The sequence below is a fragment of the Dromiciops gliroides genome, chromosome 2 (genome assembly GCF_019393635.1).
Source record: "Dromiciops gliroides isolate mDroGli1 chromosome 2, mDroGli1.pri, whole genome shotgun sequence".
Classification (NCBI taxonomy): Eukaryota; Metazoa; Chordata; class Mammalia; order Microbiotheria; family Microbiotheriidae; genus Dromiciops; species Dromiciops gliroides.
This window is the reverse complement of record NC_057862.1, coordinates 70,425,612-70,497,700: the sequence shown is the minus strand read 5'-3', so window position 1 is coordinate 70,497,700 and position 72,089 is coordinate 70,425,612. Positions and strand designations below refer to the sequence as shown.

Here is a 72,089-nt window from a genome sequence, read left to right as displayed (position 1 = left end):
CTTTGTCACCTTTAATTTTTATTTTTGTATGTTTCACAATGTAGATTATTGGGGACAGCTATGTGTCACAGTGGATAAAGCACTGGCCTTGGATTCAGGAGGACCTGAATTCAAATCCAGCCTCAGACACTTGACACTAGCTGTGTAAGCCTGGACAAGTCACTTAACCCTCATTGTCCCGCAAAAAAAATTAGTTCAGGATTAAATGTATAGGATTTATAAGTCAATTTGCATGTATGTGATTAAAAATGTTAATGTTACCTATATCAAATTACTTGCTATCTTGGGGAAGGGGGAGGGAAGGGAGGGAGGGAGAAAAATTTGAAACTAGAAATCTTATAAAAACAAATGTTGAAAACCATCTCTAAATGTAACTGGGAAATAATAACATACTTATATAAAAATGTTAATGTTAAGGATGCACTATAAAAGTAGTTTGAAGCCCATGGTCCTAGGGTACTGAAAGGTTAAAAATGATTTGTTCAACATCACACAGCTAGTATGCATCAAGGGTAAAACTTCAATCCAAGTTTTTCCAACTCTTAGCTTTTTCTTCTCTACTACAGCAGTGGCATCAAAATCAAATGGAAGCAGGGGCCAGTAAACTGTACTTAAGGATCCTTGCAGGCTGCATATTGACTTAGAAAACCACAATTTAACATTATCCAGATTTTATTGTATTTTTATTGATTTTCTCAAATATTTCTCAATTTTATTTTAATCTGGTTCAGGCTACCCTCAGGAGCGTGGAGGCCACATACAGTCAGTGAGCACCATGTTTGATGCCTCTGGGCTAAAGCCTGTTGCCTTCCCTCCCTTAGGATCTTGTACAAATCAAACCCTTTGCTTCCACTCGGAAACCCAGAACAGCCCAAATATAAATCCCTACTAGTCTCTATCAGTTTCTCAGGGCAATATTTTCAGATTGTTCTATTTCACTTTGCCTCCCTCCTTCAGTACTTGGCTCTGCTGCCAGTCTATTTGAGGCTAATTGGATGGAGGGAGTATCTAAAACCACTAGGCTCATAGCAGATAATGAATTAGCTCTGGCTTCTCAGTGCCGGTTACTGTGGAAGCTGCTGCTGTGAGTGAAATCTCTATCTCCCAAGTGAGGATGAAGGGAATGAGGCAGGTGACGTTGCCCCTCCATTATTTGCCCCTCTCCTCGTCACTTCCACCTAGAACTCAGCAATTCGGTGAGACAACTGAGAATTGTTGGGCTGAACATCAATGTAGTAGCATAGCCTTCACTGCAATTGTCCATCTTGGACTGGGGGAGCTTATAGTAGCAAACCTTCATTGACCATGCTAATATAAATAGAATCCTAACAATATCATAAGGGGAGAGTGCACAGGGGCTAGAGTCAGAAATCCTGCATTCAAACCTTAGGCAATCATTGAGACTTGTTTTATTCTTCTAAAATATGGGGATAGAAATATTTGCAATGTTGGTCTTAGACTTGTTATGGGGACTTTCTAAATCTTAAAATATCATAGGAATCTAAGTTACTAAAAAAGGAAGAAAAAGCCAGAGTCTGCAGTGGGTCAGTGTGAGGGGATGAACACTAATTATGGTGGGAGGCCAGGGATCTTTGTCTTCCTCCCCCTTCTGTCGTCAGCTCCCCGTGTGACCTTACTCTCCCAAGGATGCCATTTCTTCACTTGTAAAATGAAGGTCTGGGGAGGGTTGCAAGGTAGGTGTTTCTGGGTGACATGATCTCTAACTGCCCAAAGGTCCTCAGGTAATTTGTTTTCCTGATTGCTTTTCAAAACACAAAGGTTCAACTTGGGGAGGGTTCTAGCTTGGCAATACAGAAAGAGAAAAACTTCCTTCCCCACCTACTACCCATCTGCACATATTGTATTTCTCTAATAAAATATAAGTTCCTTGAGATCTGGGGCTGGGTAAATTTGTATTTGCATCCCAGCACCTACTATGGTGACTTAGAAAGGAGTTCCTTAAAATGCTTGCTGATTGACTCATTGAGCACTGGCTTTGGAATGACAGAACCTGGGATCCAAATAGATCTACTCCTGGAAAGGATTTCAGAGGTCATCTGATGCCATCTGCTCATTTGACAGATGGGAAAACTGAGGCTCAGAGAAATTAAGTGACTTATCCAAGGTCATACATTAGAAGTAGGAGCTGAAACCAGGCCCCCTGATTCCAGAGTCAGTCCTTTGTACACTATACTATTTTGTTACTTTATTAACGAGGTAACTTTGGGCAAGTCAGTTCTCTGGTCTTCATTTTCCTTATTTGTAAAATGGGTGGCAGGATTAAATGATGATGTCCACAACCTCTTTTTTTTTTTGAGGCGATTAAGATTGTGACTTGCCCAGGGTCCCATAACTAGTAAGTGTCTGAGGTCGTATTTGAACTCAGGTCCTCCTGACTCCAGGGCCAGTGCTCTTATCTCCTGTGCCACCTAGCTGCCCCAAGACCTCTTATAGATCCAGAGCCTCCTTTAACCCACCAGGGGGCGCTTTGATCACTAGCATAATTATATTTGGCAATAAGAACCAAATAAGTCCTAAATTCACCCAAGTCATCATGCACTTTATAAAACACTAGGGTGTTGTCACCATTGTGACATTTGGGGGAATCACCAAGTTCTCTATGGTCCTCAGAGAGCTTCTGCCTAGGTCCTCTAGTTTTATCCCTTTTGTGATCACTAAAACTTATGTTGTGAATCTAGGGCTATGGTCTCTGTAGAGTTTACCAATTAAACCTTTGACCACTGGGAAAACCCTGTCCTCCTTCCATTTTGTATTTTGCTGAGCACTAATATATGGGTTTGGTAAGCTACAGCTGACCAAACAAGAATGGTTTGTGTCAATAGACACAAAAGGAATAAAATACAATTCATTAAAATAACTACCGAATGGGCTTACTCAATCATGACAAGCCCCATTTCTAGGCAAACCTTAACCAGTCTATAGACACACTCCAAACCCAGGATTTCTTAAACAAAGTTCAGGTGCCTCAGCTCATCCACTACCCCAAGATGCCACCTCCAGGAAGCCAGCAAAGGTCCCTGATGCTGATACAAACACCACTTCTGGTGTTTAGAAAGTCTTCCCAAAAGAGAGCTCACAAATGCCTCCCTCCAAAGGGTCAAGATCTAAGGGAGACCTAGAAATTGATCAAGGTGTCTGAAGCTTCTGCTTTTCTTTCTGCAGCTGCGTTAACATCAACTTCCAAGCCTGCCTCCTGATTGCTCCCCAGTAATGCTTACTCATTGGCTGTGCCATATGCGAGTCTGTTTAATTCTTGCTGCCTGTTCTTGGATACTGAGGAAGTGGACAGTGGGGTGCAGTCAAGGGCAGACCAGGCAGGGGGGAAAGATTTCTCCAGTTTCCATTCTTGCCTCACCTACTTGAAACACCACTCCTCCAATAGTCATGCTGACAACAAGTGTTTCACATTATTTCTAGAAGAGGGCTGATCTCTTTTTGTTTGGTTTAGGGCTTATAGGCAGAGCCAACCCAAAACTTGGGGCTTGCAGCTGGTAAAAGGGGGCACGAGTATAACCGTTGTTCTACCATAACACTATCAGTTAAATTCAGAAATATTATATGATTTTGGAGTTCTGGTGGGATGGGGCTTTAGGGCTACTGAGAAGTTGTTCTGATTTCAGGGGAGAGCTGTAAAAAGCAACCTCACAATTTTTCCTGGAGAATTTAGCTCATTTCACCTGAATGTAGAAGAAGATTGGAATCACATAAGATATATTTTCTAAGATTTAAGAGGGTGAATTTAGCAAGGGGCTGCAAACATTGTTGCCAAGATGGTAGATGGGCTCCAAGGAGATGAGTGCAGTGTAGTACCATGCCTTTAGAGTCAGGATGATAGGGGATCAAATCCTGTCTCTGTCATTCTTTGTGTGACCTTGGGCAAGTCACCTAACCTGCAAGGTGATTCAGTGGATAGAGTACCAGGCTTGAAGTCAGGAAGACATCAGTTCAAAAATGGACTCATACACTTACTAACCCTGGGAAAATTACCTAATCTTTGTCAGCCTCAGTCCCCCTATTTGTAAAATGATGGGGTTTGACTTAATGACCTCAAAGGTCCACTTCAGCTCTAGATCTCTGATCTTAGGAAGCTCTCAACCTCAGTTTCCTCATATGTAAAGTTACAGGTTGAACTAGATGACCTCTTAGTTCCCTTCCAGCTCTAAATAAGTGATCCTCTGAGAGAGGAAGCATAACACCTGACTTTGATCAACACCAGTGGTTCTTTTCCAATTTTGCTAAATGATATTATGGTCTGATAAATTAACAGAATCCTGCGGTTAAATTAATTCAGACTCCTTGGCCATTCATGACCTGGTAAAATGATTAAAATATTCCCTGGCCAATCCAGAGCACTTGATTACGTTAGAGCCTTCTCAGGTTATGCCCTGTTCCCTGACTCCTTGTAATTGAAAAATGATTAGATATGTATAGTGTAGATTACGGAAGCCAGTTTAAAAGTAAAAACTTTTTGCCGAGTTTTATAGTGACCTGGGACTATTACATGCATGGTAGCGGAAATGAGGGCTGGGGGGAGAACCCATAATCAGGAAGCTTGGGGACATCATGGCTTGGCCAATATATAACTGGATACAAATGACTTAACAGGAATACAGCCCAGGTTCCCAGGGTCAGTCATTTCAATTCCCACCACAGCTCCTGCAAAAGCTATTGTTCTTAAACAAAACAGCAACCACCTTTATTACACAGAGAAGTTTAAGTGAAGCCCCAGATCTTTGCTTGGAGATATCTGGATTTTTCATGCAAAGGCCTCTAGAAATATATGTGCCTCTGTTCCTTCTTTCCTAGGTGACCCTGGATATAGAACTCATCCTTTCTGGTCTCAGTTTCCTCATTTTGTAAAACTAAGAGGTTGGACTAGATGATTTCCAAACTTCCTTCAGATTATTTTATGATTGTCAGTGAGTTAGTTTCACATTTCTGTGGTCTGCTGGGACTGGATTGAGGAAAGTTCATACTTAATTCTCACATTTGGGAGTAAGAAGGACAATTAGATGGTACAGTAAATAGAGCATCAACCCTGGAGTCAGGAGGACCTGAGTTCAAGTGTAGCCTCAGACACTTACTAGATGTGCAATCTCAGGCAAGTCGCTTAACCCCATTTGCCAGGAGCAGAGAAGTAGGAGGGGGAGAGGGAGGAGGAGGAGGAGATGACATTTGGGAGTGAGATGTGAATGACAGCAGAAGAATGACTGAGGTTGCCTCAGATCAATAGAGCACAGTCACTACTAGACTGAACAAATCAATAAGCATTCATTAACTGCCCCTGTGCAAAGTGCTGGGATTACAAAGAACAAAGCAGAACAACTTCTGCCCTCAAGGGGTTTGTGTTTTAATAGTCTCACCTTGGGATTTCAGCCTTGATTCCAAATGGTGTGAGGCAAAGGAACCCTGAAAGAGGCGTGACAGAGTGGACAGAGGAGACCAATACATCTCACATTGGAGCAAGGGAAAGCACCCAGAATTCTGGGGAGAGAGAAGGCTCCATAGGTCCCCATCCAGGTACATGAGGGAAAACCCTTCAGCCTGCACCTTTCACTTTAGCTTAGCTGCTGAGTCAGGAGGAAGCATTTTTCAAATCTTAGGATTCTAGACCTAAAGTTGGAAAGGACCCTAGAGATAACCCAGACCAATCCTCTCATTTTACATATGTGGAGACTAAGACCTAGGCAGGTTAAGTGACTGGCTAAAGGTCACGCGGGTAATAAATATTGGAGTCAATATTTGAATCCAGCTCCTGTAATGTTCTAGATACTGCATGAGGCTGCCTGGCTACCCACCATAGTGGTATAGGGAAGGGGTATAGGGAAGGGCTAACTTTATATTGATGAACTCTCCAAAATTCTTCTCAAAAATACGTTTTCTGAGGTTACTCCTTGCTGTTTGTCTCTATTATTTCCCCCCTCATTAAAAAGTGACCCTCCCTTTAATTTTTAAACTCTTTCACTATTTAGGATCCGTAGTCCCATTCAAGATGAAGGTTAAACATCACTAGCTACCTTTATCAACTCCCTCTTTCCTTAGTGCTTCCATTCATAAAAAATATTTTGAACACATTTTGTATTTATCTGTGTCCATATTATTTCTTCCCTGTAGAATTTAAGCTTCCTAAGGGAATGACTCAGGTTTTGTTTTTTGTATCCTAGGGTCTAGCCCACAGTAGGTCCTTAATAAATGTCCATTGGATTGAATTGATTAGTTATGTGCTGAGTCCGGACCCATTGAATTATAAAAGCACTTAGCACAATGCCTGGCACATAGTAAGCTCTATATAAATGTAATCACCATCAATTTCATCATCATCTAAGACAGATGAATTGGCATGGCAAACTCTCTTTGGTGGTAGTTGTAGAGGCTACCATTGGTAATAATTCAGGGCAACAGAAGAGTATCCTCATTTCTGGCTGTTTAAGAACAATAATGTTGGGTTTGCATGGGATTTTCAACCAAATGTGTGATTTCATCAGTCATGACTTCCCTCATCCACACAGATCACAACTCCTCTACTGACTTCTAGAATCTTTTTGACTCCAAAAATCATCCCCTTGTGACCAGCCTCATGAGGAGCTTCTCTGAATTTATGGAGGCCAGTCCTCAGTTAACAGGCTTATAGGATGTCATTAGGCTCCTACTTAAAGTCCTTCCAACTTAAAAGGACCCTCCATAGCTTGTGTTCCATTGGCATAGACTTTAATCAATAAGTATTTATTAGATGCCTCCTATATGTCAGGCATGAGAGAAGCAAAGTCAAAAGTAAATTAGTCCCCTCCCTCAAAGAGGTTGAATTTTGTTAATGGAAACAATATGTGCATGTATAAATATGCACAGAATAAATACAAAAACAAACGGAAAGTAGTTAGAAATGAAGGCACTGGAATTTGGGGGAATCGGCAAAGGCTTCAGAACCATAGGATGGGTCAGCTCCACACCACAAGGAGGCATTAAAGTAAGACTTTAGTGGTGAAGGCAGTTTTACATGCTCAACAAACTATTTTGCTTCAGTAATGAGTCATAGAACAGGATTTGATTAGGAATGCACCAGGATCTTTGCCTGTCAGGGAGGGTGTGGACAAAGCCCAGGGTTAAATCAGAGGCAACAGCCTAGATTTCTCCCAAAAAGTCCAGTTGAGTCAATAGACAATCTTGCTTTTTTAATGGGGTAGACTAGGGCTTTGAATCATCCCATCTTTGTGTCTGGGGTGAGACCTCTTCTGCTTGGGGGAGTATAGTTCTTCTAGAGTACCAGGTTAATCTTCCTTGACTCAAGCATCTCCTGAGTCTGACATTGGGGGCAGCACCAAGTCCATGGGGTAGTGCCAAGTCCATGGGGCAGACACGGGACTGGGGTTCAGTTGGGTTCCAAACTTTCCAAGACCTTTGGTTCAGTATCTGATTAGTTTTCTAAGGTTGCATCAGTAGCTTAGGTTCTAGATATAATATTCTTCCAGTTGAAGAGGGAGAGAATCAGGTTATTTTCTAGACTAAAGCCATATTTATCAGGTTGACTACTTTTCAGATAGATAAAACCACCATTTTCCCCACCCCCACCCCTTTCCCATTGAATCTACCAATTGTTTAACTGATTGTTTGGATGTTGCATAGATACAGTCCTGGAGAGAACATTTTCTAGTTTGTCCCTTATTATTTTGTTTTAATTTCTTTTGCTTCATGTTATTGTTTCTGGCTCTTTGGGGACCTTTTCTTAAACAGGATTGTTGGCTGGGAGGTGGTTCTCATATGACTCCTGGGGGACAGTGGTCCTTGTCAACATACCATTAGAAATTCACATGGATAGCCTCTAGGTAGAACTGCTGCATGTATTCTGAAAATCAATGATGAAAAGGCTCCCTCTCTTTTGAGGGGTTCATCTTTAAGCAGATCCAGATGGCAAAGCAATTCCTTATTTGATGTCCGGATGTGTTTAATCAGGATGGTCCTGGAAATTCATGGTTTCCTTTTCTGGAGTGTTTGGCTAACTTTGCTTTCAAACAATAGAATATGGACACAGTTGAGTTTAATTCTTTTTTTAAAAAATGAAATCTTAAGAAATTAAGTCATTTGATTCTTCTCCTTTCAGTTGTCTCCAAATTCCCAGTGAACCTTTGGGGTGGGGGAATTAGGAGGAGCAGTGTAACATCCTTGTAAACTGTCCTTATTAACTCAACATTTTATTTAAATCGTACTTAGCACCTGCCTCCAATTACCCTGCTCCCAGGCCCAGCTTTGGCAGACACCCGGGCTCTGATTAAATCCAGGCTCTGCACTGGTGCACCATGAAGCCAAGCGAAGGGCCCCGCCGCCCCTTTGAAGGAGAGATCATTTGTCTTCATCAGCCCGGGCTCTCCTTGAGCGGTTTGACAAGAGCATCTCATCGAAAACTAATCAGGACTGTTATTGTTGAGAGGTAGCCGTCATTTATCGTGGTCTTTCAGGAGAGGCAAGGGAGTGATCTGTATTCATTAATGTTCTCACAAATTACTGCTTCTTGATTAACATGTGACTGGCATTGGGTGGCCTGGTCCCATTAGCTGCTTTCTTATAGGCCACTGACTCCCTGATGGTTACTGAACAATAATATGATGTCAGCACCCTTGCTTTGGCCTACCTTCATCCCCTCCTGACTGGCTGGACCATCCTGTCTTCAGGATCCTTCCTTATCCTCAACATTCACTCTGTTTATACATGTGATTCCATTGACGATTTCTATGGAATCACCTGGTTCATTTAGGCAAATGGCATTCTTTTTTTCTTTTTCCATGATTGCCTCCATTTTTTGGAGTAAATTAGATTATTTAGTACTTCATGTTTTTCAAAACATCTTTAGAGTAATAGCTCATTTAGCCAGAGGTCAATTAACAGGCTATCTTGATAATCCAGAACATAGCTGAAAACCAGGCATGGGGGGAAATGTGGGATTTGGGGACCTGGATTCAAACCCGAACTCAAATATTTTTTATTTACTTATGTGACCTTTGGCAATTGACTCACCCATCTCTGTTTCACTTTCTTCTGCAGTAAAATGAGGGGATTAGACTGTGTTTTCTGTGTCATGGCTCCCTTTAGCAATCTGGTATATCCTATGGAGCTCTTTCCAGAAATAGCGCTTTTATAGCAAGGTTTCTTGTACAAAATGACAAATTTTGTACATGATACATGGATAACCCATATCTGATTGTTCCCTGCCTCAGGGAGGGAGTGAAAGAGGGATAAAAATTAGAACCCCAAACTATAAATCAAAATGTTTATTAATATATATGTATATATACACACATACACACACAGAATTGCAAAGGAAATCAAGTATATTTAAAAAGTTATCAAAATATCTTTTTTCAAAAGATGTTTATAGACCCCCAACTTAAGAACTAGATGCTGTTCCAAGCGTACTCAAAAATCCTGAGATCTTTAAATGTAATACAAAAAATGCTGTAACAGTTAGAAGGTTTATGTAACTTTATCACGTCAGCAAAGTCCATCAAAGTCGTAGGGAAAAGTGAGTAGATTCATAGGTCAGGACTCATACAGAGGGGACTGCCTGTTGTGTCTGAAAGAGGGAAATTGTACTGAGGCAGCAAGGTGATATAGTAGACAGAACATGGGACTAAGGATCAAGAAGAGCTGATACTTACTAGCTGAATGACCCAGTGTAAGTTGTATGACCCTAAGGCTAGCCAGCCTGAATTTCTTATTACAGAAGCTACCAACTCAGGGCAAATTGAGTATTGCAATTTGTTTTACTTCAAGGCTATCTTTGGTTTACTTATTTTTCTTGAGGCAAAAAAAAAGGAAGAAAGGAAAAGAAAGAAAAGGAAAGAAAAGAAAAGAAAAAAGAAAAGAGTAGAATTATGGGTTCAATAAGTTTGCTAAAAGCTCACACTAGCTGCTACAACTGCCCTGACTCAAAGCTAATTTGCCCAATCTGAATGACACTGATTCTGGCTTGCAGACTAAAAGCCTTACTTAGTCTCATTCTCTGTGTTGAATCATCTTAACTCTGGTCTGTGGGACACAGCTTCCTGGGGAGCCCTGTTCAACTCTTGTGACCTACGTGGACCTGAATCTCCCAGTTGACCTGCTTAATAGCACATCAGTCCCTCAATTAAGAATCCATTAACTCCAATTTTAAACACTATTTTAATAAACTGACTTCGGTGTCGTGAGGTTTGGACCTGGCCATCAGGAAGCTATCTCCCCCTACCTTCCCCACTTCTACCTCCCCCATGCATCCTTTGTCTCATGTTGCATTTTTTTCCTTTGCATGGGTCAGCTAATGCCATACTTACTGGCAACATCTGGTGCGCTTTTGCTATTACTACTTCCCCTCATTTTCCTGAGGTATCTTAAGCCTGGGACTCACACAGAGCAGGCGTTTATGTTATGGAGGCTACCACTGGCAATAATTCAGGGCAACAGAAGAGTACTGGGCATATTTCATTATTTTCTTTTTTTAAATTATGAAAGTATTTTATTATTTTCCGGTTACATGTAGAGATAGCTTTCAACATTTGTTTTTATAAGATTTCTAGTTTCAAATTTTTCCCTCCCTCCCCCCTTCCCCAAGACAGCAAGTAATGTGATATAGGTTATATATGTACAATCACATTAAACATATTTCTGCATTAGTCATGTTTAAGAGAAGAATCAGTGCAAAAAGGAAAAACCTCAAAGAAGAAAAACAACACCATCAAAAACAAAAGAAATAGTCATATTTCACTATTCTCCACCATGCCATGGGACCATTATAAGATAATAGATTTCTATTTGGAGGGGGTATTAAAGATCATTTAGAATAATTCAATTCAATTAAACTCAGCAAAAAATGAAATAATTCCTTCCCCTCAAGGCCCTTATATTCTTATATTCAACTTGTTTGGATAGAATGGAAGACAGAAATGTACATGGATAAGTATCTACAAAATATACACAGAATAAGTAACGTGGGGGGCCATGGAAAGAACTAACAATTGGGGACTAAAAAGACCTCTTGGGTCTAATATTTGTTCAGAAATTTTAGTCGTGTCTAATTCTTTGTGACCTCATTTGAGATTTTCTTGACAAAGATACTGGAGTGATTTGCCATTTTCTTCTCCAGCTCATTTTACAGATGTGGAAACTGAGGCAAACAGGGATAAGTGACTTGCCCAAGGTCACATAACTTGTAAGTGTCTGAGGCCAAATTTGCACTCAGGTCTTCATGACTCTAGGCCCAGTACACTATACACTGCACCACCCAGCTAGCCCCAGTTCTGGAATGAGAGGTGTATTTTGAAGAAATGAAGTGTTCTCTAAGGCAGAGATTCTAGCTCTAGAATCAGAAGGGGACCTTAGAGGCTGCCTAGTTCAACATCCTCACCTGAGAGTGGAGGAAACTAAGGCCCAGGGAAGTTGTGACTTGCCCAAGGATCACACAGACAAGGAAGCATCAGAGGCATGATTGGGACCCAGCTTCTCTGACTCTGGATCTAGAACTCTTTCGACTGTACTAGTCAAGGAAAGAGAATATGCAAGGCAAGAAAGACACACAAACACACAGTGGTGGACGATAAGAAACAGAGAACCTTCTTCTTTTACAGATGAGCGAACTGGGGCCCAGAGAGGTTAAGTCATGTAACCCAAAGTCTCACAGGTAGTAAAAAGGGGCAAATCCAGTATTTGAATAAAGATCCTCCAAAGCTACTACTTCTGGTGAGAATTTGTTGCATTTTAAAAAATTGTAAGAAGGCTCAGACGGGTTTGATATATAAATGCTTGTGGATTGAGTTAAATTGATAACACTGTACTGAATGTCTATTAGGTGTCATTTTTCCTTCGTATGCCAAAGTGCCTAGAACACTGACTTGTACAGAGTAGGTGCTTAATAATTATTTGCTAAATTGGACTGAGTGGACTTGGATTAAACTGATTGAATTGAGTAGATGCCAGTGATGAAGCCAGGACAGGTCATGGTTCAGAGACAAGCTAATAGATGAGGAAGGTGTGACCATAGTATCCGGTGGTGAAGAACACGGGGGAGAGCATAGGAACAAATAGGGAGAGGCCCAGTGAACAGACACTCCATCATGGATATTGATACAGGAATCGGAATCTAGGGAAGAAAACTGAGCAGCAGAAACAAAAAAGGTACTGAACATTGAACAAATCCTCTGCTCCATCTCTAAAGCTCTCCCACTTCCCACTGAGGAGAGGAGCTCATTCCCAATTTGGGTAATCAGGAGTGCATAGGCACATAAGGAGCACTTGGCCATAGTTGGGAATAAAATGGCTAAACAGGGCATTTCTCGACAACAAAATGCCAAATGCAGATCTTTAGAAATACTCTACCTGGGTAACTAAATGGAAGATGCTGGTTTTTTGTGAGTGTGTGTTGACAAGGAAGCGGTATCTAGTTGCCTTGGTGGGGAGAAATTAGAATTCCAACTTCATCATATTTATCAGATCAAAGTTACAGCCTCCTCTGGGAAGAAAGACAGTTGGGATTACAGGACCAAGGAGAGTCTCCAATGAATTGTGTTCTCCTTTAAACTGCTGCTTTGTGTTTATCTGGTTGATTGGATGTGTTACTTTTACATCACTGAGCTAAGATGAAACTGAAAAAGATTGTTATCTCCTGTGATTTGTTGGTGTTAGGAGGCCAGAAGGAAGGGTCTAATATGTTTTTTGACTGTAATTTGGATTCCCACTAAGAAAGTTAAGGTAAAACACACACACACACACACACACACACACATACAACCAAAAAGAAACAAAACAAAAAAACAAAAAACTAAAACAAAACAAAACAAAAAATCTAAGACACTCTTTAGGAATCGTGAGTTGTCTTCCATTTCCATTCTATTTCACTTGGTAATCTCATCAGTTCCCATGGATTAAATTATGTTTATACAGATGATTCTCAGATCTCTGGGCATCTTCAATGGCCTATTAGACATCTCAAGCAACCGTGGGTAGAGTGCCAGGCCTAGAGTCAAGAAGATCTGAGTCAGAACCCAGCCTCAGGCACTTACTAGCTGAGTCACCCTGTGCAAATCACTTTTGACTCAGTTTCCACATCTGTAAAATAGGAATATAACAGTACCCACCTACCATGGTTACTGTATTAAATGAGAAAATAATTGTAAAGGGCTTAATACAGTACCTGACATATAGTAAGAGCTATATAAATGTTAACTATTATGACGATTATTGTATATCTTAAACTCAAATATGACTCAAACTGAGTTCATCTTTCTCCTCAACCATGCCTTCTTATAAACTTCACTCTTACTGGCAAAGGTATCACTATGCTTTCAGTGAACCAGGCTCATAAAGTAGGTGTCATCTTTGACTCCTCACTCTCTCTCTTAGCCCTCATACTCAATGAAATGTCCAGTCCTGTCCATCTCTATTTTTGTAAAAACTCTAGTATATGTTTCCTTCTCCCCTTTCACACTGCCATTACTCTGGTTGGGACCCTCAACACTTCATGCCTGGACTATGTAATAGCCTTCTCTTGTCTTTTGACTCATTGCAGCCAAAAATAGTAAGGCCAAACTATCTCTATCCTTGGGCATGGTCTTCTCCCCACTTCTTCATATACACTTTCCACTAGGGAAAAATGACAATAGTTTTCATGGTCTAGCAAGAGATCAAATTCTCTTTGCCATGCATCCCACCCTAGCATGAAACTATCACAAAATTTAGATCTGGAAGGAGCCTTAGAAATTATGTAGTCCAACTTCTTCCCAGCACCAACGACATAGGAAATTCTTTTACTTTTTAAAAAAATTCTTTTATTTTGTTTTCGTTTTAAAGATGAAGAAACAGAGGCTCAGAGAGGCAGAAATTAGTTGGCCACGGTCAAGTGGGAAGGATCAGGAGTGGAAATTGCACCTGGACCCTCTGATCCCATGAGTCCCATCACCAACTTCCAGGGAAGTTGCAATGACCACAAATCTTCCTGTCCTTTCTCCTTCTGGCATCTAATTTTATTTTCAGAATGTTTCCTTTTTGTCAATTTATCCTCAGCACCTAACACAGTCCCTTGCATGTAGAAAATGCATGATAAATGCATGTGAATAAATGAATGATTATCCCTGTCAAAAGCTGGGGCTGTGTTTTTAGGGATACGTGCTTTAAGGCTGTCACTATTCTCTCAAATCAGCTCAGTGAGAGAGGAGGATTTGATCAAAATCCTATTACCAATGACATACATTTGGTGGTGGTGGTGGGGGGGGTGTGCTTCATTTTGGTTTTGGTTTTGACTCTTTTCAAATAAGAGATATAGGGGGCCAGCTAGGTGGTGCAGTGGATAAAGCACCAGCCCTGGATTCATGAGGACCTGAGTTCAAATCTGGCCTCAGACACTTGAGCTTACAAGCTATGTGACCCTGGCAAGTCACTTAACCCTCATTGCCCTGCCAAAAAAAAAAAATCATTTGAATCTAAAATAACTTTGTAATTACTAGAAGTCCAGTTTTAAACACTGTTTAAAATTTCTTAAAACAAACAAAAATTCTTAAAAAACACTGCAGTTTTAACATTGTAATTGTGGAAATATATATATATATATATATATATATATATACAGGATGTGCTAAAAGTCATCAAGGGATTTCAATATTTATTAACTCCTTTATTTTCAGTTTTAATATATAGTACATAATATAGAGGCAAGGAATTGACATTACATGTTAAAAATCCAATATCACAGATGGCAAAAATAAAGAAAAAAAATTTTCAAAAAGTTATTAAACATCCAACCCCCTCGTGGCTTTTGGCCCACCCTGCCTAAATACATACATATACATATACATATACATATACATATACATATACATATACATATACATATACATATACATATACATATACACATACACATACACATACATATACATATACACATACACATACACATACACATACACATACACATACACATACACATACATATACATATACATATACATATACATATACATATACATATACACATACACATACACATACACATACACATACACATACACATACACATACATATACATATACATATACATATACACATACACATACATATACACATACACATACACATACACATACACATACACACATACACATGCATATACACATACACATACACATACACATACACACATATGCACATGCACATTCACATACATATACACATACACATATAAATACACATACACATACACATACATATACACATACACATACACACATACACATGCATATACACATACACATACACACATATGCACATGCACATTCACATACATATACACATACACATATAAATACACATACACATACACATACACATACACATACACATGCATATACACATACACATACACATACACACATATGCACATGCACATTCACATACATATACACATACACATATAAATACACATACACATACACATACACATACACACATACACATGCATATACACATACACATACACATACACACATATGCACATGCACATTCACATACATATACACATACACATACACATACATATACACATACACATACACATACACATGCATATACACATACACATACACATGCACACATATGCACATGCACATTCACATACATATACACATACACATATAAATACACATACACATACACATACACATACACATACACATACACATGCATATACACATACACATACACACATATGCACATGCACATTCACATACATATACACATACACATATAAATACACATACACATACACATACATATACACATACACATACACATGCATATACATATATCTATACACATGGGTATGTATGTGCATGCATATACATATGTGTACATGTGTATGATGTGTGTACATGTGTATATAAACTCATTGTTGAGTTCCCATTTGTTATCAAAACCTCCTGAGATAATTGAGAACGTACGTATTCCTTAGCATGTAACTCTTGCTGTATCTTTGATCTTCTGACATTCCATTAATGGACGAACCATCTGTGTATGACAGTGACCCTGGCTTATGGAAGAATTCTGAGTCCTCTCCCACTCTTGCTTGACCTTGGTGCCTTTAATTAGAACAGATACCAACCTCCTGTTATTTCCTTCTCCATGGCCTGCTTTGATTTCTGCCCAACAAACAGGAATGGAAGTCTTGCTGATAAGGTACAGAATGCGGAAGAACAGATGAGTTGGGTGGTTGTATATACTGCAAACATTATTAGAATAACATTCCTAATCCCTTAATGAGTGCCTAGTGTCAAGATGGTAAAGGGGAGTGATAAAGAGGGATTCTCTGGCAAACAGAAGCCCAGAGAATGTCTTACACTAACAAACTTACTCAAGTCATGACATTCACTTGATCTTAGTCAAGATGCTTATGGAAACTTGTACTAATTATGAAAGGGGGAAGTGGCTAGGAAACTCATTCAGAAGGCTCATGGCCCCAGATGATAATATTTCATAGCTGTGACATTAACATAAATATACTATGATAGGGGGACCATATGACTTATATGCAACCCCGGCACAATGTGGAATGAATAAATGAATGAATGAAGCATTTGTTAAACACTTACTATATGGAAAACATTATGCTCTAGCTTATAGAGTACTATTGTGTATATATATATATGTGCACATGTACGCACACATGCATGTAATAGGTGTGTATACACACATGTACACACATAAATATACAAACATTTATGCACATGGACACATGCGCAAAGATATACATATTTATAATGCACACATGTGTATGTGTACATGTATATGCATAAGTATACACATGCCTATATAGCATATAAACGTGCACATGCATGCACAATATACATGTATACAGGGTACATCACTATTTTAGCTAGGTTGGCTTTTGTGTATGGAAGCTAGTTGGCTTTTAGTGGGGATTACTGGTTCCTTTTCCACAGGGCTTGTTTCCTTGACACTCTGGGCAGTGCAGAAGTGGGTAGAGATCACATATTTAGGGCTGGAAGGGACCTTAGATGTAGGTTAATCATAGCTACACCTTTTCTATATATGGAAACTGAGGCCCAGGGTAGTGAAGTGACCTGGCAAAGGTGATACAGGTAGTAAAATAGCAGAGCTGGCATTTTAAACTTATGTTTTTGCCTCCCAAACCAAGACCCTTTCCATTCTCCTATGCTGGGATGTCAGGCCTATTACCACAGGCCATTTTAATGCCACAAACACAAAAATGCCATTTCTAAAATGAGAATGATGAATTACAATGTTTATACCTGGGAAGAATACCAAAAACAACCCACAGGGCAAATATCATGAGTCTCGGTTGAAAAGGGACAGAGGTAGAGGCAGAGACCCTTCATCACCAGCATGAGGCTGCTCTTATGGAAGGCTCCCAAGGAGTGAGAGGGGTAGGAGAGAACAGAATACAAAAGGGCAGGGAAGATCATTTCAGCTTACCCCCTCTTAGCTTCCAATTATATTTACTTATTCTTACTAACTGGTGCTAAACTGTTGTTTTGTGTTTCTGATGGACAAGTACTTGGGGTATTCTAAATTTCACAAGCTGGGGCAAAGTCCCAGTCACCCCAACTTAATTATAGCTTTCTCCACGGCTATTTGCTACAGATAAAGCAGATAAAATGGATGATCTTACTCCTGATTAGCCACCATTTCTATGGTCTACTTAGATACTATTTCTGTATCTGACAAGCATGTCACATCTAAAGGTATTTAAAATGTTGAATAGAATAGACACAAAGACAGAGACCTGGGGCATTCTATTAGAGGGTCCTGCAAGATGAGATTGATCTGTTAATTATCACTCATTGTGCCATTTTGTTCTTCAGTGGTTCAGTTGTGTTCTACTCTTTGTGACCCTGTGAACCACAGCACACCAATGCTGTCCATGGGGGTTTTCTTGGCAAAGATATTGGAGTGGTATCTCCAGTGGATGAAGGCAAACAGAAGTTAAGTGACTTACCCAGGATCACACATTTAGTGAGTATCTGATGTCATAGTTGAACTCAGGGCTTCCTGACTCTAGATCCAGTATTCTACCCCACTGAGTTACTTAGCTTCCTCACTAAATTATCCTGCTCACATCAGTCTAGCTTGATCTATGAGGATATTGTAGAAAACTTCCTAACATGCTTTGCTTGGCAGCTGGGCAAACCATGTCTGTGGCCTTCACCAAGGAAATGAAATAAATCTGGCATGATTTGTTCTTTTGTGTCTTGCTGGCTCCTTTGACCTTCCTATATCTGTCCATGGTGAGCAGGTTGCATAGATACCAACTGTCAGTCAATAAACATTTATTAAGCATTTACTTTGTGCCAGATGTTTTTCTGTCACACTGTTCTATACTACTTGAGTACTGAACAGGGGAGCACTATTGAACTTACTGCTTGCTGCCTGCTAGAGAAGTCAATAAGCATTTATTAAATGTCTACTATTTGCCGGGCGCTGTACTAAGGTCCGAGAATTCAAAAACAGCCTTTGCTCTCAAGTAGATTCCAGTCTAATGGAAAAGACTGCAAACAACCATGGACAAACAGGGTACATCCATGGTAAACTAAATAGAATCATAAGAGGGAAGGTATTAAAATAAAACATATGAGAATTAGAAGGTAATAGCATTAGTATAAGAATAAGAATTAAAACATCCTGGAAAATGTGGGATTTTAGTTGAGAATTGAAGGAAGCCAGGAGGTGGACATGAGAAAGGAGAGAATTCCAAGTATGAGTGACAGCCAGTGAAAAAACAGCATGCCCAAGTTGATAAATACTCCAAGAATGGGAGTGGTCATACAGCCCACTTTAAATAACAAACAGAACAAGGTAAGACAAGAAAAGACAAAAGAACATAAAACATTTATCTGGCCCTTGCCATATGTACTGTGCTAGGTGCTTTATAATTATTTCCTCATTTTTTTTGTTTGTTTTTTGGGGGCAATGAGGGTTAAGTGACTTGCCCAGGGTCACACAGCTAATAAGTGCCAAGTATCTGAGGCCGGATTTGAACTCAGGTCTTCCTGAATCCAGGGCCAGTGCTTTATCCACTGTGCCACCTAGCTGCCCCTATTACCTCATTTCATCCTCAACAATGACCTGAAGATGAAGGTGCTGTTATTATCTCCAACTTACACATGAGAAACCTGAGGCAAACAGAGATAAGGTGACTTTCCCAGGGTCACACAACCAGTAAGTGTCTGAGGCTTGGATTTGAACTCATCTCTTCCTGACTCCAAGTCAGGCCTTTTATCCACTGGGCCACTGAACTGCAGGCTTTCCATAGGGCAAATCTCCATATAAAAACCAACAGAGAGCTTCCATCTATAGGCTTATATCACTATCTGACATTTAGATAGCATGTGCTTTACATATCTTATATTGGGGCTGTACAATACTGTGGTATAGGTCTTATGGGGATTATTATCCTCATTTTATAAATGTTGGAAGAAAATTGAGTGACTTGCTCAGAGTCAAGAGGCTAATAATGTCATCAGAAGGATCAAAATTCAGGTCTCTTCTATAGATTTCAAGTCCATCACTTTCCATTATACCACAGTCTCCTGACCTTAACCTTAGTGCTATAACCAGAAAATGTTTTCAGAAAGACTGACCTCTCTTAGAACAGCTGTGATAGAAAGATTAAAATCAATGGCTCAGCTCAAAATGAAAAATCTAGTGCATATCATGAAACGACTTGGCCTCTAAGGGTTCCATGACTTCACTACTAAGTCATTTCCAACTGACTTGGCCGTTTTCTTAAACTGAGAGAAACCATTGAGTTTTTCTACCTTTAGTCTTTTTGTCCTCCCATCATACCATTATGATTGTATAAATCAAGGATGTTATACTCAGAGACTGAAAGGTACATAAAGTCTGAAAAACTCCCAAGAGCTTCTAGAACCAGATTAACATGTAACAGGGAAAAAATGTAATAGGGAAATGCTTAGCAAAATACATAAGAATATGATGCAACATAGATAATGCTAATTTATGGTTTTCTAAATCACTATACTGCCAGCAGAGATCTGTTTCTATTTGTGTTTGACACTACTAATGTAAATGGCTTACTTCTTTTTCCTCTCAAATATGCTGTACTTGACTGGTGAGAATTTTTCTAGAAATGTTTCTTGTATGAAGATATATAAATTTCCTTGCTCATGAAGCTATCTTGGCTGTGCTACAGAGAAAGAAATAGATATCTCAAGTAAAATGATCCGGTGGAAAGAGTAATAAACCTTTCTGTTGAACTTAGAAGAATGGGACTTGAACTCAGATCCTAACTTGTCCACTTTACTACCTGTGTGATCTTGAATAACTTAGTACAGCTTCCCTGGGTCTCAATTTTTTGACTGGAAAATGAGTGTTGAACTAAATGACTTCTGAGGTCTCTTCCTGCCATGGATCTATTATCCCACGATCCTCAGTGGCATTGTGGTATGAAAAGAACGCTTGATTTGGAATCAGAAACCCTGCTCAGTTACTGTCTTGGTAACCTTAAGTGCATCACTTCTCTTTAATCTCCAGTTACTCATTTAGAAAACAAGGGACAAGGTGAATCAGGCAAAATCTATCCCAGTTATTGTTCAATGACTCTAAGAAAGAGGCAACTGCAAATCTATTATTGTATCAGATTGACATGACTGCAGATTGTTGAAGAGGAGTGGAAACATCATTGATTTTAACTTTTAGAATGATCTAATGGAGAAGAAGGATTTTCCCAGAAGAAAGTCTCCTCTTTCCCTTTTAAATGGCAGTCAAAGTTAATAAGAACCCAGATGGAGATGGAAAATCTTGAGGCAGACCCAAAATTCACTCAACATGCCATGACCCAGTCCATTCAAACTTTAAGCAATGTTAGTTGGTTTTGTTTGTTTGTTGGGGGGGGGCATTCACCAGGGGTTCAACAGGTGGGAAGGTGAGGGAAAGAGAAGTAACAACAATGAGCAAAGAATCATGATTCATGCTCACAAATAAAATTCCTCACCAATTAAATCTTCCTTCTGAGTGAACAGATCTTGAAGGCTCTTTGATTGAGCCACAGATAACCCAAGCTGACAAGCTGGCCGAAAAATACAGGTGTAATATTTCTCATTTAAAGTCTACTGAGAAAATCTTCCCAACAATTAGAGCATGCTCTTCAACAATATCAGATTCCCATCTGATTACTCTTTCTAATAACAGGTTAGTTAAAGAACCAAGGGAAATTTTCAGTTGATGACCGCTGGAATTTACTTCCCCTAATTTGTTGTATTTTCCTCCCTCCCTGGGTATTTGCAATCATAGAACAGCTACTTAGAATGATGCTTGGTGTGAGGGAAAATCTTGGGATCTCTAATTTCCTTGAAAGTTCAACTCAAATACCACCTCCTACATGACACAGCACCTCTCTACAGGAAAACTTTCCTGACAACTCCCCAATCCTCCTATATTTCCAGCTCTACCCAGGGTAAAATCTTCTAGAATCAGCTAAGTCAGATCCAGTTTGCCCAAGGGTAAAGAGTTATCTTTATGCAGACAAGAGTCTTTTGTATCTCTGAGAGGAAAAACCTTTTTCTTCAGCAAGATTGCTTGGGGAAGTGGGAAGGTTTCTTGGTTATCCCTTTTCTCTGGAGGCATGGTTGAGTTAGTTTTTATCAAGAGGAGTCCATATTTGTTGGAGATGGTCCATTATTCTTGAAATCTGGTTTAATCAGAGGGTTTGGGACTATGAGACAGGCATACTGGATTCTTTACTAAATTGTTGAATGGCAAGCTACCTCTCTGGGTTTCAATTTACTGATGTGTAAAATGGAAAATTCAAGGGCTTGTAGCTGGACTGAGTCATTTCTTGCAGTATCATTTTTAGAATCTGAGAGTATAATGAGGCAACACATAGAAGTTCAGGTCTAGAAATGGACAGCTAAGTGCTTCAAGTCCCAGAAATCCTAAGGTATCCATGTATGTATACCAATGAATCAAGGGTGTGGAAAAAAGCAGTGTTGCTTTTTATGCCCAAATACACAAGCACAGGACCCACTCTCACTTTTTCTCTTCCACTAGATTGTGTGCTCAGCTACTAGAGGCCAGAGACTGTTTTTGCCTTTCTTTGTTTGGGTAATGTTGGGTACAGTGACTGGCAAGCAATTACTATTTGTGAAGAATTCAAGCAATCGCTTTTAACCCTGAGCTTCTGCCAATTAGCCAAAGTGATTGCACAGTAAACAGTACTCACAAATAGTAATTGCTTGTTGATTGACTGGACTTTGATATTTCCTTCCAATCGATGTGATTAAGAGCATTCACAACTGATGATGAGTGAGATGAGCAGAACCAGGAGAACATTGTATACAGTGTCATCAACATTATGTGTTGATCAACTGTGATAGACTTGATTCTTCTTAGCAATACAAAGGTACATGATAGCTCCAAAGGACTCATGATGGAAAAGGCTCTCCAAATCCAGGGGAAAAAAGAACCGTGGAATATGGATACAGATTGAACCACACTATTTCTTTTGTTTTTAGTGCTGTTGTCTTTCTTTTTTTGAGGTTTTTCCTTTTTTGCTCTGATTCTTCTCTTATAACATGACTAATGCAGAAATATGTTTAATGTTTTTGCACATATATAAGCTATATCAGATCACTTACTGTCTTGGGGAAGGGGAGGAGGGAAAAAATTTAAAACTAGAAATCTTATAAAAACAAATGTTGAAAACTATCTCTACATGTAACTGTAAAATAATAAAATACTTTCATAATTTAAAAAATAAATAAATATTTTTTTTAAAAAAAGAGCGTTCACAGAATTTGACCTGAGAGGGATCTTGGAGATCAAGAAATCTTCAGACATAGAAGGGACCTTAAAAGTAATTTATCACAACCATGTCATTTTAAAGATGAGGAAACAGGCCATTTTACAGATGAAGATATGTTTTTCTGTTGTGGCTTCACAGAGATGTTCTTGCTGTAGTTTTCAAAAGCTGTCACTTTGGTCCACAAATTCCATAATAGGTATTTTTGGAGGACCCTGTAATACAGGACAATGTTGCAGAGCAAAGATGTTAAACTTGTGTCCAGCCAACAAAACTCCCACTGCAGCCAGAATCAGATTAAAATGTCAATGGGAGGGGGCAGCTAGGTGGCACAGTGGATAAAGCACTGGCCTTGGATTCAGGAGGACCTGAGTTCAAATCTAGCCTCAGACACTTGACACTTAACTAGCTGTGTGACCCTGGGCAAGTCACTTAACCCTCATTGCCCTGCAAAAAAAATGTCAATGGGAAGTGTTTAACAAAATAAATACAAATACAACATAGATAATGTTAATTTGTGGTTTTCCAAGTCATTATACAGCCAGCTGGCTGTTTCTATTTGAGTCTGACAACAGGATTGTAGAGCTAGACTACAAGAACTCTAAAAGACTTCTCATGATCAAATCTTCTAGGACTATTCATGGAATCTCAGAGTTGGAAGGGATATTGGTGGCCTTCTGGTCATACTCATAGCTAAAATATAATTCTCTCTACAACTTATCTGACAAGTGGTCAACTAGATTTTTCCTGAAGACATCTAATGAAGATAAACTTACTACTATTCCCCAAAGCGGTCAATTTCATTTTGAGATAGTCCTGATTCTTAGATATTTTTCCCCCTTACCTCAAGTCTAGATTTTACTCTTTTCAAGTTCCATTTCCATGGTTTCTTCCATGATTCTATCCTTGACTTTGGCTAATCGACAGAAACTCGGGGCTAATGGCAGTTGTTTGAATTCCTCACAAAAGACCAACCCCTCTAAGAAGAATAGAATTTGATCATCAAGGGAAGGATACTTTTAAGTTTTACTCATGTTTCCTCTAAGAGCCAGAAAAGATTTATTTATAGAAGCATTTTGAGGATGGTGAAAAAGACCACTGACTTTGGAATAAGAAGGTCTAGGTTGGATTCCTGGCTCAGTCACTTACTTGCTGCATGCCTTAGTCTCCCTGCTTAGCTTCATTCCTATTAAACATTTTTAATTGAATGTCATCTCAAAATGGATATGTACAAAATAGATCTCATTACCTTTCCTTTCCAAACACACTTATCTGCTGAACTTTCTTATTTCTGTGGAAATTAGAAACCCTTCCAGATTCTCAGCTTTGCAGTCTCTCTGTTTTCCCTGACTTCTCACCCTCCCCTCACTCTAGATAGCCAATCAGGTGCCAAAGCTCACTGCTTATGCCTCTTGTATTTGGCCCTTTCTCTCTTCTCAGTCACCACCTTAGTGCAGGCCCTCATTATTTCTCATCCAGAGTGGCGCAACTCCCTCCAAATTGGTATCCCCTCTTGGAGTCTCTCCCCATTCCTATTCTTCCTCCACACAGCTGCCTAAGTGATTTTCCTTATGTACAGATCTGTCCTTGTCAGTTCCCTACTTAATAAATACCATTGGCTCTTTATGCATCTAGCAGAAAATGCACAGGCTAGCTTTTAAAGTCCTTCTCAACTTTGTCCCAATTTATCTTTCCAGTCTCATAATTCCCCTTCTCACATTGTATGGTCCAGACAAATTGACTTTCTCTTTGTTCACATAGCTCTCTGTATCTTGTCTCTATATCTTTGAATTGGCTGCCATCCATGCCTGCAATGTACCCCCTTCTCATCTCTACCTTATAGCATTCATCTTTTCTATCAAGACTTGACCCAAATACCATCCTTTCTTCATCCCCATATTGCTCATGCCTTCCCTTATAACACTGTATTGATTTTTATTCAGTATGTATGTATTTATTATATACAAATATAATATTGAGAGAATATAATTCCCCCTGCTCCTTAAGAGAATATAAGCTTCTTGGAAATAGGAGTTATTTCATTTTTTGTCTCTGTGTCCCCAGAATCTAACTCAGTGCCTGGAACATAGGAAGTCCCTAATAAATGCTTAATAATTGATAGGTTGATTGTGTGACTGTGGGCATGACCCTTAATGCTATCTATAAATTGGAAATAGTGATAACTGTACTAATTTTTTAGTTTAATGATAATAACTAACATTTGCATAATGATTTAGAGTTGGCTGAACATTTGCATACCTTCTCACCTAGCCTCACTACAACCCTATGAATTAGATACTACAATTATTGTCATCATCTCATCATCTCCATTTTGCTTTTAAAGAAATGAAGGCTGGGGGAAGTTGAATAACTTTCCCCATGATCATTCAGCTCTAGGTCAGAGACCCAGAGGCAGAATTCGATGAAGGTTTTCCTGACTTCAAGAACAGCAATCTATCTCCTAAGCCATGTTGCCTCTGGTAGAGAATCAATCCCTAACCATTTATTTAAAACTTACTATGTGTCAGACACTAACCATTAATTAAAAACCTACTATGCACCAAACACTGCAGCTACAAAGACAAAAATGAGGTGAAAAGGCCCCATCTTAAAGGGGTTCCCTTTCATCAACAGAAATAGCATGTACACTTGTAATTATATGTAAAATATATGCAAAATAAAGACAAAGTATGGCATAAAGAAAGGACAGGAGCCAATAAGTCCATTGGACTGATCCTCTATTACAGAATGGCAAGCCATGAAGAAAAGACTATTTGCCCTGATGGTGGAAATGTAAATATTAATGAGAACATGGATGGAACCAAGTCTTATCGATATCACTGTGGGTCAGGGGAAACAGGTCAGTCTCTATATCCTGTTACTTCTTTGGTTTACTGGATAAGACATGAGCATAGCTTTCAAGGAATGATTGCATTTAAAGGACACCAATTTATCCAGGTCAACCAGGGAAACATTCCACATGTTGAAGGTCATGGAAGCAAGTATCTGGATAGTTGCCCAAAGATTTGACTTTCCATCCAGATGCTCCCACACAAGGATTACACGTGCTTTTCCCCTATGGAATTGGCTGTTTTCACAAGTCATTTACAACAGAAAGGTCTTCTGGACCCTGATTTTCCCTCTATGGCTACAGCAAACAACAATAACTCACCTTTTTGTAGTACTTTAAGACTTGGAAAGCACTTTCTGCATCACAACCCTCTGGGATACACAGTGAATGTATTATTATCCTCCTCAGACCTTAAATCATTATAGAAATGTGAGCTGTTAATAAAGCTGTTGTCTCACATACAAGGAAACTCAGAGTCAGAGAAGGTTAATGACTTGTCCATGGTCATAGCTATTAGGTATTATCATCCAAATTTGAACTTGGGTCCCCAGATTTCAAATCTCTTATTCTTCCCACCACACCATGCAAATGTGAATTGTATCCTGGGTACATGTAATATCTTCATTGGGAGGTATTCTAACTATATCATATAGTAAAGTCTGCCTACTCCACCTTGGAAATTTAGTGTTGGAAGGTCAACTAGTCCAGGCTCCCACTCAAGGTAAGAATCCTCTCTTCAACACACCTGATAGTTGATCTCACACAGTTTCTGTTTGAACACTTCCAATGATAGAATACTCATTACCTCTCCTTACAGTCCATTCCTTTTTTGATCACCTCTAATTATTAGGAAATTCTACTTTATTTGGAGCTCAAATTCTTGCTCTTCTCCCACCCAAACCTCCCCACCATTAGTTTAAATGTCCTCCCCACCCCAGAGATCATGTTCCGCTTCGATTAGCATTCCTGGGAGTTGCTCTGGCCCAGTGAATAGAGAAGCAACCTTATTACATGTAGTTTGTAGATTTACTTTCTCTAAATCAGCTCTTCTTTCATTATCATTTCCCACATTCATCTTGGCCTCCCCCTTTGGTGACATTGGAAACATTATTAATGCCGGCAATATCTGTCAAGTTTTAATGGGTCTGTTCTGCAAAATGCCACCTGATTTATCAAGCCATCTAAATCTCTTTCTCCCTCCCCTCAAATGCTGGAGTTGTTTTTCTTTAATTATGGAGCCTACAGCAATCTAAGATTTATACCCTATGTCTGCTCCATCCTGGGGATTAGCAACAGGTGGCTTCAGGCAGTTTCTTCTGAGCCCATCACCAGGATCTCCTGGAAATGCAGAAAAATAATTTGTTCTCCCTTTCAGAGAATGCAGATAAAGAAAATCAGGGTAGACTTAGGCCAACTTTCTCTATTTGATCTGTCTCAAAAAAAAAAAAAGAAGTGAAAAAAGACATGTTTTCCTTTTGCCTGACTCCTTCAGGCCAGAGTGAATCATGACTGGATTCTAGAAGCTTGGCAACCATGCCCACACAGCTCTGGCAGTGTGCCCACTAGACACAGTGAATGTGTGAAAGGCTTGGCAGGTCCCCTTGACTCGGGGAAGCGACAGCATAGAAACTGCCACATGCGGGAGAGCAGCTTTGAACACTCCCTTCAGAGAGAAACCAAGTGGGTGAGATGTGAGGAATTCAATGATGATGGGAGGAAGGGCTCTTAGAGCGATCAAGAGCATTGCAGAATGCTGTCATTCGGCTGCCCAGCAAAGCAGACTGTTTCTATACAGCTCATCAAGGTGAAATGATTCTCACTTGTGCTCAAGGATTCTCTGATGAAGAATCCTTCAAGTGAGCTTGAGACGATGTAAATGATGAGGCGTTGAGCAAACGCAGACACAACGTAGTCTCCTGATAATCTCTGGCCCCAAATCATTTATGAAAGCAGGGGAGATAGCTTACCATGGGATGCTAATACTGGCATCACCTACATCCCCAGTTATGAGGAAGGTGAAAGGAGAGGATACTTGCAAAACATTTTACCAGCCTTAAAACACTAGGGTGATATGAGCTGCTAATAACGGGATTCAAGGGAAATGACACTTTTGTATACAACAAGGACACTCACTAGGGAAACTCAGTACCCAAATCCCAACTGTGACTAATAAAATGTATCAGCCAGGGCTTACATGACTTAAAAAGTGGGGCTTCGGAAAAGTCGCTTACTCTCTCTGTACCTCAGGCAACTCGCTAGGTTTGATCTACTAACCATAGCTGGGCAGTGGTCTGTAATGGTGGAGAGAGTTCCTCCTGCTACTGATAAATCACATACTGTTCATGCATTTGAGTATACATATTAGATATGGATAAAGATGTCCATAGAGCACATTATGCACAACTATATATACATATAGATGTCAATACACAGATACATAAATATACATGTAGATACACATGGGATTACACCAGTGATACACAGGTGCTTCTGTGTTTGTATGCATATATTTATGTCCGCTAGGTGGTGCCATAGTGCATAAAGTGCTGGGCCTAGAGTCAGGAAGACTCATTTTCTTGAGTTCAAATCTGGCCTCAGTCACTTACTACCTCTGTGATCCTGGACAGGTAACTTAACCCTGTTTACCTGAGCTTCCCCATCTGTAAAATGAACTGGAGAAGGAAAAGGCAAACCACTCCAGGATCTTTGCCAAGAAAACTCCAAATGGTGTTACAAAGAGTGGACATGACTGAAAAAAGACTAAACAACAATGAAAATATCTACACATACATATATAGGATATCCCAAAAGTCTTAGTGCATTATATAGAATCGTTTAATGGATATTATATACACACATATACACACAGGTGTGTCTATACTTACACATAAATGTTTATGCGCATATACACACATATACATACATGCATTCATGTATACATACAGAGAGAGAGAGAGAAAGAGAGCAACCATGCAACTGACTAAGCGGCTTGGTACATAGAGAATTACGAGTCAAGAACACCTGATTTCATGTGCTACCTCTAAGACATATTGCTTGTGTGTGTATGTATGTATAGATATATACATATATAAAACCATTAATAACCTGTATCATATTTAAATTATAAAATATATAATATTTAATAGTCAATATTACCTATAACATGTAGTAGCCAATATGGCATATAATATAAAATATATAACAGTTAATAACCTTTATTATATAATATAAACATAATATTAATAACCTATATTAGGTTACATACAATGTATAGAATTTAATAAAACCTATATGTTATATAAATATATGATGTCTTATAACATATGTATGTATGTATTGTATATATATTATTTTGAGTAGATTATATACAGGGTACTAAACCTTTTGGAATAACCCATGCACCTATGTATATATAGGTATAAATATGTATATGCATATGTGTTTGCATAATATGTCTTTGTGTGTGTGTGTGTGTGTGTGTGTGTGTGTGTGTGTGTGTGTGTGTGTGTGTGTGTGTGTGTAGGGATAGGCATTTGAGCTGTGATTGCATTGATATAAGGAATTTCTGGAGGAGGAAAACCCAGCCGACAAAGCAGGTCATCAGCTTCTTTGGAGGTTGTGATCTTTAAGGGCTGGCTGCCTACAATGCTGAGAAGTTCTGTGCTTTTCCCAGGGTCCTACAACCAGCATGTGTTAGAGGTGGCTTATGAACCTAGGTCTCCTTGGCCATGAGTTCCATTCTCTATTTGCCATTCAACTTAGCCCTTCATATAAATACAGATGTACACATAGTTATGTATAATAAAGTATTTGTGATCTCTATGAAACTAAAAAATTGTTATGTACAGGATTACACATGGTTACTCATATCAGATATGTAGATGATTGCCCACATAGTTTATGGGTAACCATAAATATATTTAATAATAATAAAAATAACAGCAAACATTTTAATATCACTTGCTAGACTCAATATCACTGCCAGACACTGTGCTGTGTCTTACAGTTATTATCTCAATTGAGCCTCACTATTATTAAACCCATTTTTCAGATGAGGAATCTAAGGCAAATAGGTTAAGTGACTTTCTCAGGTCATACAGCTTAAATGTTTGAGGTCAGATTTGAATTCAGATCTTCCAGGTCCAGTGATCTATCCATTATTCCACCTAGGGGCCCTGATAATCTGAGATGAATATTCAACTACATGAAGGATCTGTGATTTTTGTATATTCTATGTATATTTGTGATTTTATCAGTGTGGAGAAATTCCAGCGTAGAAACTCCCTCTATGAAAACATATTCACAGGGGCAGCTAGGTGGTGCAGTGGATAGAGCACCTGCCCTGGAGTCAGGAAGACCTGAGTTCAAATCCAGCTTCAGATACTTGACACTTACTAGCTGTATGAGCCTGGGCAAGTCACTTAACCCCAACTGCCTCACACACACTCACACAAAAACCCCCAAACAAAACATATTCACAAATAAGCATGTAACTTATCATTTTAAACTTACCCAGGACACTGAGAAGTTGGGTCTTTCCCATAGCCACCCAGCTATTTCAGGGACAGGATTTGAACTCAGATCTTCCTTCCTCTAAGGTCTAAATTTGATCTAATGTGTCAGATCCCTCTCATATCTGCATATAACCAGGGCAATATAATGAAAAAGCACAGGTGTTGAAGCCAGATGACCTTTACTTACCAATGACACTCACTAATCATGTATCCTGGAGAAAAATTGCAAAATCTGTTTGAACCTCAGTGTACAGTTTTGCAAAATGGGCTTGTGAACTGTATCAGAACCAGGAAGGCCCAAGTCAAAATCAGTGACATTGTTATATCCTAAAGAGGTGTCCAAATTCTCAAGAAGACTTTTAGTGTTCACGATAGTTTCTTTCTTTTAAAATTGCTCATCTATATTTAATATTGTAGAGTAGAAAGAAACTTGGACCTGTAGTCACAACCATATTTTAATCCTGGCTTTGTGCTCTGCATCTCTGAATCTCAGTTTTCTCACTTGTAAAATCGATGTAATAATACATGCATTCTCTATCAGAGTTGCTGAGCAGATCAAGTGAGGTAATGGTTGTAATGCCCCTTGTGAAACATAAACCACTCTATGCATGGCGACTGACATTATTCTTACCATATAAACTGTGACATTTCTGATGGAGACTGAAAATTTGTGATTCCTCAGAGTAAGAAGTAAGAAGACTGAGGGCTACCATTTATAGAGTACTTTAAGATTCACCAAGTGCTTTTCAAGTCCCATCACCTTCCACCCTGAGAGCTAAAAGCTATGTGTCCTTAAACTGGTTTTACAGATGAGGAAACGAATCACAGCTAGTTAGTAGTAGAGTCTGGATTTGAACCTGGGTATCTTCTGACTTGACTCCCTCACACTTTCTACATGCTTCTTCTCCTAGATTTTTGTGAATTGTTTTCCCCATTGTGAGATCAGGATGCAGGAATTATTATTCTCTTACACATGAGGGAAGGGGCAGCTAGGTAGCACAGTGGATAGAGTATCAGACTTGGAGTCAGGAAGATTCATCTTCCTGAGTTCAAATCTGGCCTCAGATACTTACTAGCTATATGACCCTGGGCAGGTCACTTAACCCTGTTTACCTCAGTTTCCTCAGCTATAAAATGACCTGGAGAAGGAAATGGCAATCCACTCCAATATCTTTGCCAAGAAAACCCCAGAAGGGGTCAAGAAGGGTTGGATAGGATTGAAAAAAAATGACTAAAACAACAATAAATACAGATAAGGGAACTGAGGCTTAGAAATACTAATATGCCCCAAGTAAGACAACTGGATAATGGCAAAGCCTGGTTCTCCTGACTCCAGTCAGGAGTATATTGTAAAACATAATGGAGTTGTTACCATCATTTTGCATTATAAGCATAAATTGAAAGAACACTTATCTTGGAGTCAGATGATCTGGGTTCTAGTCCTAGGTGACACTTGCCAGCTTTATCTATGGAGAAAGCTATTTGACCTCTGAGAGTCATGTTTTTAACCTCTGTTTATCTCACTTTCCTCATCTTTAAAATGGGCACCTGCCTCTCAGGGTTTTGTTGTGAGGGTCCAAATGAGATCATAATTGTAAAGTACTTAGCATAGCATCTGGCCCCTAGTAAGCACTATGTAGATGTTAGCTTTTGTTTCTGTAGAATAAGGATAGAGGTAACTTAAACACTTCCCTCTGAAGGAAATGTGAAATACAGTGACATGGATTACTGTCTCTCAAAAATCATTCCATTTCTCCTCACCTCATTAATAACATTGAGTGAATGGCTCTTCCATAATGCTCTCATGTCCTATTTCCTTTCTCTCCTCTCTTTCTCCCCTCCATTCTCATTTCTCCCTTCCCCATTCTCCTTGCCACACCCCTTTCCTGCATATGCATATATTCTCTTCTCATCTATCTCCCAACTTCTCTCATTAATTCAAACCATATTTAGTAAGCCCCCTAGAGTTCTATGCTAGATACTGCAAAGGGATTTAGAGATTCTCCATGCATGCTTCTTTGTTGTCCTTGTTCCTAATATTGCTTCTTCATCTTTTAATCCTTTGGGCTTTTTACTTTGCAGACAGACTTAGAAGTACAAGAGGATGATAAGTACTCAGTGAATCACACTTTAATATCAAACAGTGGAGAGTGGGGGTTGCTATTTGATCTCAGTGATAAGCATTTTAAACTGCTTCATGAAAATGGAAAACAAAACCCAAGTTTTTAATGGGTGTAATTTCATACTAGCTATTGGCCTTGGTTCCTGCTGGTCATTTTCTTTGTTTTTTTTTTCTTTGAACTTTGGAGAAATATATTATACTGGAACATTAATATGGATTTCTGGCAAAGTGTATTATGAGTTTTGTTTTAATTTTATTTTCTTAAATAAAATTAAAACAAGTTTTATTTTGACCTAACATACAGACCCCAAAAACCACACAAAAATCCCCCAGTGTATTATTCAAAAAGAACAAAAGTACTGGGTTCCCCATCACTAGATGTCTTCAAGCAAAGGCTGGCTGACTACTTGAATGGGATACTGTAGAGACACGTTGCGTTGTAAAGGACACACACAGCACTAATCCAGACCTGCATCTGACTCCAGGCTCAGGCACATGCTATCATGTGACACTGGTCTAGTCCATTTCTCTAAGCCTTAATTTCCTCCTCTGTAAAATGGAGAATAAAAGCACATGTCTTATGGGGTTGTTGCAAGTATCAAGATAAAAATATGTAAAGCTCTCAGTAAAACCGAAATCTCTATATAAATGTGGGCTATTATCAGAAGGGACTTTTGCTCAGGTAATATTTGACTGAACTCTGTCTCTGACTGAAATCCTAAATTGAGATTCTGGGGTACCAGCTGAGACTAGTTAGTCTCTGAAATCCCTTTCACCTCTAACATTTTATGATTAGATTTCCCAGGTTTTTTATTTTTTATGCAGATGGCTGGTATCAGGGAGGAAGAGATGCATACAGCATACAGGCTATTTGACATTAAGATTTGCAGCTGCAATGTGGAACAATGCACACAGCTGTGGCCTCCCTCCCACACAAAGGAGCTGGGGCCAGCTGACCTATAAAGGCAGCATGTATGGTTTAATCAGAAGAGTTGTGCAAAATGTCTTTCTCCGATTCATATCTCATTTGCTCTGAGTAGGTTCCCAGAATCTTGACTCTGCACCCTGACTAATTCCATCCCCCCAGTGGCTCAGTTCCCTTGGAAATAACACAAATATATAAGACCAAGAGTCATTCCCCAATGAATAAGTAGTCAAAGGATATGAACAAACAGTTCTCAAAAGGAAAATTGCAAACTATTAGTAATAGTATGAAAGCTAGCTCCAAATAATGAATAATAACAGAAACACAAATCAAAACAACTCTGAGGTTTCATCTCACACACAATTAGTTGGCAGTGATGACAAAAGATGGGATTAGGGAATACTAAAGAGGTTGAGGAAAGACAGGCATACTAATACACCCTTGGGGGAAGCTATAAATTGATCCAACTTTTCTGGAAAGTACAAGGACAATAGTGTACATAACCTTTGACTGAAAGATCCCACAGCTAGAAACATACCCATACAAAGTCTAAGAGAGAAAGGTCTCATAATATACCAAAATATTCAAAGTAGTACTTTTTGTAGCATCATAGTAGAAACTGTGTAGATGCCATCAATTAGGGTCTACCTAAACAAATTGGGGTATGTAAAAGGAATGATATTACTGTGCCATAGTAAATGCTGAATATGAAGAATTCAGAAAAGTATGAGAAGACATGAACTGATGCAAAGTGAAGTAAGCAGAACCAGGAAAATAATATACTCAGTGAGGGCATCAGCACAAATGGAATGAGTTTAAAAATATAGAAACTGAATTCTTTGAAATTGTAATGACCCAACTTTTCCCAGAAGAGATAAGAAAATGCACCTCCCCAAAGGAAGTGAAAAATTGTATATTTTGCCAGGCTCAACTAAAGTTTGCAGAACTGCTTTTTAATTTTTTTTCTTCCTTGTTACAAAAATGGCATGCTGGGTTCTCACTTCAGCAGCACATATACTAAAATTGGAACGATACAGAGAAGATTAGCATGGCCCCTGTGCAAGGATAACACACAAATTCATGAAAAATGGCATGCTGGGTAGTGGAGAGGGACAAATATGATTGGAAATTATTATTTTTAAAAAAGATATAAATAATTAAAAAAATTTTAATGTGAAAAAAGATATCAATAATTTTAAAAAGAAAGAAAATGGTACCATTGTGTTTGAAAATTCCTTCACTATGTGTTACTATCCACTGGAAGCCTTGAGATTTCCTTCTAATACATTCAACTTTATATCACAAAACAGATATGATTATGTAAAAAATATTTGCATTTATAAAAAGTCACATTATAAATACTCTATGTTATGCCCTCCTCTCCTCGATCTATGTGTTGCAGCTTTGGTCTGTCCGCAAGATGCCCTTTGTTGGGTTACCTTCCCCAGGGTTGATACACCATCAGCTCCCTAGTTTCTTGTATCTTGGTTATACCCTTAACACAGCACTGTGCCTTACACATATTAGGTGCTTAATAAATGCTTGTTGATGTGGCTTAGCTTTGCAAACAGTTCTGTGAACAGTGAACCATAGAAAGCATCTTGGGAAACATAACCAAACCATCCATGTTAACTCCTGCCTGATTTTCCCAAAGGTATAGTGTGTAGAGCCAAATACTCAACTATAGAGAAAGATGGTAAGAACCAACCCAGACCACTACAATTCAGGCTCTACACACTTGTCAAATCCTCATCTGCCATTCACTCCCTTGTGCCCTCATACAGCATGCCAATACAGTCCAATACAAGAAACATTTACTAAGTTGGCTGGGTGTTGTCCTTCATACTCAAACAGGACCAAAACGATATCACTATGTTGGATTTAAGGTACAGTGTGTCTGACTGGGCATGATCTGACCAATGTGAGCTTAGAGGGCTCTGTCACAGGTTGGGCAGAAATAGTCCATATGAACATTGGGAGTGGAGATGTCTTTAAATTTATGCAGCTCATGTTTCCTTTGAGCTACTGCAATTCGGTTTCACTCATGGGACTCAGTGTCTTCTTTGATGCAGGCAAGCCATGCCAGCGTCTCCCATGTCATGCAATCGATTCCAAAGTTCTTCAGAGAGACCTTGAGAGTGTCCTTGTCACTTCTTCTGAACACTATGTGAGAGCCTGCCTTGTGGGGGTTCTCCATAAAATAGTCTTTTAGGCATGTGTACGTTTGGCATTTCACCAACATGACTAGCCTATCAGATGGTACTCTCTGCAGTAGAGTTTAGATGCTTGGCAGTTTAGCTAGAGAAAGCACGTCACTGTCCAGTAATTTATCTTGCCAGGTGAATATTTCAAATGTCCCTAAGACTCCCAAATAAAAGTGATTCAGTTTCTTGGCACGGTGCTGGTATACTCTCCAGATTTCATAGGCATACAACAATGAGGTCAGCACAATGGCTCTGTAGACCTTCAGTTTGGTTGTCAGTCTAATCATACCTCTTCTCTCCCACATTTTCTTTCAAAGACTCCCAAACACAGAGCTAGCTAGCTCTGGCAATGTGTGTCAACCTCGTAAACCTCATCATCTACATGTACATTCCTGGAAAGTATACTGCCAAAGTAAGTAAACTTAACCATGATATTCAAAATCTCTCCATTTGCTGGAACTGATGGTTTCACATATGATGGTACAGTGCTGGCTGGTGGAGAATCTTTGTTTTCTTGGTATTAATTATTAGGCCAAAATTAGCACAAGGATCAGAAAATTGCAACTAGGAGGCACAGTAGACAGAGCACTGAGCTTGGAATCAGGAAGACTCATCGTCCTGAGTTAAATCCAGCCTCAGAAACTTACTAGCTGTGTGACCCTGGGCTAGTCACTTATCTCTGTTTACCTCAGTTTCCTCATGTGTAAAATGAGGAGAAGAAAATGACAAACCACTCCTGGATCTGCCAAGAAAACTCCAGATGGGGAAACAGAGTAAAGACACAACTGAAAGAGGGGCAGGTAGGTGGCACAGTGGATAGAGCACCGGCCCTGGAGTCAGGAGGACCTGAGTTCAAATCCGACCTCAGACACTTGACACTTACTAGCTGTGTGACCCTGGGCAAGTCACTTAACCCCAATTGCCTCACCAAAAAAAAAAAAAGATACAACTGAAAGGACTTTATAAAGGACCTTGTACTTGGACAGTAGAGATAGGAATCAGGTGAGGAAGCTAGTTAGGGGACAAGAAAACTTTCTTCTTCCCTGGAATTAAGGAGTAGCCATCACCATCAGGAAGCTGGTGTTCATAGAGAAAAGGCTGCCCTGAGCCTTAGGTCCCTGTACAGGCAAGCTGCCCTATGGTAGGATGGCAAGTGTGGTAAAGTACAAAGAATACTGACTCTGAAGTCAGAGGATCAGAGTCCAGACCCTACCTCTGATCTTTACTGTAAACCTGTGTGACCTTGAACTAGTGCCTTAACTTCCTTGGGCCTCAGTTTCTTCCTCTTAAAAATGAAAGAATCAGACTAACTGGCTTTGGAAACTTCCTTCAGTTAGCATTCTACTCACATGGGGCTAAATTAGGATATTAGGCAAAGTTAGAACACTGGGATAACTCAGAAGAAACTTCTCCTTTGAGAAGCAAAATCAAAGGTGACCAGATAGCAGGACTGACATGTGGAGGAATTAAGGGATTATTAAAGTTAGTTTGGGCAACTAGATATCAGGACAGACACACCTAAGAAGTTAGGGGAGATAAAATTCTATAGCAGCAAAGTCAATTAGGTATGGTTCCTTCCTGAGCCAGGAGGCAGGGATAATTCTAGTGGTCAGGATCATCATTCCTAAAAATAAAAATAAAAATAATAATAATAATAATCCCCCTAGGGGAGCAGCTAGGTGGCACATTGGATAAAGCACCAGCCCTGGATTCAGGAGGACCTAAGTTCAAATCCAGCCTCAGACACTTGACACTTACTAGCTGTGTGACCCTGGGCAAGTCACTTAACCCTCATTGCCCTGCAAAGAAAAATAATAATAATAATAATAAATAATCCCCCTCAATGCTCAGGAATGACAAGTATTTAGGCTTTCCCCCATCCCATGCCCAAAAGGAACTTTCCATTGTCAGGTGGTCACCCCATCTATCCTCTATAAAGGCTTTTGCCTTCTTTCTGTTCTGGGAGGAGAAAGATATATCTAAGCCATCTCTTCCCCTTAAGGCCAAGTCTTAGATTTTGCTCTTGGTTACTTTCTCTAGCACCCAATAAAGGGTAATTTTAATTCTAATTGGATTGTGTGTGAGAGGGTAATTCTTTACAGAGGAATACCCAAGGACCCCCACACCGCCCCCCCCAACACACACACACACACACACACACACACCAGGCCCAGACCACCGGACCATATGTTAGAAGGGATGGCTCTCTGGTAGGGAGAGATTTGGGAATGAAGGTGATATAATACTAAAACATATTGATGGTATTTTTAAAAAAATTCATGTTATGGGGCAACTGGGTAATTTAGCTACTTACTGCCTGACTTGGTGACTGAACAGTCTGACATCTAACTTGATCTTTGTGGCTCTGAACTCTGACAAATCTAATTGTATAACCATATGTTCCTCTCAGTGGCTCATTAGTCCTATCTACTAATCAGTGTTTTCTAGAAGAGCTGCATCCATTTTAACAAACTGTCCTCCTTGCAACTCTTCCTGAGAGCCTCTGGGAGAATAAGCCACTTCTGCTTTAAAACTTAGGGTCTGATCCAATCTCACCTTTTTTGCCTCTAATGAGAGCCCTGGGATTACATACCTGAGTTGCACTTAGCTAGTGCTTCATGTGGGCAGGTACTTGTTCTCTTCTCCCAAAGTTCAGCATCATGGTTTGCAAACTTGGGAAAGTTTGGTTACTTTGGATGAGGGATTCCCTTATGTGGGAACTCCCACCTAACACTTGGCTAATACATAAGAACACTATGTAAAGGATTGTAATTGTGACTACTTTTAAGGGAATTTTTTAGGAAGGTTACTAAACTTGAGATGACTAAGTGAGAAGTAAGAAGGACCATTAAACATTTTCAAGTGAAATTCCTTTGGAAGAATTTATAACATTGACATACTCTCAATCACTTTCAAATTCATTTTGGAATCCTTGTCATGATTCTTAATTTTAAAAAATGTCTATTTTACCTTATTTACTTTTATAAAGTCACTTGAAGTGAGGAATACAATTTAAAGTTGCTTTCAAAATTTTGTAACTTTTTAATAAACACTGAATTTGATTTTATTATGAGGTTAACTGAGACTCATGAAGGTTAAATAACTTGCAAAGGGTCACATGGCTCTGAATCTCAGAGAAAGGATCTAAGCCCAGGTCTTCCTGACTTCTACCTCAGCATTCAATTCACAAAGTCACAATGCTTTGTACTTATTAGATGCCATAATACATATTCATTGAATTGGACCTTCAGAGAAAAGGCCTGAGACATTGCCAAGAAAACTCATTTAGTCTGTGCTAGGACAATCAACAAACTAACAGATTGGTTTATGTAAAGGTTCTGTTGTTTGTTAGTTTTTCCTTTTCAAAGAGGACCAATGATATCATGGGGGTGATGTCTCTACTCATGTGTGAACTGGATTTAAGTGAGGCAGAGTTGCACAAAGTTGTCAATCTCATTCTCTCTTCTGAAGTCAGCCAAGTTCAGTGGTAGGACAAAAGGCCAAGATGACTGATAATGGCCCAGGATTCAGTGGATGAGCTTGGAATCTCTTTGACATCTGACCAAGCTCTCAATGCTCCACAGCACCTGTTTCAGCTGCCTTCATGGCTGTTGGAGCAAATTGTTCCCATCTGAGGTAGACATCCCACTAACTCATCGTTGTGTTTGAAGTCTGTTGGCTACTGTCAACTTGGTTTAGCCTGTCTACCTAAAAGGTTCTACTGAGATGTGTCTGTTAAGCATGCAACAGCTTCTTGGAAACATAGGTGGGAGATGGAGGTGCTATGTTCAGTGTGCAGTACATACAGGAGACATATAAGATGTAATTTTTGCCCTCAAGGAGTTTATAGTTTAATTAGGGAAACCAGTACAATTAAAGACAACTACCAGTAATAGGGTCCGCTTTCCCTCTACAATTCTGCTTGATTACAACTCTATAAAACAAGATGCCTTGTACTTGGTTACCCATCCACCAATCTTTCTAGCTTCCATTTGTGTATCACCGCTGCCCATTAGATTGTAGGCTCCTTGAAGGTAGGTGCAGATTTTCTTTTTCTTATTTGTATTCCCAGCATTTAGCTGTTACCTGGTACATAGCAGATACTTAAGAAATGTTTATTTGAGGTCAATGGAAAATTTAATGCCTACTACAAATATGACTCCAAACTTCCACACTCCCTAAATCTCTGCCCTTTCCCATCTCCTGGTATGCAATGTTGTATGACCACCATATTACACATGAAGTTGAAAGAGATTAACAGATAATATTATCCCCACTTTACAAGGGGGAAATTGAGTCTCCCAGGTATAAAGTTATTTGACTGGGGCATCACAGGTAAGTGTCTGAAGTAGATCTTCAGACTCAGATCTTTTTGAGTCCATGTTCATTGTTTTATCTACCAGACCACATTGCCTTTCCAATGAAGATCTAGTTAATTACTTCTCTGGGCTTGCTATAGTCCAGATGCAGTGTCCTGAAATAAACTTGAGTGTGGGAACCATTTGTTTGCCATGAGCTGCTCAGATAACCTGATTGGGTAAGAGGGTGGTAGGAGAACTGATCCCATTTCGTAGAGCTATTTTCCCTTTTAAATGTTCAGAAAGAGTCCAGGTCACTTCATCAGCCATGGCAAACAGTACAATGGTCCTGTCTGTATCCCTCAGCCATTTTATCTCCAGGGCATGAGGCCTGGTTGGAAATGCGATGTGGTCCTTGGAAGGTTGGCATTTGTTACCCATGACTGGTAATAGTATCCTGACCAATTTTTTTTTGTTTTTGATTATTTTAAAGTCTCCTTCAAAATTGGGGGATTTCAGGGATATTTTGGTGCTTTTCTATTTTTCTTCTTTGGTCTAATAAATTGTGTTTCCTTATTTTTTTAGGGGGAAGGAGCTTGAAAGATCTCTTCCTTGCACCTAGCCTTGTGTCTTGGTCCTGCCTCTGACTGGGGTGGGGAATGGGGGGAGAGTCTTCACATCAATTTCCCATATAGCTCACAGGTTCAAATGATGGGCAACCACAATCCATGTGACTGACTCAGGCCTCTTCCACAGCAGCTTTCAACTCTGCCAATGCTATTCCTTTGGTGATCAGCATAGTGGCATCTGCAATTGCTTTATGAACTATGGGGCTGGAATGTGTTCTTACTAAAAAATGCTAGCTTCCTATACCACTGAACTACTCAGGCATTTCCCCAGATGAGTGACTCCATTCTCAAACACCCCATGTGGCATTCTGTTGCCACGGTTTTCCCCTGCCTATCTCAGTCACCAACATGGGATTGTGTCTGATCAGAGAGTGTGAGAAGGCATAAACAGCCTATTAAATCAGTCCAGAGAGGATGTCAAGCTAGGTGGGGGTGCAGAGACCAAGGAAGACAGAAATGCAAATGGAAATTAGAGCCTTTAAGAGCTCAGGCAGGAAATCAAAGAAAAGCCAAGTTATTTATTTATTTATTCATTTACTTATTTTTAGGATTTTATATAATTTTATTGTATCTTTTTGGGGGGGCAATGAGGGTTAAATGACTTGCCCAAGGTCACACAGCTAGTAAGTGTCAAGTGTTTGAGGCCATATTTTAACTCAGGTTCTCCTGAATCCAGGGCTGGTGCTTTATCCACTGCACCACCTAGCTGCCGCAAAAATTCAACTTTAAAAAAAAAAAAAGAAGATGCAACCAGCTGGGCATGGTTTGAATGGAGGGGGAATGTAGGAAGAAGAAACTGGAAAAGTAGGCAAGAAGGCAGACCTCCATCCAAGAAGCCAAGGTGGAAGGGGCTAGGAATCAGGCCACATTGGATTCTTGGGGGAAGTATTTATGGCAAGGATCACGAATCCAGCTCTGGGAGGCACCTTAGAGATCATGTAGCCCAACCTCTTCATGTTACAGATCAGAAAACCAAGTCCTAGAAGGGTACGGTAACCTGTTGAAGCTTCCCCAGTTAGGAAGTAGCAGAGCCAGGATTCAAGGTTAAGTTGCATGACTCCAAATTTAGGGTTCTTTTGCTACAGCACTGCCTACTTCCAGAGGTGAGGGAATCTCAAAGAATGGGTGTGAGTACATGAACACTGGGGGCCCTATCAAACTTGGAGACTCTGCAATTGTGTCTAAATTCATAATCACATTAGGAGGATTAGTTTACCTCTTTAGCAGAGAAGGGCAGGATTCTAAGGTATTGAAACCTAGGGTGGGTAAGTTCCATCTAGAGAGGTGGAGGTGTAAGCAGTGAGGAAGGAATAGCAGAGCATGGCTGGAGAGTGTAGTCACTGAGCAGATTGCTGCTATGGTTTTCCTTTGAATTATAAAATTTCAGAGTTCTAAGGAACCATAAGGATCATCTAATCCAATGACTTCCTCATCCACCTATACATATATCTGTGTATTATATATAATATGTTAATATATATTTATATATTTAATATTTCCTCCTCCAATTATAGATTATATATATATATATATATAGGTTGGCTATAGCTATAGATGATAGAGATAGAGATATTAAGATAAGGAAAATGAGAACCAGAGAAGAGAAATGTTCAAGGGCAAATTGTGAGTTAGTGGTAGATTTGAACCCTTCAGAGTCATCCTTATCTCTTCCCTCTCCCTCATGTCCTATATCCAATTAGTTGCTAAGTCATATTGATCCTCTAGCAGCTAGGTGGCATGGTGGTAAGAGTGAAGTCAGAAAGATACATCTTTCCTGAGTTCAAATCTGGCCTCAGGCACTTACTGGCTGTGGGACCCTGTTTGCTTCAGTTTCCTCATCTATAAAATAAGCTGAAAAAGGAAATAGAAAACTGCTCACTCCACTATCACTTCCAAGAAAATCCCAAATAGGATCATGAAGAGTCAGACATGACTAAACAAGAACCACAACAACACTGATCTTCACTTCACAACATCTCCTTTATCCATCCCTTTCTCTTCACTCTCCAATCACATGGCCATTGTTCTAGTTCAGATCCTCATCACCTCTGGTCTGGAGTTTTGCATTAACCCCTTAATTGGTTCTCTTGTACCAGTTTTTCTCTTCCCTAATCTGTCCATAACACAGCTGCCAAAATAAACTTAGATGGTCAACCCAGTGCTTTTCTTTCTGAAATTTTGGCATCCTGTTGGCCCAGCAGGATGCATATTGCAATTGGACTTCATGATCTCCTACCAGCAGAGGAAGAAACAATGCAGACCACCATCCTGCCTCTTAGGCCACAGAAGGAAAAAGCCCTGAGTCCCTGGTGAGATTGGTTTGATGCCCAGCTGTCCCTGGAAATATTTTTTGACTACAACTGCAGCTGCAATCCTGACTGTGGGTGGCCAGGAAGAGACACTCAGTGTGCTGGGAAAGTGTCTTGGATTATTTGAGAGGCGCCAAGGAGTGCGATGGCCAACCTGCCAAAGCAATGAAGACTTGCTGCCCTCCTTCCTGCTCTGGCCTTACCCATATTCCCAAAGGGAATACAGAGCCCTAGGAAAGAATAGTGTGTGTGTGTGTGTGTGTGTGTGTGTGTGTGTGTGTGTGTGTGTGTGTGTGTGTGTTGCAGGGTGGAGTTCGAGCAAGCAGGGGCAAAGGGTAGGTAAATGAGAAAGAAATGGGTTTTGTATATCTGTAGAATGGAATTTGGTGGGGGGCAGTAGTGTGGGGGTGGTAACAATTCATTCTCTGACCCTCCCCAACTCCTCCCTCCATCACTTATAGATCAATTCCATATTTAGATAAGCTAATGTTGACTGCTGTTGAACAATTAAGAGAATTCGACTTTCTCAATTTCATGAGGTATTGAGCTGCTTATAGTTTGAAATCAAATTTGCCAACAATAACAAACAAATCAAGAAATAATTTCCAACTTTGTGCCAGAGTCAAGAAAATAACCAAAGTCATAGTCGTGGACAATTATAAGTCAAAGAACTCAAAATAAATGCAAGATAGCAGCCCATTATTCAACATCTGTGAGCAGATGCCACCTACATTGGGATTTCCAGGAGCTGGGAAAAAAGCAGAGCACTCTGACTCTCATTATTACAGAAATCCTGAGGAAGAAAGGGAAGAAGGAACGTAACCCTCATACTGTTTGATCCAGTGACACTGACTTTATGTGTGTATTTATATATTGTGTATTACATATAATATGTAGTGGTGTATGTATGTATATGAAACCCAGTGTCACTATAGAACATGTTTTTTATTTTTGCACAGGGCAATGAGGGTTAAGTGACTTGCCCAGGGTCACATAGCTAGTTAAGTGCCAAGTGTCTGAGGCTGGATTTGAACTCAGGTCCTCCTGAATCCAGGGCCGGTACTGTATCCACTGCACCACCTCGCTGCCCCCATCTCCTGGCATTTTTCTCTAGCTATTCCCCATACCTGGAATGTGCTCTCTTCTCCACTCTAAATACTGACCTTCCTGGCTTCCTTTAGGTCTCAACTAAAATCCCAACTTTTATAGGATGTCTTCCCAACCCCTCTTAGTTCCAGTGCCTTCCCTCTGTTAATTGTTTCTTCTTTATCCTGTATGTAACTTACTTTGTATGTATTTGTTTGCATGTTCTTCCCTCTATTAGATTGTAAGCTCCTTGAGGACAGGGATTGTCTTTTGCCTCTTTTTGTATCCCCCTGAACTTAGGACAGTTCCTGGCACATAGTAGATGCTTAATAAATATTGATTGATTGACCTACATGTACAAGTTTCCTAAAGAATAGCCTGGGTCTACTTTCACAAATGCTCAGATGGTATCAATAAGACCAAATGAATATAAATGAAATTGTATGTTGTACATAATTATAGGTGAATTGTGGCATTCAGGATAGAGTGATGGCTTCAAAGTCAGGCAGACTCTAGTCCTGCCTCTTATACATACTGGCTGTGTGATCCTGGAAAAGTCACTTAACCTCTCATGGCTTTAGGTAATTCTCTAACTCTGTAAGTTACAGAAAAAGGGTTTTTCACCTTGGGGTTCCTTATACCAATTGTAACTAGGAGCTCAAAGCCCTGAATAAGACTCTCCTCATTGGTGAGTTTTGATAACTCAATGCTCCCTGTAGGTGGAAGTGGTGGAGTTGTTGAGAGATTTGAGAGAGGAGACATCTTGGTTTTCTGACTTTCAGGTTCAAAAGAAAAGAGAATGCATTTCCAGATTCTCTTTAAAGAGAGGTCCCTGAAGGGATCAAATGTCTCTGGAAAGAAGCCAACATGTAGAGGAGTCAGCACCTCAATCATGTTTCTTTTTCCAGTTTACTACAAGAGAGAGTTAAAGAATTTCCCCTTGGGTGAGATTCTCCCTTCTCTCTTCTCTCTTCTCACTGTCTCTCTCACTCCTTTGCTCTCTCCCTCTCTCCCTCTTTCCCTCCTCTCTTTCTTTCTCTCTCTCTCTCTCTCTCTCTCTGTCTTCTCTCACTCCTTCCCTCCCCCTCCCCCTCTCAGTTGAGCTAAGATTCCTCACCCTCAATGAGAGCAATATACATTTGCTCCGTGTATTGTCTGGTATATTCTCATCTGTATGCCTTCTCTGTTTCTGTTGGCTGTTGGCTTGAATAAATGGGTCCATTTGTTATTTGCGATGTGTGATTTTTGTGTAACAGGCATTTGGTGGGAAGAGCTTGGGACACATCTTCTCCCATTAAAGGATCGTGATCAGGAGTGTAGCTTAAACCTAAAAATTATTTTTCCTGGACTCATACTATTTAGGGGGTAGGCAGATATAAATCTGGCCTAGTATCTTTTTTCTGAAAAGAGTGGAGTGACCATCTTCGACCACCAACCTTTTGCTCCTTTCCTGGCAGGAAATGAAGTGTCCCTTGGAGAAGGGTTGGAAGACGACTCTTGAGATGTCTACTCATTCCTTCCTGTGTTTACTACATTGCTATTGTTGTTGTCTGACATTATTGGGAAGGACCAAAATGATATCACTATGTTGGGGTCAAGGTAAAGTGTGCCCAATTGTGGCTGATCAGGCCAGTACAAGTTTGGAAGGCTGTACCACAAACTGGGCATAAATAGTCCATATGAACATTTGGAGTGGAGATGTCTCCAAATTTGCACACCTCATGTTTCTTTTGAGCTACTGAAATTCTGCTTTGCTCATAGAGTATAGCACCTTCTTTGATTCAGACATTCCATGCTGGGCAGTACTATTCTAATGCCTCCCATATCTCAGAAATGATTTGAAAGATTTCAGGGAGAGCTTGAGAGTGTCCTTGTATCTCTTCTTCTGACCTCTCTATGAACACTTGCCTTGTGTGAGTTCTCCATAAAATAGACTTTTAGGTCAATGTACATTTGGCATTCAAACAACATGGCCAGCTCATGAGAGTTGTGCTCTCTGCAGTAGAATTTGAATGAGTGACAGTTCAGCTCCAGAGAGGACCTCAGTGTCTGGTTCCTTATCTTACCAAGTGATCTTCAGAATCTTCCTAAGACAATTCAAATGGAATTGATTCAGTTTCTTGGCATGGTGCTGGTATATAGTACACGTTTCACAGCCGTATGACAATGAGGTCAACACAATACCTCTGCAGACCTTCTGTTTGGTTGACAGTCCAATACTTCTCTCCCACACTTTCCTTCACAGCCTCCCAAACACTGGGCTAGCTCTAGAAATCTGTACATCAACTTCATTATCAATGTGTACATCCCTAGAAAGTATACTGCTAAGTGAAGTAATTGTATTTAAGTGAATGTATCCACAGCATTCAGAATTTCTCCATCTTACTACACTGCTATAGAGCTTTAGAATTTATGAAACAATTTATATCCATTCTTTCCATTAGTCTTTGTGATTGCCATACAAATCAGGCAGTGTAAATGATATTATTCCCATTTCATAGATGAGGAAGCTGAGGAACAGAGATGCTGAGGGCCTTCTCCAAGGTTACACCATTAATAAGTGGTTGAGTGAAACTCAAATATGGACTGGACTTTAATTTCCCTTTCCATTACATGGCACTAAATGTGGGTCCCCAATTTTCAAGGAACTTGAATAAAATAAAATGCACAACATTAAAATTATGCTGAACAAATTGAATCTTTCTTTAAAGATTCAGTAAGCACTTCAGACTCTCACAGTGTCCTAGGCTCATCACAATGATCAGAAATCAGCCTCAATGATACTTTGTAGTTTGTTGTTTATTTTCAGGCCTTTTTGGTCTTCCCATGTTTCTCTTTGTCCCTATCACAGCCAGAATCTCAGGCCTCATATTCTGCTCCTTCTCTTTCCAAAGGTATTCCTCCTGGCATTGCACCTGTTTCCTTACCACAAAAGCCTTCAAACTCCAAAATGAATTGCTGTTCTTCACACAATGCTCCATCTCCCACCTCTGCACCAGCTGTCCCCAATGCCTGGAATGTTCTCCCTCCTCAACTCCTCTTGCAACTACTTGTTTCCTTCAAGATTTACGCTCAATTGAAACCTCTGTGAGGAAGCTTCTCCTGGTCCTCTTTAATGCCAGCTCTTCCCTTTGAACTTACAGCCCCTTCACAAGGTTCTGTTGTTGTTTACTTATCGTTCATTCTTGATGAGGACCAATGACATCAAGAAGCTAATGTTTTGACTTGCAAGTGGATCGGATTTAAGTGAGGCAGGACTGTGCAGTCATCAGGTTCACTCTCTTCTCTGGAGCCCTCTGGGTCCAGCGGCAAGATGTAGATCAGAACAATTCGAGGTGGCCCCTGATGCATTGGGAGACCTTGGCCTTTTAATTTAAGGTCTTTCCCAGATCTCAGTCTGTCTGAGGCAAAACCCATTCAGTGATTAGGGCTAGGTAAGAAATGAAGCAAAGGGGCAGCTAGATGACGCAGTGGTTAAAGCACTGGCCCTGAATTCAGGAGTACCTGAGTTCAAATCTGGCTTCAGACACTTGACACTAGCTGTGTGACCCTGGGCAAGTCATTTAACCCCCATTGCCTGCAAAAAAAAAAAGAAAAAGAAAAAAAAAAGAAATGAAGCAAAAAATGGCCTCTTTTACCTACTCAAAAAAAAAAGTCAGTCTGGGAGGGGAAAACCCTCAGAGTTTCTGGCAAGAACAGAAACAATTGTTATTTACACTCACTCTGTGTCAACAAAACCCACACAATGAACAAGTGAGGCTTGGGTTGGGGTCCATTATTGGTCAATCAGTGAGAGCCAGAGTGATTTGGGTTTGAGGCATAGTCAAGTAGCTCCATTTGAATCCTAATGGATTTATCAGTGCCTGGTTTTCCAGGGTATGTAGCTTGTTAAAGATATAAACCTTGTTGGGGAGGACTCTCAGGCTTTCTGGCCAGAACAGAAACAATCCTGCCTAGCCTCCATTCAAAATCCTACAACGAGTCCCTCTACACAGGAAGCCTCCTACATCACATCCTCCATAAGGAGTCATCTAGCCTGTTTGAAGACCATTAAAGGGAGCTCCCTCCCTCCAGAGCCCACCTGATTGTACATTTTCATTTGCTAGTTGTGTAAGAGCTGCTCCAGTCCAAGAAGAGGAGGGAGTGGCCCAGACTGGGGGACCTGGGCATATGCAATGTCCTTATTGACCTCCCACTTAAAAGGAAGTTCAAAGTCACTAGAGAGGAACTCAGACTTAAGAGTCTACCCCAGACTTGTTACTGATTAATTGGAGAAATAGCTTATACCCAGGAAAATTTAAAGGCAGGTGATTCAAGGGCACTTAATGCTCAGAAGGAGTAGCATAAAGGTACTAATGAAGAAGGATGTGGGACTTATTTGGATTATTGCCCATGAATGGGAACTGAAACCCACAAGCTGTCCAGAAGCTATGAACATGACCTGGGCCACTCACAGGTAGGAGAAACATCCCGAAGTGAGCAAGTATCCATAGCAGGAACTGATTGGAATTTCTCATAATAGGAGCTCACACCTATATAACATTTCAGGGTTTACAGAGAACTTTCTAGTGTAGTTAGCACAAGGGTTACTGTCCCCATTTTAACAGAGGAAGGAGATAGAGCCTAGACGAGTGATGGACTCAAGGCCAGGAAGTCAGCTTTGGATCCATTCTTGAGTTTGAACCAAAGTCTTTAGACTTTAAATCCATTGAACTAGACAACACAGATTCTCACAATCTTCTCTGGGAAATCACTTCCACAACCTCTGCCTCCTCCTTCTTTGACCTCTAATAGACTGCCAGTGCAACAGGACAATAGGAGGCCAGAGAAGTGGGAATACATGATGAAATCAAAAGTGTTTATGGGAGAGGTTTTTGTTTCTTTTATTGATTTTTTGAAAGTACCTATGATTTCACTGGTGAAGGTAACTCCCAGAGAGGAAACTCGCTCTACTAATGCTGATGAGAAGCTCTTGGATTTATAGTATGAGATAGTGACCTGGGGCGCTGAGAGGTCATACAGCCAGAATACATCAAAGACTGGACTTTAACACAGCTCTTCAACTGAGGCTAGTTCTCCATCCATCATGCCAGGCTGAATCTGTTTCTTTCCATACTTAATTATTCTGTATTTTGTGATATAGGCATATGCATGTATATATGCATATATATCCATACATATATTTATTCATATTGTTAAGGCTAAAATTCTAGCTAGACTGTCTAAAATATCTAGTGAGTGGTCGCCAATAAATTATAAGCTTTAGCAAGAGTTAGACTTTTAAGCATTTATTAAGGAGAATAAGAATTTGGTAAAGAGAGAGAAAAAGGCCTAAATTCCTATCTATTAAAGGGAGAGCACATTTCTAGCTCCGCTCTCCACCAGAGTCCAAAGGAAAGAGCCCCAGAGTCAGCGCCAGTCTCTTCCTTCCTCCTCCCACTAGTCCGCGTCACTTCCTCCCGCCAAAGAAAAGACTCCTGGTCTTGCCCTCAAAGACCTTCGCTTCATGGGCAGAACTCTTCTACAGTAAGTATCCAGCAGGTGGCATCATTCCAATCGTTACAATATACATATATACATGCATATATATTATATATTACTGTTTTAACATTCATCTAAATGAGCATTTTTAGAAAATAATAATATATAATGAAAAAAAAAACATTGAATTTGAAAGACTACACGGTGTCTTGAAAAACCTACTGAGATTAGGGGCAGGCAAAATCTGGGTTCAAATGCCATCCCTGATGAGGAATGAACTGGGGAGAATGTAGGCAAAGAGTTTTTGTACACTCTAAAGTATAATGAAAACAGCAGTTATTGTTATTCCATAAAAGGTACCAGTGAGGTACATTGATTGTACTCTCCTGTCTCCCTGGCTTTTTCCATTTTCTGTGCCTGAGAACAATCCAACTCATAAAATTCTGGCTCCTACCTGAAGTGATGGTGGTGTACTGGGAGGAATTCAACCCTTTCTTCAGGAATTACCCTGAAATCTTAACCCTTGATATATGATGGTGGTTGTACATTACCTGGGGTTTATATAGTCTAATTTCAATTCCTTTATTTAGCTTTCAAGGTCTACCTCAAGCTGGGTCTGCCCACTCTTCCCTACCAATCTAATATCTCTTCCTGTTGTCACCCGAATTATAACCCTTACCTCCGGTCAGTTCCTTGAATGTCTCTTATTCATACCATGTTTATTCCTGCCTCTGTGGTTTTGCTCCCATTGTTCTCCCAAGCCAGGATGCCACCATCACCTCAAGTCCCACTTGTCCAAATCCTGCTCTCTTTCTAGGCTTGGTTAGAGTGGAACCTTCTCTGTGAAGCCCCCTCCAATAAACACTTCTGATTTCCTCATGAACTCCCTCTTCTCTGGCTTCTTATTGTGCTGTGACATTAGCAGTCTATTAGAGGTCAAAGAAGAAGTCAGAAGTTTTGGAAGTGACTTCCCAGTGGAGACTGTGAGAATTTAATGGTTACTCTACATTGATAATTGCAATTTGTCATGTGTTTGTCTAATAATTGACTCTTGGTACTTAAAGGGATCTGGAATTTCATGCTTAATTCTCCTCAATCATGCAGATCACAACCTATCATGGTTGCCCATCTTGTGTGACCCTCTTTCATGTCCTTCCAAAAGCTTTTGACCATGGGTCCATCCAATGTGCTGGCAGACTTCCTTTGATTTCTTCTAACATTGTAAAGGGACCAGTGAAACACTCTGGCTGTGCACTTGTCACTCTTGACCCTTGCCACATGATGTGCCGGGATTTTTTTCTTCTTTTATACACTTTTTTAACACTGTCCTAGCTCCTGTTTTAATTTGGAATCCTCACTGGTTATGCATTTCACCCTTCTCATACCCACCATAGGCCTCTCCATTGCTCTCAATGAAATACTTATTTTTGGTCCCTCAGAGGCACTTGCTGTTCTATGCCTGGATGTCACATAGCAAAGCTGGTAAACATGTTACCTTTGAAAATGTGGGTCTTTGCTTACATGAAAAGCTTGGGGTTAGTAAAAGACTTGCTTTACAATTTCCTCTCTCCCCCTGCTTCTCAACTCTGAGCCCAATTTACCCATCTGTAACGTCTGTCCTAGATACATATGCCATTGGACAGCTCTTTAAGGACAAGAACCATGCTATCACACAACTTAGCCCTTAATAGTTGCTCAATAGCTAATTAGGTTAGTTTGGGGGTATGTTAAGCCATGATATAAGAATGAGTCCTTGTGGCTGTGTTCAGCTTGAACCAAGCCATGCCTATATTCCTGGGCTGTCTCTACATAGCATGGAATGACTATTTGCCAGTAATGTAATTAAGCTGATCAAGAGAGAATTATATAATCTCAGGGTTAAAAGGGGCCTCTGAGATCATCTAGTTCAGCCCATATCTGAACAGCAACCTCCTTCACAGCATCCTCCCCGGGAGTCATATAATCTCTACTTAAACACCTCCAAGGAAGAGAACTAACCAAATCCTAAGAAAGGCCATTCTACTTAGGGAAGGCTTTAATTGTTAGATGTTTTTCACCTTCTTATATTGAGCCTGTATCTTCCTGAATCTGCTTCTCTGCCACTATAACTACCACCTCTTGAATCTAATCCCTCTTCCAAATGGTAAACCACTTCAATACTGGATGACAAATTTTATGCCTTCTCTAAGCCTTTTCTTCTTTCCTTTTATGCCTAAGACCCCCCTCAGGATGATCAAAATTGACCTCTCTCTAATTTAGGAAAAGTGTGTTTATATTACTTTAAGATGGGAAACAGTGACCTAGGGCTGTTAAGTAATTTGCCCAAAGGTCACGTAGGTAGTAGAGGCGAAGAGCAAGACTGATAAATTGGATCAAAGATCTCCTCTGGGGCTAAATGATTAGATATTTACATCTACAAATGAATCTGATCATTTAGGGATCTCCTCTCCCCCTGTGCTAAGTAGAGAATCTCCCTATTTGTTTCCCGCAGATGGGTAATGGTCTTTAGATCTTGGAAACGGGTGGTCATGATAGGAATGATTAGTAACGCAGTTGAATGTAGGCAAGAACAACACAACATTATTTTTGCATTGACTTTTGGGATGTATTTGTGTGTTGCATTAATATTTCAATAGGGATTCCCATTTTTGCCAGATGTTCTCTCCTTTGGGGGAATCATTCCATACATTCAGATAAAATTCACACTAGCATTTCCTATCTGTGAAAAATCCACTCCCCTACCTCCAAACCTTTAATAAGAAATGGGGGGGGGACACTATGAGACAAGTAGAACTAAAGGAAAAATTGAGGAAAAGGGATAAAATGAATTTTGATTTCCTCCTACCCACCTCCTTTACCTGCCCCTTTGTTTCTGTTTCTCATCCTTGGTGCTCTATCTCCCATATCTATGTCTTTGTGTTGTCCATCCCACACACCTGGAATGTGTCTCAGAGAATTTATTACTTCTTTGAAATATCACTTTCTATATGATGCCTTTCCTGCTATCTCATCCCTTAACTGTTGGGCATTCATTCTGTACACACTTCTAAGTGTATAGGTTGTCGCTGCCAATAGAATGTAAGCTACTAGAAAGCAGGGATTGTTTCGTGTGTGTGTGTGTGTGTGTGTGTGTGTGTGTGTGAGTATGTTTTATCCCCAGTGCATGGAACATAGCATGGCATTACTTCAGTTGTTGATTGAGAGTATCTATAAGAAAAAACGTGTTGGGATGCATCTGGAGTTTGCAAGAAAATGCTACCTTGTATTTGATAAATACATAGGTTTCAAAAATACCTGATCTGCTCTGAGTCTTGTGACACCCCATAGAGGATGTATGGCAGGTAATCCATTTACAAGCTAAAGAAGTTGAAGCATAAATCAAGCCGAGGAACATTTGTTAAATACCTATTGTGTGCCAGGCCCAATACTAAGCATTGCAGACTCAAAGTAAGGCATAAACAAAAACAAACAATTCCTACCCTCAGGAGCTAACAATTTATTAGAAGGTACAACATGCAAAAAACTATGTTCCTCCAATGTACATATATTGTACATTGGGGATCATCTCAAAGGAATAGCAGAAGTGTACTGGTAAATGTTTAACAACTGGCTCTTTGGCGGGGTATGTACTTGTGACATAATTTTAAGTTTGATTTGGATTATTTACATTTTCCCATCACTTTCCTAAGTCTAGAAAGCAACAAAACAATAAACTTAGCCCTGATTTGTGATTCCAAGGTATAAATGCTCCCACTGAACATTTAACAATCGGCTCAGAGCCTGTACCAGCTAGTTCCAGCACATTTGTCAATAACAATGAAGGAGGACCAGGCAAGGCATCTTGCAGAAGGGGGAATTTCAGTTGAGACTTGGAAGTGGTCAGGGAGAAGAGGTGAGTAGGGAGAGAATTTCAAATATGGGGGTACAGTCAATGAAAATACACAGAGTCTTTGGAGATAAGGTGTGAGAAGGCTGGAAAGGTAGAAGGGGCCAGGATATGAAGGGCACAGAAAGGGTTAAGGGCCTTAAACTCTTGGTCTCAGCTCTGGGTTCTTGCTCACCCTTGTCAGTGGGACAAGGGACTTTTTCCTACTAGCTCCGATCAGTGTCCACCCAGCACCAACATTCCTGACCATCCAGGAGCTCCTCCAAGGTCATGGCATACATTGTATTAGCTGTTGTATTATGTCCTGATGTAAAGTGGCAGATAGGGAGGAAAGAGGTCCTTCCAATTCCCACCCACTCTCGTCCCCTATTGGCTCTTAGGCTTCTAAAAGTACACACTTACCTACATCAAGGGCATCTTCTCTGTTGTCTGGGCTTTGTTCTAGCTTGCTCTGCTTTAGCCTCTATTCACAAAACGCCTAGAATTTGCATGCAGGGAGTACAATGTAGAATTGCATCCTTGGCATATTCGGTAGGGGGAGCTGTTTTACCAGATGACCATGGAAGCACGTTTATCTTCAGGATATGTATATGATCTTGCGTATCAGCCCCCACCCCGCCCCCTTTTTTCCCATAGTTAGATTGAAATTTAGCCAAAGCCCAGGCTAACTATTTTTTCCTCATTACTCTATGTGCTAATAATGTCATAGGGCTTCAAACTCACACTGGGGTTTAGGATGCACAGAATTAGTACACATTGTACCACCTGGCATAGGCAAGGGAATAGCTCAAATTCAAAATGACTTATAATAAAGGTAATGGTCCAAAGCACAGTTGTGCAAATGAAGAATATGAAGAATCAAAGCAATAATACCTCTTCTAAGCCCATAAATACCCAATGAGACTACATAGACCCTGTATATATATTTGAAAGGCAGGTCATGCATCTTTTTATGTGAAAGACATTTAGATTTTTTAAAATGTTGCAGAAACAGCTGAAAGTGTGTAGTAGAAGGCAGACATTTAATTTGAACTCAGGTCTTTTTCATTCTTTCTATTAGATTGTGCTATCTCTCATGGAGTGTTAGAGCTAAAAGAGAGCTAAGAAATTATCCAGGTCCAATTCCTCCATTCTGAGAGAGAGAGAGAGAGAGAGAGAGAGAGAGAGAGAGAGAGAGAGAGAGAGAGAGAGAATCTTCTATCTTTTTGGCTGACAGTACTCTGTCTCTATGACTGTATGGGGAGGCGGGGCAGGGATGAAGAAATGCCTGGCTTACATTGCCCAGGGCTGTCTTAATGAGCTACCAAGAAGTGTCCCCTCACCCACGGTTCTATCTCCTTTGCTCCCTTCACTTTAGGTCCTGCTCTCCTTGATTATATATTGGCCATCTAAACTGTAGGCAATGCAATAACCAACCATGATTCCAGAGGAGCCATGATGAAACATGATACCCACCTCCTGACAGAAAGGCGATCAAGTCATGGAGTAGAGGAGACATCTTTTTCTTTTGCATGAGTTCAGTGTGAGGTTTTATTTTGCTTGACTATATTGGTTTAAAGGATTTTTTTTTTGCAGGACAATGAGGGTTAAGTGACTTTCCCAGGGTCACACAGCTAGTAAGTGTCAAGTGTCTGAGGTCATATTTGAACTCAGGTCCTCCTGAATCCAGGGCCGGTGCTTTATCCACTTTGCTACCTAGCTGCCTCTCTTTTCTTTTTTAATGGAGAGTAGAAAGGAGAGAAAATATTTTTTATTAAATAAGAAAATAACCTTTAAAATAAAAACAATGAATATTTGAAATTATTTATGTCTGGCAGGGCACTCAGCCAGATCCTTGCATTGACTTAATTTATGGGACAAAGACAGAAAATAGCTCCATCTAAACTTAATTTTCAATAATAGTAGGGGGAGGGGAGGAAGAAACTGAAGTGAGAGTTCTCTTTCTAGCCTGACCCTTTACATTGCTTTCATGTGGTTTGGGTTCATTTTGCTTGGTTTCACTGACTCTTAAAAAATAAAAACAAATCAGAATTGGGATGGGATGGTGGGGAAGGAACCTCTAACTTTCTAGTACAAGATGAAAGACAAGTTTGCCCCTTAAAGACTTCTGGATGATTTTTAGACCCCATGTATATTAGCTTTGATTGCCCACAACTGCTTGGAGAGGGACCCTCATTCTTAGCCATACACAAATAGATCAATTCCCTTCCAGAATAGAGGAAGAGTACTGAGACATCCTTTTGTACCCTAATGTAGGAGAGGGGTGGGCCATAAGACCTGGTGAGAATTTCCCGCTTGTTATTTGATAGACATCTGGTTCGAGTGGTTCCGGTTACCAGAAAGCCTAAGAATAGGACTTGAGGTTAGTGAGTCAGTCAGTAAGCATTTATTGTTTAGTATGCCCCAGGCTCTATGCTAAGTACTGGGGATACAAAAAGAAGGGGCAGAGGGAGAATTCCTACCCTCTAGGAACTCACATTATAACTGGGGAGAACCTGCAAACAACCTTGTATATACAAGATATATGCAAGGTATATTGGAGATAACCTCAGATGGAAAACACTGGGGACAGTGAGGAAGATGAATAGCATCCTGCAAAAGGCAATGTTGGAGCTGAATTCTAAGGGCATCTAGGGATGCCAGGAAGCAGAGGGAAGGAGGAGAAGCATTTCAGGAATGGGGGAAAGCCAATGAAAAGGCATTGAGTCAGGAGATAGAGTATCACACTTGAGGGTCAAGGAGGCCAGGTCATTGGATTGTAGAGTATGTGAAAGACAGTCAAGGGTAAGAAGGCTGGAAAGGTAGGAAGTGAAGGCACCAACTGCAGACATCCAAGAGTTTGGAGATAAGTGAATGGTGATGATAGTGGGGGAAATCTGCTTAAGAAAATTGGATGGAATGGGATAATGATTGGATATAGATGGATTTGCCTTGCCAAGGAGAAGAGCTACCACTTTGGGTATGACATGGGTGAAGGAAGTGGAGGAAGACATCTGAGTAAAATGATATGAGGGAAGAAAAGGAAAATCTCAGGGAATGACCTCAGTGTTTCCCCACATAATACTCTACCAGCACAGCTTTTGGAACCCGAAGTAAGATAGGGGATGAGTTAGTTCAGTTTTTGAAACATAGAACTGTAGGATGAAAGAAATGTTTCCTTACCGCACAGGAGAAGCATCTGTGCTCAGAGCCGCCCTTGCCTTCCACATTCCCAGAGAAGCAAAGCCACTTTGAAGGATATGGTTGGCTCAAGGTGGAGAACGTCTGAGTAGAACCCAGCATAGTACCAGGCAATTGTTGACTGTGACAATTGTACGGAGAGTGTCCTGTAACTTATTACATATTTCCTTATCTCAAAGCCCATATTTATAAGTACTTGAAGGCAAAATATATACGGAGAGCTCCTACTAGTTTATAAACTCCTACTAGTTTATAAACTGTTATTTCAGCTATTTATCTCCCTCATCCCTGCCCTCCAGTGCTAACACAAGGATCTCTGCACAATGGAAACATGTAATAAATATAGAATGGAAATGTGGAAAGGTCTTTCCTGGAATCAGGACCCCATGTCATATCCCAATAACCCCAGCCAAGCCATGCTGATGTTGAGTAACTCCTTCCCCACCCCCACTTTCCTACTCTCCTTTACGTGTTTTCTCCCTACATTTGAGGGTAAGGTTCTTGGGGGCAGGCACATTTTGGATTGCTTCTATCTCTATCCCTAAAAGCACAGGAACCAGCACAAATGTTCTATCTATTTATCTATCAAAGTTCACAGAATTATGGGTCCTCTGTTATTTTATGACACTGGAATGATCAGGGGTACCATGTTTGATTCAAAAGCATTCTAAAACTGCTTAATCCTGTCTGCCACTCTGTAACTTCCCAATGGAATGACCCAAGCCTTCAATTCCTATTGATCTCTACCATGATTATTGCCCCTCAGGCCAACTTTAATTTCCACATTTCCCTTCTGTCTATCCTAGTTAGCTTTTTATTCTCTTTAAGGTATCATATTCATGGTTTGCTGGATTTTGATTCTGGTGTTCTGTTATGGTCACCATCTACCCTTCTCAAATCTTGTGCCTTGGTTGTTGTCCCCATCTTCTCTTTTCTGGTTAAAGGTCCAGTAAGGACATAAGTGCATGCTTGTCTTCTTCCCAGGGTTGGTCAAGATCCCAGTGTTCCAACCTCATGTCTCACTGTACACCTCAGTTAGCTGGGGCTCAGATAAACTAATTCCCAGTGCCTTATGGTAGGACACTGAAAATCAACTCTTGAAGGTAGCTAGGTGGCACAGTGGATAAAGCATTGGCCCTGGATTCAAGAGGAGTGAATTCAAATCCGGCCTCAGACACTTGCCATTTACTAACAGTGTGACCCTAGGCACTTAACCATCATTGCCCTGTAAAAACAAAAAAACAAAAACAACCTCCCCCCCAAAAAACAGGTTAAAAAATCAACTCTTTTTTAGCCAAAGTATAAATTGAAAATATGGATGCTCCAGATTTCTGAAAGATTTCCCACATAAGCTAAAATTCTGCTTTAGAGAATCAGACATAGAAGATGGGAAGAATTTTCTCCTTTCAATACCTTAGGTAGTGGTAGTAGTAGGAGCTCCTAGCATCCTTCCATATATAAAGACATCCAGCCCAGCCAGTGGACTCCTCTATATTTTTATTCTATTTTCCTTTGCACATTTTACTTCTTTCTTGAAAGTGGACTCTTGGTGGTAGCTAGGTGGCGCAGTGCATAAAGCGCCGGCCCTGAATTCAGGAGTACCTGAGTTCAAATCCGGCCTTAGACACTTGACACTTACTAGCTGTGTGACCCTGGGCAAGTCAGTTAACCCCCATTGCCCCACAAAAAAGTGGATTCTCCCCTGTACCCCCAGTATTTCATGTAACCAACCCAACAATGAAAATTCAAATGAGGCCAACTGGGGCCACCAATTGCTATGCTGCAATTCAAACAACATACAGTCTCCATTTAGCATTTCTAATCAAAGGAAAGGCCTTAGGTTTGGATTTGGGAGACCTTCCTTGAAGCCTCAGAACATGCTTTAGAAATACCATGAGAACAAGCATCTCATGATGAAATCAGAACCATATTTTTTTTCCATGTTGGAAGATGGAACCATGATAAATTTGGCAAGCAATTGTTGGGGTGAATAGTCATAAGTACTAAAAGCCTGTAAAGAATTGCCTTCTCCATAGGATTTCTTGGCTGTTTTCACTTAGAGGGGTCCTCCTACTTATTGTAGTACTTTCATTTAAGTGCATAAAATGAATGCATGGGAAATAGGTCAATGGAAATTGACATCCTATTGAGAAACACTGAAGTTGCTGCCTTAATTCTAGAGGGAACGGATGCCATGCTTCCAAGTGGAAGATTTCAAAGCAAGTAAACAAGTCAGTGTTTTGTTTTGCTTGTTAAATACCATTGTGAGCCATAGGTAAAGAGGGGTCTGTGTACAGATGAGTCAAATGTCTCCTAGGTAAGCTAACTACTGTCCCCACTGATTCTAACTCTACTGAACTTAAGAAAATGTTTCCTAGTTTATGGAATAGTGGTGATAGTTATTTTCCCTACTGGTGAACTGGGGCAGCTAGGTGGTGCAGTGGCCCTGAAGCTGGGAGGACCTGTGTTCAAATCTGACATCAGATACTTATTTGCTGTGTGACCCTGGGCAAGTCACTTAATCCCAATTGCCTTAAACAGCTTGGGCCATATCTAGTCATCTTGATATATATCTTGCCATTGGAATCAGATAGCTCTGGAGGAGAGAGTGTGGTTGGTGACTTTGCACAGCCCTCCCTCACTTAAATCTGATTCACTGCAAGTCACGTCATCGCTTTCCCATATCATGGTCCCCTTTGAGAATGAAACACAAACAACAAATGGTGTACCAGAAAGAACCTAAGATTTGGAGGCAGGAGACAAGTTCAATTCTTGGCTTAATCACTTACTATGATTTAGTGCAAATGGTAATGATCTGAGACTTGGTTTCCATCTCTGTTAAATGTGGTGGTGAATGAGTAGCATGTGACTAAATATACTTTAGAGTGCCATGTAAACATATCATTATTCCAGTGACCCTCCCAGATAGTGTGACGTACTGGATAGAGATATGGCCTCAGAGCTAGGAAGCCCTAGATTCAAATCCTTTATTCAATATATAATGCTTGTGTGACCTTGGGCAAATCACTTAATCTTTCAGTGCTCTGGGCAACTCTTAAAAACCATTAATTGTAGGGGAAATGTCAACTCATATTGGTAGACAGAGTATCCTCCTTGGAGAGTTCTCTATAGCAGTGAACTCACAAACCCACCCCTTACACCTGACAGTGTGTTGTAATCACCACACAGCTAAGAGTAAGAGCTAGAAGTCATTTGACCTTGTAAAGTGAGATAAGTGGGTCTTCGGATACAGCTTCCTCTTTCACAGAATCATGGACTTTAAGAGGCAGAAGGGACCTCCCGGGCCATATGGTCCAACACCTGTCTTTCCTTTGCTTGAAGCCCCCACTGATGGGGAACTTGCAATCTCCCCCAAGAATCCCCTTCCCTTGCTAAAAAGTTCTAATTGTCAGGAAGTTGAACCCAAACACTCCTCTCTACAACTTCTATCAGCCACTTCTGATCTTCCCTTCGAGGCAAAATAGATCAAGAATCTTTCTAGCCTGAAATTATGTGATTCTGTGAAGCCTCATCTCTCTTCCTGAGATGACAGTCCTTCAGATGGGAAGAGGATGGACAGTGGTGATGAGACCAAAGCAGAGGTGGCCCCAGGCCCAGGTGAGGATCTTGGGGTAGTTGTACTGCCAAGGTTCTGGCTATAGCTTGAGTTGGTGGGCCAGAGATCCACTCAAGAGGAAGCACACCCCCTCTAAATTCCTGTGCTTGCCCTGGGAAAAAATGCCCAATTGTTCTTCTCTGCTTTCTTCAGCCTGTATCACTGTTCTTGTACAATCCATTAGTGAATGAATGAATTAATGAATGAATATGAATATGCATTTATTAATTATTTACGTGTACTAGGCACTGTGCTAAGTGCTTAGGATACCGATAGATATAGTCTCTACCCTCAAGGAACTTCCATTCTTTTTTTTTTGGTGAGGCAATTGGGGTTAAGTGACTTGCCCAGGGTCACACAGCTAGTAAGTGTCAAACGTCTGAAGTCCTCCTAACTCCAGAGCTGGTGCTCTATCCACTGTACCGCCTAGCTGCCCCTGAAACTTTCATTCTAATGTAGGAAGAAAACACATAAAGAGGAGTTAGAAAGCTGGGGAAGCTGGGGGTGGGGAGAGCAGTGTATGAAATGGGCCAAGAAGTGGCTTGTTGGCCTGGGCAGGGATGTAATAAGGTGAAATTCCACCTACTGCAGCCCAGTGTCCAAGAGACAGAGTCAGTAGAAGAGGAAAAAGGAGGCTGGCCAGGCAGTGGAACTTGGGAATTTCTTCTAGGATGGTAAGGGAAGATGAGATCACAGGAGACCTATGATAGAGACAACTGGGGATAGTTGGAATCCCTCACCTCCACCCACCAATAAGGCATGGATGTTTTGATTTCTGGAAACACTGCTGCATGCCTTCACATCCCAATACTGCTTTCATAGTGGGGAGGGAATTTTGGGGAGTCTGGGTTGGGCCAGTGTTTAATACCAAATACAGTACAACATTTCTTTTCACTGACATTTCATTTCCTCAGCTCAATTTTTTTTCATGCAAGGCTAATGAATGCTTTCCCTCCTCCCCTGAAATTGTGTGAATGATGCATTGTGTGGAGCTTAATCCTAGTTTTTATACTACCTTTCGAGGAAATATGGGAAAAGTCATATTTCCTCTCTGGATCTTAGTCTTCCTTTTTAAAATGGCAACATGAGGGGGGAAATGATTTCTGTGGTACCATAAAGCTCTAATGCTTAAATAATTTGAATTATTGTAATGGTTCTAAGAAAGGTTTAAAATATGTTACTAGAGCAATGAATGTTTATTACTTTTTATTCCTCTTATTGTTTTGTTTAATAAATAATGAAGCAGGGGCAGCTAGGGGGCACAGTGGATAAGGCACTGGCCTTGAATTCAGGAGTACCTGAGTTCAAATCTGGCTTCAGACACTTGACACTTACTAGCTGTGTGACCTTGGGCAAGTCCCTTAACCCCTATTGCCCTGCAAAAATAAATAAATAAACAAACAAACAAATACATGAATGAATGAATGAATAAATAAATAAATAATGAAGCAGCCAGTTGGTGCAGCATATAGAGTACTCAACATGGAATCAGAAAGACTTGACTTCAAATTCAGCCTCAAACACTAACTAGCTGTGGTGTTGTCATTTAGCCATTCAGTCATGTCCAACTCTTTGTGACACCATGGAGCATGCTCCCACTGTCACTTGAAGTCTGTCCAAGTTCATGTTCATTATTTGTGTGACACTATTCATCCATCTCATCTTCCTCTAGGATTCATGGTTGCAAGGAAACTTGGAGATAAGCCAATCTAGGAGTAGTAAGCAATGCTTAAGGCAAAGGAAACCACAAACTGCATGGTTTCCAGACCAGGAATGGCTGGATGAGTAATGAATAGAGGACAGCATATACTGGTAAGCAGTGATACCAAGGCTGTCCACACTCAAGGCTCAAATACTTCATTCTAGGTGCACAGGGAGACCTCACCCTATTCAAACCCTAAGTTCTCTGGAGGAGTTTGTGACTAAAATGACTGGAAGAGAGAGAAAAGAGAACTATAGTGACTTGGAAATGTGGCTAGGATTGTCTTCTGTGTTGATCCAGTGTTTTCTAGTGTTAATGTGATTCCTAAAACCCTGGAAGAATGATTGAGACTTTCCATTTATCCTGCACCTCATCCTTCCATTTGTATTGTCTCCCTCAACTAGAACTGAGTGTCCCTTGAGAACAAAGATTATCTTGCTTTTCTGTTTGTATGCCTAATGCTAAAAAGAGTGATTGGCACATAGTAAACATTTAATAAATACCATTTCATTCATTCATCCCTTGCCTGGGTCTGGGAGCAAGCAAAGTAATTGAATATCTGAGTTAACTTCATAAGTTGAAAATGTTCTAACTGGATGGAGGCCAGAAAGGTAAAATATAATTGAAAATCCCCATGATTTTACTTGAGGGTCTAGACAAAGCAAACAGGATCTGAAGACTTCCCATTGATTCATTCATTTAGCAGACATCAAGTCTTAGCAGTACATTATAGTATAAATAGCACTGGATTTGGAGGCAGATTCTAATCTAATCCATCAATCAAGAACTTGTTAAATACCAGGCACTGTGCTCTTTGCTGGAGATAAAAAATAAAGAATAAAATTACTGTCCTCTCAAAAAGATTACATTACTAATTCAGAAGACAACAATGACACATGTAAGTACATAGAAAATAAATACAAGGGAGTCGGGGTGTTCAGGAAAAGCTGGATGTGGAAATTAGAGCTGGAACTGTGTCTTAGGGGAAGAAAGGGAATCTATGAGTCAGGAGTGAGGAGAGAGTGCATTTCAAGCACAGGGGACATTCAATGCAAAGGTGCAGGGATGGACAATGGTGTGTTGTAGATGAGAAAAAGCAAGGGCAGTGTTGTTCATCATAGATGATAGGATGGGGAGCAATGTTCACTGAGGCTGGAAACAAAGATTTGGAGCCAGGTTGTGAGAGGCTATAAAAAGAGGAATTTATATTTTATTGTTGTTATTCTGTCATGTCTGATTCTTTGGACCCAATTTGGGGTTTTCTTGGTAGAGATACTGGAATGGTTTGTCCTTTCCTTCTCCAATTCATTTTACAGATGAGGAAAGTAAGGCAAACAGGGTTAAACAACATGCCCAAGATCACTCAGCTAATAAGTGTCTGAGGCTAGATATGAACTCGTGAAAATGAATCTTCTTGACTCCAGGCTTGGCACTCTATCCACTCTGCCACCTAGCTACTTGAGTCAATGTACTTGAATCAATAGGGAGTTACCTGGAATTTATTGAGTAGAGGAACAGTCTGGTCAAATGGACACCTTCCGGAAATCACTTTAGCAAGATTTTTGAAGAATAGATTGGAATGGGGAGAGACTTGCAGCAAAGAGGTTATATTCAAGAGATGATGAGAGCTTGAACAAAGGTTATGTAGAAGGGGTTGTACAGGAGATATTTTCTATAGGAAGAAACAAGAAGATTCATTCAGACTCTACCAATTGCTTTGTGACCTTGAACAAGTCACTTTATTTTGTTAAGCCTCAGTTTCCTTATCTGTGAAATGTAATAATATTAATACCATTTACCTCATAAGGTGTATTTGTGGAGATTGAAGGGGAAAACAGATGTGAAAATGCTATAGAAATATAGTTGCGGGATAGACACTGGGCCTGTGGTTCCAATGGTTTAGGGAGTCCTAGAGTCTCTACCAATTCAGGCTGGCACCTCTTTGCAACTGACAGTCTTAGAAAAGTGTCCAGAACACGAAGAATTGAGTGATTTTCCATAATTAGAAGCAGGAATTGAACCTAAATATGTCAGACTTCAAGACCAACTCTTTATTCACTGTACTAAGTTGCTGCTCTGCAGTGGCATAACGGGTTATTATTCTATTCCTTTGGGTAGGCCCCTCTAAAGACTAGATGCCTTCAGATAATAACAGCACCTTCACCCTGAGAAGGAGAAGGAAGAGGAAGCAGCTTTTCTCAACTGTGAGCCTATTAAAATGTTTTCTCTTGTGAATTCCAGGTGGCTCCTTTGGAAATCAGAAGGGCATGCAAGAACCATCTTTGTTAATAACCCACATACGCAGGAGAGAAACACTGGCTGAACTTGAGTCAGAATGTAAGGAATCTTGAGTTCTGTTGCTTTTAATTTATGAGCATTTAATGGAAAAAAGAAGACAGAAAAATGTCTCCACAAAAGCTCCAGTGCTCATGGAGAAAAGTTTAGCAGGAGTTTTCTTTGTCTTCTGAAGTAATTTATTTTAGAGTCAAGCTGACATTGTCATTGCATTTCTAGGTGTAGTTTCCCAGGGGATAGGATACACTGGGTACCTTCCTCTCTTCCCCCCAGGGAATTTCAGAGATTAGAACCACAGAATGCTGGGATTGCTGGAAGAGACCTTGCAGGTATTCTCATTCAAGGATCTCATTTTATAGATAAGAAAATTGAGACCTATAGAGGTAAGGGCCACAGTAGCAGGCCTGGACCAGAATCCAGCATGAATCTGAGCCCTGCACTATTTATATAACACCACACATTAGGCACATCATGAATTGTACATGCCTTTATTGTAAGTGAGTTTCTTTTCCGGTGTGTTGTCCTGAACTCATCTTTGGTCAGTAGCCTTTGTGAGCTCCCCCAGGATGAGTAGTGTCTAATGACCTTGATGGATTTGGCTCCCTACACCCCACTGTTTAAACTGTGTGATGGCCCTAGGTGTCAGGAAGCTTATTTTTGGATGAAACTTCTAACATCTGTATGACCTATTGGCATAATATTTGAGAACCCCACAGCCTCATTCATGTTTCAACCAACCTTTAGCATTACAACATCACAAACAGTTTTCTGCATGTGAATTGAGGTTGAGAAGAGGGGAAGTTGTATTAGATGATGACTTGTCTCTTCCAGTTCGAAAACTCCACAATATTTTGGTTTAATAGTAATAAAGGACTTTTTAAAATGAAAATGCAACACTGAGAGACTGACTTAGCCAAGGTTGTTCAACTAATAAATAATAATAATAGTGAGCATTTACATAATGCTTTAAGATTTATCAAGTACTTAACATATGATGTCTCACTTGATCCTCACTATAAACCTGTGATGTAGGTGCTCTTAATTTTCTTTTCCAGATGAGGAAATTTATCCAACCCAATGTGATGAAATAATGGGATTCAGCAGATACTCAAAGACCCACCTGGAGATTAATCTAGACTGATTGAATCAAGTGAGAGTGATTGACTGCTGATTAGCCTACTTCAAGTTAACTGGATTGTAATCACACCTGGCTATCCCTTAAGAAGGTATTGTTCTCAGAAGCTAGACTGTGAACTCAACTTGAGAACACCTTCAAAGCCAATGGATTTGGATGATTCCAACCAATCAGCTTGAAGCAGTGTGTAAGGACTGCCTCTGTTCCAGACCTATAAAAAGCTTCCACAATCAGCTTGCTAGAGGGTTTCTGATTAAAGCAGGCTCCTGGAGGAGGACTTGAGGAAGAACCCAACCAGGCTAGAACTCTAGACTAGGTAGGACTTCTTTTTTCTTAACTTTCTGAACTCCTTATAAATATCTGTATGCTTTAATAAATGTTTAATGCCCAAAGACTGGTGCTGAAGCTTCTAATTTAAGGCAATCACACAATATAGATTTTAAACATCACACCAATAAACATTTATTAAATACCTACAACCAACATGCCAGACACTGCTAAGCACTGGGGATGCAGTTAATAAAGAGATAGTCCCTGCCCTTAAGTTGCTTACAATTTAAAGGAGAATAAGACACACAAAAGGAGGCAGGAAAGGAGAAGGAAATGGGCCATCAAGGGGTATCTTGTTCCATGGAGTTAAAAGCAGTCTGGGCAGCAGAGCCAAGGTGAGATAATCTGAGAGTCCAGTTTCTACCCTGTATAAAGGAAGGCATTGGGAGGAGTTTGCTACTCTGCAGTCCAGCCCTCCTAACAGAGAGAAGAGGGAAGGGGGAAGGTGGAAACAATCAAGGCTCTAGTTAGCAGCATGGTGGTAAGTTCAGAAGTGATGAGTTTAATCTGTGAGGACCATCTTATTGCATGGAGTTGAAATGAGGCAAGGCAGCAGATAGAAAGTAGAGACTAAGGTTGAGAACTATTAAGTGATTTGTGCAGGAGTCACACAGCTAATGAGAGACTGATTTGAATTCAGTTCTTCCTGACTCCAGATCCAATACCCTATCTACTGTTCTACCTAGCTGCCTCCTAAATGGCATAGCCAGCATGAAGGCTAGCATGGTGGAATAGAAAGAATGTTGCACCTGAGGTGCTGGAACCAGCTCAGACCAACTCCCCAGTCAATTGTTCAAAATTCTATCTAGGCATCTATACCTCAGAAAGAGGCAAACACTACGAATTAAGGCTTGACTTGTTTTGTTGATTGTTTATACTTAAGAAACTGTTGGAGAAAAGCTAATAAGGTAGATTAAACTGAAGCCTATTCTGCAAACATGTTCCTCTCAGAAAGCTGATTGTTAAAACATTTACCAGATATTAGGACAGAGGATCTAGCTTAGAATCTGGGCTCCACCACCACTAATTAAGTTTGTGAACTTGGACAAATATTTTGCTTCTCTGGGTCCAATTTCTTTACCTATAATATGATGGGGGTGGATCAGATGGCATTTGAAGTTTTGTTTTTGTTTTATTTTATTCTGGATTTAAGAAATAAAACAAGCATTTCTATACCACAGTAGAATGGGGGGGGGGGAAGATGATTGCCAATGAAACTGCAATTCTATTATGTGCAACTTTCTATTCCTTTTAAATATATAATAAATTTATCATATAATTTTCCCCCTTTTTTCTTCCCTCCCCTCATATCCTAGAGATGTCTACCATTAGACACAAATATGTATGTATGTATATATGTATGTAAAATAATTCTATAAATACTTCTATTTATCAGTTCTTTCTCTGGATGCAGAAAGTGTCTTCACTATAAATCTATGATCCTATCATACGAACTCTTAGACTAGTATTCCTCTTTACATTGTGCCATATTTCCCCCTGTATTTTCTCTGTGCTTTGGTCTAATGGATGACTTCTCACTCTCATTTCTTTCAGTTTGGCTTCTTCAGAAGGCTCCATGGACTGCCTCAAATTCCCAGTTTTCCACCCTTAGAGGAATCCCTGCTCTTTGGAAAATGCCAAGGTCTGTCTTACCAAGCTAAAGTCTCAAACTGGTAAACTTAGGAGAATCCAAGTACTAGATCATGTGCTGGATGGTTAATGTTCTAGAGAGCTTTGACTGATGCTTAATGAATTCCCAATGATGTCACTATATATAACACCCAGTACCAAGCCATTTACTCTACAGGCACTCAAGAAATTAGAATTCAGTATGAATTAAAATGAATGTGATAATAGTAATAACTAACATTTATGTAGCCCCTTAAGGCTTACAAAAAGGTTGCCTCACAATAATGCTATGAATTAGTGCTTCCCTGTGTCAACATGGCTCTGGAGGTAGGCAGGACCTGGCTTCAGAGTCTGCCCCGACACTTAGTGGATATAGGCAAATAAGGTTACTTTACGGGGTCTCAGTCTCTAGAAAAAGGAGGAGGAAGAGGAGGGGGAGAAGGAGGGGGAGGAAGGGGAGGGGGGAAAGGAGGAGGGGGAGGGGGAAAGGAGGAAGGGAAGGAGGAGGAGGAGGAGGAAGAGATGACGATGATGGTGGTGGTGGTGGTGGTGGGGTGTGGGTTTCTATTGAGGATCAAATGAAACAACTTGGTGTTGACTATTTCTAGAAGGATGTGGTTTCATGATCATAAAGAAGTCATGTCATTGAGTTATAAGGGACTTTTTTTTTGTGAGGCAACTGGGGCTAAGTGACTTGCCCAGGGTCACACAGCTAGTAAGTGTCAAGTGTCTGAGTCTGAATTTGAACTCAGGTCCTCCTGATTCCAGGGCTGGTGCTCTATCCACTATGCCACCTAGCTGCCCCAGGGACTTTTTTTCAAAAGAGGAAATGGAGACCTAGATGATTTAAATGATTTACCTGGGATCACATAGTTAAGTAGCAGAGGTAAAATTTGAATTTAGGTCCTGGGACTCTAAGATCCCCTTTTTTCCCCTCCCACATCAAAATGGTGCCTAAATTAAAAAATAGTTAATTGACTTGCCCTGAATCACATAGCTAGTAAGTGTCAGAAGTGAGATTTGTATCTAAGCCTTCATGACTCTAAACCCAGTAAGTAGCCTCTTTCAGCTAATAATGCACATATTATTATCCTAACTTTACAGATAAGGAAACTGAGACTAGGAGAGTTAGCAATATCAGGGCCAGGATTTAAGCCCTGGTCTCCTCAATCCAATACTCTATGGCTCTTCCCAATATGCGTTTTTTTAAAATAATAATTTATTGATATATCCAAGCCCTCAGAATTAAGTTGAAGGGAATCATATGTCTACCAGACAGCCTCCATCTCAGTACCTCAGAAGGGGAAGCCAAGATTTTCTCACTTTGTGCTTAAAAACAGCATTTGTTAACACACTGCTATTTATCCAGGCTACACTTGAATGCTTTTCATTGACCATAGCCTGACTTTAGAATCCATATTTCTGAAAGCAAATCCTCCAGGGGAGACTTTTGGGGGTGAGCTACACTTGAGCATACTCGTATTAGACAACATAGGACCATTCAATAAATAGCCTTGCCAAAGCCAAGCAAGCCAGAATGCATAGAATTGAGAAACTGGGTTCTGCTGGAAGTTAAGGGTAATTGCTCCAGTCCCTGAACAGACAGAGATTTCATGTTCTTTGAGTAGGTAAACTTCCTAAAATGAATGAACAGAAAAATGAGGCAGGTGTTGTAGTAACTGAGCTATGATCAATACATAAGAAGTTACAAGCATCACCATCTCTCAATTATAACTTTTTGCTTATCCCGCTCCATACAAAGGTATTTAGCATCACCAGCAGGTGATTCCCCTTTTCTTTTTCTACCTTGGAGGTGCTTCCTGTGTCCTTTAAAAATCTAAATTGCGTGGTTGTCTTAAAGTAGGAGCTTTAGCATTAAACATACCAGGTATTCACGTGGAGTTCAGAAAGTTAAGAAAAAGCCTATCTAGCCTAGAGTTCCAGCCTGGTTTGGTTCTTCCTCAAGTCCTCTTCCTATTAAGCTTGCAGTCCATTGAAACCTGAAGATCTTTTTCAGACAGACTACTGCCTAACCCCAACTCTCTAACCCTGAACTTGTAAAGCCAAGTTTTTTGAGGAAACAGAGACTCGGAGAAAGTAAATGACTTGCCCTTGGTCTTGCACAGATTATTCAGTTTGTATAGGAGCTGGGGCTTTGAACCCTCTTCTATTGATTCTGAGTCTATTGTTCTTTCCTGGTCACATTGTTTTCTCTCAGGAAGCATCATTTACTGAATGTCTATTGTGTGTAGAGAATGAACTACACCAAATCCTTCAGGAGGTAGAAAAGGAATGGAAATTATTGTTGTTTCTTTAGCACATCATGAACTCCACATGATAGGAGGGCACACACATGTGAAATGATTGAAAAACAGTACAAAGCAACCTAACAGCAAGTGTAAATTAATTAGTTACTACATACCAGCAGAGCACAATGGGGAACATAGAACACCACAAGAAGTCTTCTAGGAGGTGAGTCTTGGAGAGGAATTTGAAGTGGATGAAAAACATGAATTAGTTTTAAGGAAGAAGAAACCTATTCAATAAAGTGGGGACAAGGGGAGGGGCAGGAACAGTAAGAACAAAGTCTTGGAAGCAGAATTATAAACAGGGAGGTGTGATTCCATTTCCTGTGGGCAGCTTTGATTTGACCACCTCCTTGCTGACAATTTATGCCCAATGGTCACTTAGCAGGTCCAAGGTTGAGTTCAAAGCATGACTTATGTGTCATAGCAGAAAGACCACCATCTTTGTCACAGGAAAACCTGTGTCAAGGGTCTAACTACCTGTAGGACCTTGGGAAAGACATGTAACCTTCCTAGGCCTGGGTTTGCTAATTTCTTTTTTTTTTTGTAAGGCAATTGGGGTTAAGTGACTTGCCCAGGGTCACACAGCTAGTGTTAATTGTCTGAGGCCGGATTTGAACTCAGGTACTCCTGACTCCAGGGCCAGTGCTCTATCCACTGTACCACCTAGCTGCCCCTGCTAATTTCTAAAGTAAGGAAGTTGGACTAGATGTATCTGGAGGCCCTCCAGATTTAGGTCTAAGACCCAATGGTCTCATTTCCAATCTCTTCTTTTTTTCCAATCCCTTCTTTTAACAGTGGAAGGCCAAGGAGAGATAAGGTGACCTGTACAAAGTCACATAGCAAGCTAATAGCAGAGCCAGGAATAGAGCCCAGGCCTCCAGAATCCCAGTTAGGAAAACAGTGTGGTACAGTGGAGAGAGCAATGAACTTGGAGTCAAAGTTCAATTCTAGATTCAATTCTTGTCTCTCCATGTTACTTCAGCAACCTTGTTCTAATCACTCTATGTCTCTAAGTCAAGGGGCAGCCAGGTGGTGCAGTGGATAGAGTACTAGGCTTGAAGTCAGGAAGATAAGAGTTCAAATCCAACCTCAGACACTTATTAGCTGTGTGACCCTAGATAAGTCACTTCACCCTGTTTACCTCAGTTTCCTCATCTGTAAAATTAATGGGAGAAGAAATGGTAAACCACTCCAGTATTTCTGCCAAGAAAACCCCAAATGGGGTCCCAAAGAATCAGACAAGACTGAAACAGCTTAACAACAACTCTAGGCCATAGGTTCTTCAGCTACAACAGGAAGGGGTTGGACAAATTAATTTCAAAGAACCAGTTCCACATCTATGATTCTACAGTCTTACCTTGATTCATATCAGGCCTCTTTCATTCTTCCAGGCAATTGACCTGTTTGCAGATGCTGATCAAGTATCCCAAAAATAGAACAAGAAAATTCAGGGTTGACAATGGTGCTAGGGACTTTTGGTGTCAAAACTATTGGACTGAGGTTTCCCTAGTTGTATAAACTTCTGGGAACAGAAAGCTATAACTAGCCGAGGGGTAATTGGGTCTTTATCTCAGGGTTCTGGTGTATCATATGGTGAAGAAGTACGCTTCTGAGCAGGGATGATATCACCAAGAGGCTCAGGACTAATGGAGGATGGCATCATGGAGGAGACATGCTCTCAGTCCTAAGGCCCTGGCCCTGCCTTCTCACTCCCTTGAGGAATTTGTCATTTGTATGACCTGACCAAAAGGGCAAAACTAGGAGATTCAAATTTGGGGTTATTTTTTGTTTTTCGTTTTTGTTTTTTTGCTTTTTTGTGTAGGGCAATGAGGGTTAAGTGACTTGCCCAGGGTCACACAGCTAGTAAGTGTCAAGTGTCTAAGGCCAGATTTGAACTCGGGTCCTCCTGAATCCAGGGCTGGTGCTTTATCCACTGCACCACCTAACTGTCCCCTAAATTTGGGGTTTCAACTCAAAACCTATAACTTCTTTGGCAATGTGGTTTCTGATTCTACCATTCAACTACAATGACATCCTCAAAGGTCACCAATGACCTAACTCCCATAGCCAAGAGTCTCTTCTTGGAACTCATTCTCTTTCTGCAGTTTTGATACTGTTATTCCCCTCTTCTCACCCCATGCACTTTCTGAATATTCTCTCCTCCCTCTTGGGTTCTATAGGGGTGTTATCTCCCAGTCTTCCACATACCCATCTGATTCCTTTTTCTCAATCTTCTTTCCTGGGTCATGATTTTCTCTTGTGCCTGAATATGGGTGTACTTCATGACTCAGCCATAGTCTCTCTACATTGTCTCCTCTCCCTTAATGATATCATAGGTTACTGTGGGTTCAATGATCACTTATATCCTCAGGTGATAGATCTGATTCCAATCTCTCCCTGAGCTCCAATGCTGCATTTCCAAAAACTTGCTGGACATCTCTATTCAGATGTCTCTTTGAAAGCTCAAACTCAAAAAATTCATAACAGAAATCATCATCTTCTTCCCAAATTCTTCCTCTATACCCTACTTCATTAATTCTTACTGATATCTTTCCTATCACTTTGGTCTGAAATGTTGATATGATGATGATAAGTTGCTAACATTGTATACCACTTTGTGGTTTGCAAAAAACTTTACAAATATCTCATTTGACCCTCACAACAACCCTGGGAGGTGGTTGCTATTATTATCCTCATTTTACAGATAAGGAAATTGAAGAAAGCACAGGTTAAGTGACTTGTCCAGGGTCACGCAA

General features: G+C 40.3%; 1 non-coding gene across 1 annotated transcript; it reads left to right on the top strand.

The window, feature by feature from the left end:
• Positions 1-34,237: 34,237 nt before the first annotated feature.
• LOC122744907 lies at positions 34,238-34,344 on the top strand. The gene has a single exon (XR_006355241.1). It is a non-coding gene; the product is annotated as a U6 spliceosomal RNA (small nuclear RNA).
• The last annotated feature ends 37,745 nt before the right edge of the window (positions 34,345-72,089 follow it).